The 65,000-nt window shown below is 38.3% G+C and overlaps 2 protein-coding genes across 4 annotated transcripts in view; one reads left to right on the forward strand and one right to left on the reverse strand.

Moving 5' to 3' along the window:
• The first annotated feature begins 8,264 nt into the window (after positions 1-8,264).
• Positions 8,265-42,187, forward strand: slc1a6 (solute carrier family 1 member 6). Of its 3 annotated transcripts, XM_061976116.2 has the most exons (12): positions 8,265-8,428; positions 8,497-8,550; positions 22,798-23,073; positions 23,150-23,287; positions 26,454-26,661; positions 26,738-26,780; positions 29,597-29,698; positions 29,767-29,948; positions 34,011-34,244; positions 37,642-37,836; positions 40,754-40,888; positions 41,080-42,187. In XM_061976116.2, the coding sequence occupies exons 3-12, from the start codon at positions 22,848-22,850 to the stop codon at positions 41,276-41,278; spliced, it is 1,662 nt and encodes a 553-aa protein (XP_061832100.2). In that variant the 5' UTR covers positions 8,265-8,428; positions 8,497-8,550; positions 22,798-22,847; the 3' UTR covers positions 41,279-42,187. The 3 variants fall into 3 exon arrangements, with proteins under 3 accessions (XP_061832100.2, XP_061832101.2, XP_061832099.2); XM_061976117.2 differs by lacking the exons at positions 8,265-8,428; positions 8,497-8,550 and adding an exon at positions 16,296-16,723 and having other exon boundaries at positions 22,787-23,073; XM_061976115.2 differs by lacking the exons at positions 8,265-8,428; positions 8,497-8,550 and adding an exon at positions 16,296-16,723.
• Positions 42,188-56,388: 14,201 nt separating this feature from the next.
• The window catches only part of ccl44 (chemokine (C-C motif) ligand 44), a 23,183-nt gene continuing 14,571 nt past the window's right edge, over positions 56,389-65,000 (reverse strand). Inside the window, exons 4-5 of the mRNA XM_061976114.2 lie at positions 60,002-60,080; positions 56,389-58,772 (exon numbers count right to left, since the gene is read on the reverse strand). Of these exons, the coding sequence (XP_061832098.1) occupies positions 60,042-60,080 (39 nt within the window). The 3' untranslated portion in view covers positions 56,389-58,772; positions 60,002-60,041. The remainder of the gene's footprint in view (positions 58,773-60,001; positions 60,081-65,000) is intronic.

Here is a 65,000-nt window from a genome sequence, read left to right on the forward strand (position 1 = left end):
AAAAAATTCAGTGTAAAAAAATAATGGTATAAAATTGCTGTTTTGAAAAAAAATCAGTGTAAAAAAATCACACAAAAAATTAAGTGTAAAAAAATAATAATAGTATAAAGTTTCAGTGTAAAAAAACAACTATAAAAATCAGTGTCAAAAATACAATGTATAAAAATTCAGTGTAAAAAAAAATGTCACTGTATAAAATGTCAATGTAAAAAAAATTTATCAAATTCGGTATAGAAAAATTACGTTTAAAGAAAATCACTGTAAAAAATGTTAATTGTATAAAAATTCACTGTATAAAATTCAGCGTAAAAAAGATTAATGGTATAAAATTTCAGTGTAAAAAATTAACTGTATAAAATTCAGTGTAAAAAAAAAATCACTAAAAAATTTTGTTTAAAAAAATCATGGTATAAAATTTCAGTGTAAAAAAATTCAGTGTAAAAAAATTAATGGTATACAATTCAGTGTAAAAAAATTCAGTGTAAAAAAATTAATGGTATAAAATTCAGTGTAAAAAAACACAAAAAAATTATGTGTAAAAAAATCATGGTATACAATTTCAGTGTAAAAATATTCAGCGTCAAAAATACAATGTATAAAAATTCAGTGTAAAAAATGTCAGTGTAAAAAAAATCACTATCAAATTCGGTGTAAAAAAATTTCACTGTAAAGAAAATTACTGTAAAAAAATGTATCGTATAAAAATTAATTGTATAAAAATTCACTGTATACAATTCAGTGTAAAAATGTGTTATAATATTTCAGTGTAAAAAAAAATTCACTGTATAAAATTCAGTGTAAAAAAATCACAAAATGTAAAAAAAAAATGTATGGTATAAAATTTTTGTGTAAAAAAAATTATGTGTCAAATACACAATGTATAACAATTCAGTGTAAAAAAAATCACTATCAAATTCAGTGTAAAAAAATTCATGGTATAAAATTTCAGTGTAAAACAATTCATTGTATAAAAAATCACAAAAATATTCTGTGTAAAAAAAAATCAGGGTATAAAATGTAAGTGTAAAAAAAATCAGTGTCAAAAATACAATGTATAAAAATTCAGTGTAAAAAATCTCACTGTATAAAACGTCAGTGTAAAAAAATCACTATCAAATTCGGTGTAAAAAAAATTCAGTTTAAAGAAAATCATTGTAAAAAAAAAATCAGTGTATACAACTTCAGTGTCAAAACTTCACTGAAAAAAAAATCACTGTTCAATGTAAACAAATTCAGTGTCCAAAATATAATGTATGAAAATTATGTGTAAAAAACAAAAACAAAACACTGTATAAAATGTCAGTGTAAAAAAAATATTCACTGTATAAAATAGTGTAAAAAAATTAAGTGCAGAAATAATTGTTGCTTTAAAACTCAGGACTCACTTAAATTGACATTTAAATTTCCTGAATGTTACAGAGTCTGTGATGGTGATCCTGACTTTTCTCTGTTTTGTGTCAATGCTAATTAATGTCGCTTGATTTGATATATACACCAACCTGTCTGGGGACTATAGGCGGAAATTAGCTTTTGTTCAAGCCAGACATATTTACTTACTACATATATGTTCATTAATATGTGCTGTCCCTATTTGAAAAAAAGAAAAAAAAAAAGAAGACAAAACCGAAGCAATCGAACCTGTCTCAGAACCAGCCAATGAGGTGTCAAGTTTGAAGTCACGTGACACGAGTCTCACAAAGCAGGAAAAAGTGATGGTGGTAAACTACCACACCATAAACACTCTTGACGTTTGAAGCACCGCATTTTTTTAACACTGAATTTTAAAACACACATTTTCCTCTAAATTTTGTATTTGATAAAATTGTCCGCAAAATTTAATGTAAAACAAATTCAGGTCACAATATTCAAATGCAAACAATTTATTGTCCAAAAAAAGTCCTGACCCCTCTACTTTGGACCGTGAACACTTTAAAATCCGTTTTCTATTTGTATAAAAGTCCCTCACAAATGTTTGGTATTAAAAAAAAACAGGTACTAATCATATATTGTGCTTTATTTATTTACACAAGTCTATTTTTAAGACTCTCCCCCCCCTCAAGTAATCATCTGACATTTTCAAATACAGACTTTATTCTCTGACCTTTTCTGCGCACACCTTTCATCTCCTCAACGTGGTTCACCCCGACGCTGACAAACTCACAATTATGTGAGATATTTTAACAAAAATACTACCATTGGAAGAAAGTCAAAATAAAAGGGATTTTGTGTAGGGAAATTTTAATCCCATTAAATTGTCGGACTCATGTCCACATAAGCGTTTGTCGACATAAAACAAAATTAGTTACGGTGTGTGTGTGTGTGTGTGTGTGTGTGTGTGTGTGTGTGTGTGTGTGTGTGTGTGTGTGTGTGTGTGTGTGTGTGTGTGTGTGTGTGTGTGTGTGTGTGTGTGTATATACATATATGTGTATGTGTATGTATATATATATATATACATATATGTGTATGTATATATATATATATATATATATATATATATATATATATATATACATACACGTATACATATATGTATACGTATATATATATATATGTATGTATATATACATATATGTATATGTGTGTATGTATATATATATATATATATATGTATATATAAATATATGTATATGTATGTATATACAGTATGTATATGTGTGTATATACAGTATGTGTGTATATAAATGTGTTTATATGTGTGTATATAAATGTGTATATATATTGTGTACATTAATATATAAATGTGTATATATGTGTGTCTGCATATACATGTGTGTATGTATATAAAATATTTGTATATACATTTCTGTGTACCTATGTATATGAAGTATGTGTATATATTTGTATATATGTGTGTGTGTATATATATACCGTGTATATATATATATATATATATATATATATATATATATATATATATATATATATACACATATACATATATGTATACATATTTGTATGTAAACATATATGTATACATATATGTATATATACATATATATATATATATACATATATATGTTTATATAAACGCATTTATGTACATATATAGATACCGGTACACATTTATATATACATGTATATATGTACATACTGTATAATACTGTACATACTGTGTAATTTTTAGCATCTGAACGCAGTGGGTCGATTTGGGGACCGACTTGTTCCTTTGGCAAATAATTGATGTGTGTGTGTGTGTGTGTGTGTGTGTGTGTGTGTGTGTGTGTGTGTGTGTGTGTGTGTGTGTGTGTGTGTGTGTGTGTGTGTGTGTGTGTGTGTGTGTGTGTGAAGGAAGCATGGTCCATTCCACTCGCCTGGACATTTCTACTACTGTTACACAAAGTTATGATACCATAAAGTCTGCTCAGGCTGACAAAGTGAGTTTGTTGTCACTAATAAGACAACATGAACACATGTGCTGTTGCTAGGTAACTAATGGACATTCTAAGTGGTTGCAGGGGCCATGCAATAATGACACACACATTATTGATGGCTACTATTCATGATTTTGTTACCAAGGCCTCAAAGATAACTTTAGCCCTAATTAAGATGCTCGTATTGTTTATGTCAGCAGAAATTAAAACCTGGAGTGTTGCCTTCTGCAGGCGTGTGAATAATGCGTCTAAACGTGGATCATACGTGATGTGTTCCTCCCACATTATGGCAGGATAATTGTGTTGCCATGGTAATGCAATCTGTTCATCACGCGTACACACGCTGGATGCAAATGTTTGGCCATCAAATATGTCTTTTTCAGGAAAGATTGCCTTCATATGCAGTCCAACTGTGCTACTTTTGCAGATGACGTCGTCACTAAGCAGCGGAAGAAAAGAAAACATCAGCTAAAAGACGCAAGCGCTTGTGAGCTGGTAAAAACACTGCTAACACAATTGTTAGAATTGAAAAAAATATATAAAAATCATCTTAATATTTTAACATTTTTAAATGATGAGTGTAAAAATAAGTAATCACTCTAAACCAAAATGGGACAAAGGTATTTGAATCAAGCTTTGAATGTGAGTCTGATAGTTTGATAGCTGTTGAAACAACTAAATGTGTTTTTAATTAGGTTTTATATTTATTCAATTTAATTTTTATTGTTCTATTTAAAAACAATTTTTATTTAATAAATGTTTTAAATCTTTTATTAATTAAAAAAAAAAAGTTTTTATTTTTATTCAGTGCTGAAGAGTTCCAAATCACAATAATATTGTTTTTAATAATAACATAAACATATTAAATACTGTTAACCCAGCTTCTCCACCCACCAAAAAAGTTAAATTAGAAATAGTTGGTGGATAGGTTCAAAATAATAATCATAAAAACAACAGTTAGGGTTCTCAAAAATGTTATATATTTCCCTGCTCCACAATTTTTTTCTATTTTTATGGGAAATATTAGGGCGAGTTGCTGAATCAAGGAAAAAAAAACATCAATTTGATTTGTATTGCACATGAGTGTGTCAACTCAGTAGCTGTTAAAAAAAAATCTAATGTTCGTTTTTTTTATTAGGTTTGATATGTTTATTTTTTGATGTATTTATTTTCTTCTATTTAATTTTAAAAATATATGTTTGATTGTATTTTTTGTTTTTGAATATTAATTTATTTTTTCCATGTTTTTATTTATTTATTTTGTTATTTTTTATAATTTAATAATTGTTAATTTATTTGTTAGTTGTACAACTTTCTGAAGAGTTTCTGATCAAAATTAAATTATTAATAACATTATTATTATTATTAGTAGTAATATAAATATATATATTATAATAATACTGTTAACCAAGCTCCTACACCCACCAAAAAAGTTTCATTTTAATTTTTGCCATAAATATTAGGAATGGTTGGTGGATCGTTTCAAAGAAATAATAATAATTAAAATAAAAACAGATGGGGTTCTCAAAACCTAAACATATTTACATCCTCCACAATTTTATTTTCTTGATTTTTATTAGAAATATTAGGAAGATTTGCTGAAGCAAGCAAACAAATCAAATAACATTTTATTAAATGTGAGTCTGTTAACTCGGTAGCTGTTAAAAAAACAAAATGTTTGGGTTTTTATTTCAATTGATTTTTTCGATTTAATTTTAAAAATAATAAATATACATATATATATATATATATATATATATATATATATATATATATATATATATATATATATATATGTATATATATATAATGTTTTAATTGTATTTTATCTATTTAATTCCCCATTATTTATCTTTTTGTATCATTTATAATTTAATAAAATTTGTAATTATTTATTAGGTGTACAACTTTCTGAACTTTGGGCCAAACAGCTAAATTTTTGTTTCATCTGACCACAGAACTTTCCTCCAGAAGTTCTTATCTTTGTCCATGTGATGTCAGATGAAACAAAAATGTATCTGTTTGGCCACAATACCCAGCAATATGTTTGGAGGAGAAAAGGTGAGGCCTGTAATCCCAGGAACACCATTCTTACCATCAAGCATGGTGGTGGTGGTATTATGCTCTGGGCCTGTTTTGCTGCCAATGGAACTGGTGCTTTATAGAGAATAAATGGGACAATGAAAAAGGAGGATTACCTCCAAATTGTTCAGGACAACCTAAAATCATCAGCCCGGAGGTTGGGTCTTGGGCGCAGTTGGGTGTTCCAACAGGACAATGACCCCAAACACACCTCAAAAGTGGTAAAGGAATGGCTAAATCAGGCTAGAATGAAGGTTTTAGAATGGCCTTCCCAAAGTCTTGACTTAAATGTGTGGACAATGCTGAAGAAACAAGTCCATGTCAGAAAACCAACACATTTAGCTGAACTGCACCAATTTAGTCAAGAGGAGTGGTCAAAAATTCAAGCAGAAGCTTGTGGATGGCTACCAAAAGCGCCTTATTGCAATGTAAGCAAATAATAACATTGCTGTATGTATACTTTTGACCCAGTACATTTGCTCACATTTTCAGTAGACCCATAATAAATTCATAAAAGAACCAAACTTCTTGAATGTTTTTTTTGTGACCAACAAGTATGTGCTCCAATCACTCTATCACAAAAAAATAAGAGTTGTAGAAATTATTGGAAACTCAAGACAGCCATGACAATTAAGTTTTTTACAAGTGTATGTCAACTTTTAACAACGATTGTGTGTGTTTATATATATATATATATATATATATATATATATATATATATATATATATCAATCAATCAATGTTTATTTATATAGCCCTAAAACACAAGTGTCTCAAAGGGCTGCACAAGCCACAACGACATCCTCGGTACAGAGCCCACATAAGGGCAAGGAAAAACTCACCCCAGTGGGACGTCGATGTGAATGACTATGAGAAACCTTGGAGAGGACCGCATATATGGGAACCCCCCCCCCCCCCCCCCCCCCTCTAGGGGATATATATATATATATATATATATAGATACATATATATGTATATATATATTTATATAGATACATATATATGTATATATATGTATGTATGTGTATATATATATAAATTTATATAGATACATATATATGTATATATGCATGTATGTATATATATGTGTATACATATATGTGTATATATATACACACACACACATTATATATATATATATATATATATATATATATATATATATATATATATATGTATGTATAAATGTATGTGTATATATGTATATATGTATGTGTATATAAATGTATGTGTATATATGTATGTATGTATGTATATATATGACATTTATATATATATATATATATATATATATATATATATATCCAAACCCCAGCAAACTAAATTTATATCAACAATTGTAATGAAACTTTTTAATTTTTACTATAAATATTAAGAACGATTGGTAGATAGTTTCAAAAATAACAATAATTTAAAAAAAAAAAAAAAAAAATTCTAAACAATTATCTTTACTTCCTCGACAAATTATTATTTTTTTTTTTTAAATTTTTATTGGAAATATTAGGATGAGTTGCTGGGAATTTACAAAAAATACAATCACATACTCCCACACCAAAATTGTTGAAAATGTTTATGATTTATAGAGTAAGACTGGTTTCTGGAAAGTGCCAACAAATGAAAAATTGTTACCCAACAGTCTGAATAAAGAAGTAATATGTAAATACACACCAAATGTCAATAATAGTAGTTGGTAAAGATAAACAAACGAAGTGAACTTGATGTATTTAATGATGGTTGTTTGGAATTAGTTGACACACATTGACTGATGCTATGAGATTAGTATGAGTAATAATGATAGCCAGTGTAAGTAGTCAAAAAGTATGTTTTAGTGTTGAAATGCTTGTGTAGTTAGTGAATATTGTGTAAGTAAGTAGTCAAAAAGTATGTTTTAGTGTTGAAGTGCTTGTGCAGTTAGTGAATATTGTGTAAGTAAGTAGTCAAAAAGTATGTTTTAGTGTTGAAGTGCTTGTGTAGTTAGTGAATATTGTGTAAGTAAGTAGTCAAAAAGTATGTTTTAGTGTTGAAATGCATGTGCAGTTAGTGAATATTGTGTAAGTAAGTAGTCAAAAAGTATGTTTTAGTGTTGAAATGCTTGTGTAGTTAATGAATATTGTGTAAGTAAGTAGTCAAAAAGGATGTTTTAATGTTGAAGTGCTTGTGTAGTTAGTGAATATTGTGTAAGTAAGTAGTCAAAAAGTATGTTTTAGTGTTGAAATGCATGTGCAGTTAGTGAATATTGTGTAAGTAAGTAGTCAAAAAGTATGTTTTAGTGTTGAAATGCTTGTGTAGTTAGTGAATATTGTGTAAGTAAGTAGTCAAAAAGTATGTTTTAGTGTTGAAATGCTTGTGTAGTTAGTGAATATTGTGTAAGTAAATAGTCAAAAAGTATGTTTTAGTGTTGAAGTGCTTGTGTAGTTAGTGAATATTGTGTAAGTAAGTAGTCAAAAAGTATGTTTTAGTGTTGAAATGCATGTGTAGTTAGTGAATATTGTGTAAGTAAGTAGTGAAAAAGTATGTTTTAGTGTTGAAGTGCTTGTGCAGTTAGTGAATATTGCAAATGTGCTGAGTGGGCAGCGGGCTGTCAAAGGGTTACACACGTTCCCTTGAGCAATGATTAGATGCACGTCGCCATAGCAATAGTGTGAGAGCACAGGAAGCTTCCTGCCCCGGCACAGTGGGAAAGTAGCAAGAAGAGGAGAAGGATGCTGCGTTTTATCTCATCACCAGTGAAAGGTGGTGGACTCCATGAACTGACCTTGTCTGTCTTCTAGTGTTGCTGGCACCATCAGGTGCTTCCTCCTCAAGCCCTCCTCCTCCTCGTTGTCCCACACACGAGCTGATACTCGCCGGAAGCTTGATGGAGCGACTTGGACGCGCGCTGCTGTGAAGAAGTGTGGAGCGTGTGGGCAACATCACTTACTTACTTCACAATCTGCTGGAGAAAAGAACGCGGACACGACAGTTCCTCAGCTCAGGTGTGTTGGACTTTTTCCACCTGGTCACATGACCTTCTGGAATGACACTTTTCATCTTTACTTTGTAGCTTCTTCAAGATAACACCACTCAAGACCTCATGACAGCTTGAACACAACCAAAGGTATCTTTACATCCATCTATATATACATCTATACATAAATATATATATATACATATATACATAAATATATATATATACATCTATACATAAATATATATATTTATACATCCATCTATACTTACATCTTTACATACATCTATATATCCATCTATACATCCATCTATATATACATCTATACATACATATATATCAGAGGTGTGGACTCGAGTCACATGACTTGGACTCGAGTCAGACTCGAGTCATGAATTTGATGACTTTAGACTCGACTTGACAAAATGTAAAAAGACTTGCAACTCGACTTAGACTTTAACATCAATGACTTGTGACTTCACTTGGACTTGAGCCTTTTGAATTGACATGACTTGACATGACTTGCTACTTTCCCCAAAACCCAAAGATGAAAAAGTTATTCGGGAGCGCTCCGTATTTTTCATTGTGTACTTGTCTATCAGCGTTGCGTGTGTCAGCTGGTGTGGTCTCAGTACAACAGCCAATCAAATTAGATCTACTTTGTTTTCATCACACAGCATTCGTCCAATCAAATTGCAGGACAACCAACGAAGAAGACATGTCCAAACCACATGCCAGTGAACAAAAAATGATACCTAAAATAATTTTGTTTGGGTATAAAAATTACGAGGTGGTCAACACAAAACGGTTTGCAGTATGCAACACATGCGGTTCGAAAATTACTGATGGAGAGGCAACAACTTCCAACTTCGTCCGGCATTTGAAGTTGCACAAAGAACGGTAAGTTTTGAATGTAAGATAACGTTTATTGGCTAAGTAACGTGACTTTTATTTGCTGTGTAGTTAAATCAGTGAGGCTGTAAACTCACTGCTAACGTTATAACGTTATTGCAAACACGACAACAAATCTGTTGCAGTTCACTACCTTATTCATACTTTTTGTTCAGTGATTTTTTTTAAGCAGGGTTACGTTAGTCAATATATCACACGTAACGTTAGACGGCGGTCAGCAGCACCGCGTATTTTAGCCACCTAAAAAAAGACAAAAATAGTAAAATAAAGGTCAGTTAAAATGTATACTATATTATGAATATGTGTACCGTTTTAGCTAGCTTTCTGACATACTGTTGGTTGTTTACCTCAGTGGTCCCCAACCACCGGGCCGCGGCCCGGTACTGGTCCGTGGATCGATTGGTATCGGGCCGCACAACAAATAATTTTTTTTTATTTTTCTTTTTTTAATTAAATCAACATAAAAAACACAAGATACACTTACAAGTAGTGCACCAACCCAAAACAACTCTCTCCCCCCTTTTGTTCTGGGCATTGAACATGAAGACTCTTCCTTCACTGTTCCGAGTGGCCATGAGAGTCTTGGCAGTGCCTGCCTCCAGTGCTCCAGTGGAGCGAGTTTTCAGCCATGGTGGCATCATACTACGCCCCCATCGTGCACAAATGACTGACAGACTCTTGGCTAATTTGGTCTTTTGCAAATGCAATGCAGCATAGGGCCCTGACATATAAAAAGTAAAACTTTTTTGTTATGTTCACGTATATGTCATGTTTTTTCAATGTTAACACTTTTGTACAAATAAGTACATTTGCACTTTATTTTTCAATGTGTTTGTTCTGTAAAGGAATGAGTTAATGTTTAAAATGACTGGTTAATAGTGCTATTATAAAGTGCAATGTCAGCACAATTTTCTTTCCTGCAATTTAAAATGCACTTGTTTTAATAAATAAATACAGCGTTTGAAAAGCATACACAATCTGTGTTAATATATTAGTCTGTGGTTAAAAGGACTTGAAAGGACTCGAAACTCAAAATGCAGGACTTAGGACTTGACTTGAGTCTTTCCAGTCTTGACTTTGGACTTGACTCGGGGCTTGCCTGTCTTGACTCGGGACTTGACTCGGACTTGAGGGCAAAGACTTGAGACTTACTTGTGACTTGCAAAACAATGACTTGGTCCCACCTCTGATATATATATATATACATACATCCATCTATACATCCATCTATATATACATCTATACATACATATATATACATACATCCATTTATACATCCATCTATATACACATCTATACTTACATCTTTACATACATCTATATATACATCTATACATACATTTATACATCCATCTATATATACATCTATACATACATCTTTACATACATCTATACATCTATATATACATCTATACATACATCTTTACATACATCTATATATACAGCTATACTTACATCTTTACATACATGCATACATACATCTATACTGTATATACATATATACACCCTTCTATATATACATCTATACATCCATTTATACATCCATCTATATATACATCTATACTAACATCTGTACATACATCTATACATCCATCTATATATACATCTATACTAACATCTGTACATACATCTATATATACATCTATACATATATCTTTACATACATCTATATATACATCTTTACATCCATCTATATATCCATTTATACATCCATTTACACATCCATCTATATATACATCTATACTTACATCTTTACATCCATCTATATATGCATTATCTTTACATACATCTATATATACATCCATTTAGACACCCATCTATATATACATCTTTACATACATCTATGCATCCATCTATATATACACCTATTCATACATCTATACATCCATTTAGACATCCATCTATACATACATCTTTACATACATCTATATATACATCTATACATCCATCTATATATACATCTATTCATACATCTATATATACATCTATACATACATCCATTTATACATCCATCTATATATACATCTATACATAAATATATATATACATACATCCATCTATATATACATCTCTACATACATCTTTACATCCATCTATACATCTATCTATACATCCATCTATATATACATCTATACATAAATATATATATACATACATACATTTATACATCCATCTATATATACATCTCTACATACATCTTTACATCCATCTATACATCTATCTATACATCTATCTATACATCTATCTATACATCCATTATACATCCATCTATATATACATCTATACTTACATCTTTACATACATCTATATATACATCTATACATACATCTTTACATCATCTATATATACAGCTATACTTACATCTTTACATACATCTATACATCCATCTATACATATATCTATATATACATCTTTACATACATCTTTACATACATCTATATATACATCTATACATCCATTTATACATCCATCTATATATACATCTATACATCCATTTATACATCCATCTATATATACATCTATACATATATCTTTACATACATCTATGTATACATCTTTACATACATCTATATATCCATTTATACATCCATTTACACATCCATCTATATATACATCTATACTTAGATCTTTACATCCATCTATATATGCATTATCTTTACATACATCTATATATACATCTATACATCCATTTGGACACCCATCTATATATACATCTATACATGCATCTTTACATACATCTATATATACATCTATACATCCATTTAGACACCCATCTATATATACATCTATACATGCATCTTTACATACATCTATATATACATCTATACATCCATTTAGACACCCATCTATATATACATCTATACATACATCTATACATCCATCTATATATAAGGGGACCTTTTTAAATGATAGTCAGATCCAGTCTGAAGATGCCTAAGTGATTTTTAAGCTTTGGCCCATAACACATGTTTACTGGTTAGTTTTGAGTGTGAGACATTTGCACAGCAGCCCCCTCATTGGGCTGTAGTTGGTACTGCACTCGCCGCTCTGCTCACACTTTTTCAACCTGTAGAAAAAACTTGGTCCCCATTCCAAATGATGACCTGTGTGTGTGTGTGTGTGTGTGTGTGTGTGTGTGTGTGTGTGTGTGTGTGTGTGTGTGTGTGTGTGTGTGTGTGTGTGTGTGTGTGTGTGTGTGTGTGTGTGTGTAAGAAGGTCAGACCATGTGAGAAGCTTTTTCATGTCCGTCTGCTCATGAGAGCGAACTGTGCAGTATTTATCATCATTGCCTCTCTCTCTCTCTCTCTCACACACACACACACACACACACACACACACTGCACTCGCCACAGCGTCACACAACATAGATGGAATTGTTTTGACATCGACACCAAACCATGAGCGGTGAGTTTGTGACTTTTTCTGCTGTGATGGAACACGACTCATTGGAATATTGTATGTTGTGGAATAAGCGGTAGAAAATGGATGGATGGATGGACATTAATAACGTGTACTTGGTTAAGTAATCTGATGCTACACTGCAAAAAGTCAGTGTTCAAAAACAAGAAAGAAAAAAAATACAAAAATGAGGGGTATTTTATTTGAACTAAGCAAAATTATCTGCCAATAGAACAAGAAAATTCGGCTTGTCAAGACTTTCCGAAACAAGTCAAATTAGCTAACCTCAATGAACCCAAAAATATGTTAAAATAAGTATATTCTCACTAATAACAAGTGCACTTTTCTTGGTAAAAAAAAAATGTGTTGAAAAATATTCTTAAATGAAGTAAATGCTAGTGCCATTATCTTGACATAATGATATTACATTTCTTGAAACCAGCAAACTTATACTAAAAACGAATTTATTGTTCTTAATGGAAAGGCAACCGCTTGTTACTCTCAGGGTCTCCTAGCCGCTCAGGCAAATCATATTGTCTAAAAATGCATTTTTCCATGGATAACATGACATCATCACGCCAAGTGAATTAGTGCACATATATACAGCCCGGCCTCTGACCAAAAAATGTTTAATTGTAATTTTGAGGAATTTATCTGAATGTGCATGAACTATTTCTGTTCAAAATTGTTTGAAATGTTAAATGTTTAAATATTAACTGTCAGTTTACTTTACTGTGCCAACTGTACTACTATATGAGTACCTATTTCCTATTGTTGTTTCTTGCTTGAAATAAGAAATGATTACTTTAAAAAAGCAGTTTTATACTTGTGAGTGTTGATGACACAGCTTTGCAACACTTGATATTCTAGTTTCAAGCATGTTTTACTCAATATAGGTCAGGGGTCGGCAACCTTTACCAGTCAAAGAGCCATTTTGACCAGTTTCACAAATTATAGAAAACAATGGGAGTCGTAAAATTTTTTAGTAATTTTAAATGAAATAACACTGCATACAAAGTTTTTTTTTTTGCTTTGTGCTACTAACCAGGGGTCTCAGACACGCTGCCCACACCTTTATGTGGAATTTTAAAACTGGTGCGGCACGTGGGTTTAATATCGATGGCGCTTGTCAGCGTCATGCGTGGCGTGATGGTATAGCATACAGCACCCACTATAGTCAGCGTGCCTGATCAGCCACACGTTGTCTGGGGCTTCCGCTTGCTCACGTAGGTGACAGCAAGGCATACTTGGTCAACAACCACACAGGTCACACTAACGGTGGCGGTATAAAAAAACAAAAAAACTTTAACACTCTTACTAATAATGCGCCACACTGTGAACCCACACCAAACAAGAATGACAAACACATTTCGGGAGAACATCTGCACCGTAACACAACATAAACACAACAGGACAAATACCCAGAATCCCATGCAGCCCTAACTCTTCCCCGCTACCAAACCCCGCCCACCTCAACCGACGCACAGAGAGGGCGGAGGGGGTGGGGGTGGGGTGGGGGGGGGGGTTGATGTGTGAGGGAGCAGGGTTGGGGTGGGGGCGGGGTTTGGTGGTAGCAGGGGTGTATAATGTAGCCCGGAAGAGTCAGGGCTGCGTGGGATTCTGGGTGTTTGTTCTGTTGTGTTTATGTTGTGTTAAGGTGCAGATGTTCTCCCGAAATGTGTTTGTCATTCTTGTTTGGTTTTGGTTCAAAGTGTGGCACATTATTAGTAAGAGTGTTAAAGTTGTTTTATATGACCACCGTCAGTGTAACCTGTGTGGCTGTTGACCAAGTATGCCTTGCTGTCACCTACGTGTGCATGCAGAAGATGTGTATTGTATAACAAGTGTTGGGCTGGCATGCTGTTAATACAGATTGTGGAGGGCGCCAAATGTTGTACCATCATGGCGTGCCTTTATTATAGCCGTAAGGGTGAAAATTGGTGAATATTAATCCCGGGAGTTTTCTGCGAGAGGCACTGAAATCCGGAAGTCTCACAGGAAAATTGGGGGGTTCAGCAAGTAACATGCTGAACCGCATCAGAGTGATCGGCTCCGGAGCCGCGGGTTGCCGACCCCTGATATAGGTCATCAAATCTCAGCTACAAGCTGTAATATCTTACTGAGATCATTTAGGACCAAAACACTTAAAACAAGTAAAACACTCTAACATAAAATCTGCCTAAAGAGAAGAATTATCTTATCAGACAGAAAATAAGCAAATATCACCCTTATTTGACATATTTCATCTTACTTAGATTTCAGTTTTTGCAGTGTAGAAAGTACGTTGTGATATTAATAACGTGTACTGGGTTAAGTAATGTAAGTATGTTGTGTCCTGGTGTGTTTTGACACGGTGGTCTAAAGAGATCTTCTCTTGAGGTGTGAAATGCTGCACTCCCTCAGCAGCAGCAGCAGCAGCACACAAGTATATCGTTTAAAAGTACAAATCATGTCGTGAACGGCAGTGTCAATTAGTTGAAAGTACCGTATTTTCCGGACTATAAGGCGCACTTAAAATTAGAGATGTCCGATATCCGATATTCTTAATTACCGATTCCGATATCAACCGATACCGATATATACAGTGGTGGAATTAACACATTATTATGCCTAATTTTGTTGTGATGCCCCGCTGGATGCATTAAACAATGTAACAAGGTTTTCCAAAATAAATCAACTCAAGTTATGGAAAAAAAATGCCAACATGGCACTGCCATATTTATTATTGAAGTCACAAAGTGCATTATTCTTTTTAACATGCCTCAAAACAGCAACTTGGAATTTGGGACATGCTCTCCCTGAGGTTGAGGTGGGCGGGGTTGGTGTGCTGCAAGGGGTTCTGGGTATTTGTCCTGTTGTGCTACGGTGCGGATGTTCTCCCGAAATGTGTTTGTCATTCTTGTTTGGTGTGGGTTCACAGTGTGGCGCATATTTGTAACAGTGTTAGAGTTGTTTATACGGCCACCCTCAGTGTGACCTGTATGGCTGTTGACCAAGTATGACTTGCATTGACTTGTGTGTGTGAAAACCCGTAGATATTACGTGACTGGGCCGGCACGCAAAGGCAGTGCCTTTAAGGTTTATTGGCGCTCTGTACTTCTCCCTACGTCCGTTTACACAGCAGCGTTTTAAAAAGTCATACATTTTACTTTTTGAAACCGATACCGATAATTTCCGATATTACATTTTAAAGCATTTATCGGCCGATAAGATCGGACTGCCGATATTATCGGCCGATAAATGCTTTAAAAACCTCATGGCCATAGCACACATAAGCATGTAAGTGCGCCTTATAGTCCGGAAAATGCGGTACTTTTTGAGCACACTCAGCAACACCATGAGAGTAATAATAACCGATAATTTCCGATATTACATTTTAAAGCATTTATCGGCATTTATCGGCCGATAATATCGGACTGCCGATATTATCGGCCGATAAATGCTTTAAAGACCTCATAGCCATAGCACACATAAGCATGTAAGTGCGCCTTATAGTCCGGAAAATGCGGTACTTTTTGAGCACATTCAGCAATACCATGAGAGTAATAATAACCGTGACCATTTTGGTCACAATTACCGCGATAGGAAATGTTCATTTGCGTTATATGACGAGGTTTCCACGAGATGTCGCGAATTTGTCACGTTACAGACACCTCTTGACCCCTGACCAATCACAATGGTGGCCGTCGGCCAAGAGGAGACGAATGCAGATTTTGTGTAGCATTTCAAGAGAATCCCAACATAACTGAAACAGCCTGGGAAATATGTCATTGTCACTGGAAATAAAGAGCACACATCATCAAAGCCATTAAAGAGCGCAATCATATCATCTGCATAGTTGGGACACCCTGCAACAATAAACACTCAGGTATTTGCTTATCTTACTTTAACCTTCTAATCGACAGTACAGGTGAACGACGGGAACACCTTGTGAAAAAGGAACGTTTTCTACGCGCGCTGAAAAGATGCACTCAGGGCTTGTCGAAACGTAGAAGTTGCATTATGCATTCTGGTCAGTAACAATGTTATTATTTGTATCTTTCTAGTAGAACTTTATGAATAACTAGATGAGGCAATTCCTGAAGGAATTGCGTGTGAATGCTCCAATGCTGAAGTTTAACTGAAATCCTGGAATTTTTTTTTTTTTTTTTAGAATTGTTGAAGTAGAGCACACAATTCCTGAACAGGCCGAATATTTTGAAAATGGAGCAGTCTGAATCAGGTGAAAATTGTGGGAGTTGTGGATAATGATAAATGATAAATGGGTTGTACTTGTATAGCGCTTTTCTACCTTCAAGGTACTCAAAGCGCTTTGACACTACTTCCACATTTACCCTTTCACACACACATTCACACACTGATGGAGGGAGCTGCCATGCAAGGCGCTAACCAGCACCCATCAGGAGCAAGGGTGAAGTGTCTTGCTCAGGACACAACAGACATGACAAGGTTGGTACTAGGTGGGGATTGAACCAGGGACCCTCGGGTCGCGCACGGCCATTCTTCCACTGCGCCACGCCGTCCCTTAAAACTTTAAAGAATGTCCCATTGATTTAAATGGGAATTTAAATCAATTTTAAAAAATTGGGAATTTCTGGAAAAGCGGGAATTTTTTTAAAAATTTAAAAAAAAATTTGAATGAGTTGAAATGGTTGGTATTGGAATTTTTCAAATGGGTCGAGAAATGTTGAGTAGTAACATGTTGAATTGAGAAATGGTATTAGGGAATTCCTGGAATTTCAGAGAAACCGAGAATTTTTCCAGTACAAAAAAAAGAACTTAGTTTTCTTGTCCTAATTAAGAGGAATGTTTTGACGGTTGAACGGTTGAAGTGGGTGGAAAAATGTGGGAGGAGTAGTCGCCAGGAAAAAAGGGTGTAAATAGGGCTTTGGAAAACCAAGTATTCTGGAAAATCGAGAATTTTTTTTAACTTAGAAAAAGAGTAGTTTCAATTTCCAGAATGGTGAAATGTGTTGAAGGGGGAATAGTTTGAATAAGTTGAAAAATGTGGAAATGGTGAAAGTTTGAAAAATGGCCAATTCATTTTGAATGGGAAGAGCACACATTTCCTGAACAGGCTGAATATTTTGAAGTTGGAACAGTTTGAATCAGGTGAAAATTATGGGAGTTGTGGAACTTTGAAGAATGTCCCATTGATTTAAATGGCAATTTAAATCAATTTAACAATTTTTTGGGAATTTCTGGAAAAGCGGGAATTTTTTGGAAAATGGTAAAAAACTTTAATGAGTTGAAATAGTTGGTATTGAAATTTTTCAAATGGGTTGAGAAATGTTGAGTAGTAACATGTTGAATTGAGAAATGGTATTAGGGAATTCCTGGAATTTCGGAGAAACCGAGAATTTTTCCAGTACAAAAAAAATAACTTTGTTTTTTTGTCCTAATTAAGAGGAATGTTTTGACGATTGAACGGTTGAAGTGGGTGGAAAAATGTGGGAGGAGTAGTCGCCAGGAAAATAAAGTGTGGAAATAGGGCTTTGGAAAACCAGGAATTCTGGAAAATCGAAAAGTTTCGATTTCCAGAATGGTGAAATGTGTTGAAGGGGGAATAGTTTGAATAGGTTGAAAAATGTGGAAATAGTGAAAGTTTGAAAAATGGCCAATTCATTTTGAATGGGAAAAATGTGCCGAAAAACCTGGAATTCTGGGAAATCTGGGAATTTTTGGGAATTTTTCAAGGGAAAGCCTGCGATTCCCGAATAGGCTGAACAGTTTGAAGTTGGAACGGTTTGAATCGGGTGAGAAATGTGGAAGGTAGAGCGTGCCAAAATCTGGAGAAGAATAATAATAATAAATTGAATAAATAGATGAATTTTGTTTTTTTTGAAAATGGTAAAAAACTTGAATGAGTTGGTATTGGAATTTTTCAAAAGGGTCGAGAAATGTTGAGTAGTAACATGTTGAATTAAGAAATAGTATTACGGAATTCCTGAAATTTCGGGAAAACCGGGAATTTTTCCTGTAAAGAAAACAACTTAACTTTTTGTCCTAATTAAGAGGAATGTTTTGACGGTTGAACGGTTGAAGTGGGTGGAAAAATGTGGGAGGAGTAGTCGCCAGGAAAAAAGGGTGGAAATAGGGCTTTGGAAAACCAGGAATTCTGGAAAATCCTGGAATGTTTCTGAACTTAGAAAAGGAGTAGTTTCAATTTCCAGAATGGTGAAATGTGTTGAAGGGGGAATAGTTTGAATAAGTTGAAAAATGTGGAAATGGCGAAAGTTTGAAAAATGGCCAATTAATTTTGAATGGGAACAATGTGCCGAAAAACCTGGAATTCTGGGAAATCTGGGAATTTTTGGGAATTTGTCAAGGGAAAGCCTGCGATTCCCGAATAGGCTGAACAGTTTGAAGTTGGAACGGTTTGAATCGGGTGAGAAATGTGGAAGGTAGAGCGTGCCAAAATCTGGAGAATAATAATAATAATACATTGAATAGATTAATTTTGGTGTAGATTACGGAATTCCTGGAATTTCGGGAAACCGAGAATTTTTCCAGTAAAAAAAAAAACTACTTCGTTTTTTGTCCTAATTAAGAGGAATGTTTTGACGGTTGAACGGTTGAAGTGGGTGGAAAAATGTGGGAGGAGTAGTCGCCAGAAAAATAGGGTGGAAATAGGGCTTTGGAAAACCAGGTATTCTGGAAAATCCGGGAATTTTTTTTTAACTTAGAAAAAGTTGTTTCAATTTCCAGAATGGTGAAATCTGTTGAAGGGGGAATGGTTTGAATAGGTTGAAAAATGTGGAAATGGTGAAAGTTAGAAAAATGGCCAATTCATTTTGAATGGGAACAATGTGCCGAAAAACCTGGAATTCTGGGAAATCTGGGAATTTTGGGAAATTTGTTAAGGGAAAGCCCGCAATTCCCGAATAGGTTGAACAGTTTGAAGTTGGAACGGTTTGAATCGGGTGAAAAATGTGGAAGGTAGAGCGCGCCAAAATCTGGAGAATAATAATAATAATAAGTTGAATAAATAGATGAATTTTGGTGTAGATGACGGAATTCCTGGAATTTCGGGAAAACCGAGAATTTTTCCAGTAAAAAAAACAACAACTTCGGTTTTGTCCTAATTAAGAGGAATGTTTTGACGGTTGAACGGTTGACGTGGGTGGAAAAATGTGGAAGGAGTAGTCGCCAGCAAAAAAGGGTGGAAATAGGGCTTTGGAAATCCAGGTATTCTGGAAAATCCGGGATTTTTTTTTTAACTTAGAAAAAGTTCTTTCAATTTCCAGAATGGTGGAATGTGTTGAAGGTGGAATGGTTTGAATAGGTTGAAAAATGTGGAAATGGTGAAAGTTTGAAAAACGGCCAATTCATTTTAAATGGGAAAAATGTGCCGGAAATCTGGGAATTTTTGGAATTTGTTAAGGGAAAGCCCACAATTCCCGAATAGGCTGAACAGTTTGAAGTTGGAACGGTTTGAATCAGGTGAAAAATGTGGAAGGTAGAGTGCGCCACAATCTGGAGAATAATAATAATAATAAATTGAATAAATAGATACATTTTGGTGTATAAAACCATGTGTGTGAATGTTTTGGAGCATTCACACAATGATGTGTATACCATCCATCCATCCATTTTCTACCGCTTATTCCCTTTGGGGTCGCGGGGGGCGCTGGAGCCTATCTCAGCTACAATCGGGCGGAAGGCGGGGTACACCCTGGACAAGTCGCCACCTCATCGCAGGATGTGTATACCAATACACAAAAATGATGTTGGATTAGGCACAAGTCGTACCTTTTCCGCACTCTTGAAGAAGGCTTGGAAGCGGATAAGGAGGTGCGGCTGTACTGTAATTTGGTTTGTTTGTAGACATTGTAACCTACTTAGATAAGAAGTGAGCGCCACATGCACGCTGGCTCGTGTCGCTCGACGCCACGCTCCACGGTAAGATTATATTAGATCATCTTTTTCTTGTTGATGAAAGTGTTATCTACTCGCTGGAGAGAGATAGTTGCCATCCAGCCAACGGAGGATACGAACAGTAGAGGTGATTTTCTATTGAATATTGGCTGAGGTTAATAATTATTGTGTTACGCAGACTTGCAGCGGTGGGTTGTGGGTAGGGGGATTAGATCAGTGTTTTTCAACCACTGTGCCGCGGTGAGATACAGTCTGGTGTGCCGTGGGAGATGATCTAATTTGACCTATTTAGGTTAAAAATATTTTTTGCAAACCAGTAGTTATAGTCTGCAAATGATGTGTTGTTGTTGAGTGTCTGTGTTGTCTAGAGCTCGGCAGAGTAACCGTGTAATACTCTTCCATATCAGTAGGTGGCAGCCGGTAGCTAATTGCTTTGTAGATGTCAAAAACAGTGGGAGGCAGTGTGCAGGTAAAAAGGTGTCTAATGCTTAATCCAAAAATAAACAAAAGGCGAGTGCCCCTAAGAAAAGGCATTGAAGCTTAGGAAAGGCTATGCAGAACGAAACTAAAACTGAACTGGCGACAAAGTAAACAAAAACAGAATGCTGGACGACAGCAAAGACTTACTGTGGAGCATCTAAACATGACATGACAATCAACAATGTCCCCACAAGGAAGGATAAAAACAACTGAAATATTCTTGATTGCTAAAACAAAGCAGGTACGGGAAATGTCGCTCAAAGGAAGACATGAAACTGCTACAGGAAAATACCAAAAAAAGAGAAAAAGCCACCAAAATAGGAGCGCAAGATAAGAACTAAAACACTACATACAGGAAAACAGCAAAAAAAAACTCCAAATAAGTCAGGGTGTGATGTGACAGGTGGTGACAGTACACCTACATTGAGACAAGAGCTATAGTGATGCATGCTTGGTTATGCTTTAAAGTCATATCCAACAATTGTGACAACGACTTTTTACTGTAAACTGAGTTTCGTTTTTTAATGATTTCTGCTGGTGGTGTGCCTCTGCATTTTTTCAACGCAAAAAATGTGCCTTGGCTCAAAAAAGGTTGAAAAACACTGGATTAGATGGGATACTCTCCGTACCGCTCCCAACATATTAGTAATAATTTTTGGATACTCTCCGTACCTCTCCCAAAAATATTACTAATAATTTTTGGATACTCTCTGTACCTCTTCCAAAATATTAGTAATAATTTTTGGATACTCTCCGTACCTCTTCCAAAATATTAGTAATAATTTTTGGATACTCTCCGTACCTCTCCCAAAATATTAGTAATCATTTTTGGATACTCTCCGTACCTCTCCCAAAATATTAGTAATAATTTTTGGATACTCTCTGTACCTCTCCCAAATTATTAGTAATATTTTTTTGGATACTCTCCGTACCTCTTCCAAAATATTAGTAATAATTTTTGGATACTCTCCGTACTTCTCCCAAATTATTAGAAACAATTTTTGGATACTCTCCGTTCCTTTCCCAAAATATTAGTAATAATTTTTAGATACTCTCCTTACCTCTTCCAAAATATTAGTAATAATTTTTGGATACTCTCCGTACTTCTCCCAAATTATTAGAAACAATTTTTGGATACTCTCCGTACCTTTCCCAAAATATTAGTAATAATTTTTGGATACTCTCCTTACCTCTTCCAAAATATTAGTAATAATTTTTGGATACTCTCCGTACCTCTCCCAAAATATTAGTAATCATTTTTGGATACTCTCTGTACCTTTCCCAAAATATTAGTAATATTTTTTGTATACTCTCCGTACCTTTCCCAAAATATTAGTAATACGTTTTGGATACTCTCCGTATCTCTCCCAAAATATTAGTAATCATTTTTGGATGCTCTCCGTACCTCTCCCAAAATATTAGCAATCATTTTTGGATACTCTCCGTACCTCTCCCAAAATATTAGTAATATTTTTTGGATACTCTCCGTACCTCTCCCAACATATTATTAATAATTTTTGGATACTCTCCCCAAAATATTAGTAATATTTTTTGGATACTCTCCGCACCTCTCCCAAAATATTAGTAAACATTTTTGGATACTCTCCGCACCTCTCCCAACATATTACAATCAGTTGTCAGTATGATACAATGCAAACTCCAACCACATTAACACAATTTTCAACCTCATTAGATTGTTTGGGTGTACCTAATGAAGTGTCCCTCCAGTCCCAGTTTCCCAGGAGACCTCCCTTCTGGACCAGGTTCTGGAGCTGATTATGAACGAGAAGCCCCCGTCCACCAGTGCCAGTCTCTTCCTGAACGAGGAGGCGGACAAACCCCCGGCGAGCGAGCGAGGACCCCTGCGGAGGAGAGTGTGCGCCGCCATGGAGAGGAGAGCCGGCGGCATGAAGGCGAGGCTGAACGTCATCAACAAGGAGAGCGTCAAAGGTTTCCTCAAAAGAAACCTCTTTGTTTTGGTGACGGTCGCTGCTGTGTTTCTGGGTCAGTCTCCCTCGTCCGTTTGGAGTTTTTCCAATGATTCATAACTTTTTTTTCCCATGCACGTCGCTTTATGCAGGCATTATTGTGGGCTTCGCTCTGCGCTCCCGCAACTTGACCCTGAGAGAGATCAAGTACTTTGCCTTTCCTGGGGAGATGCTGATGAGGATGCTTCAGATGATAGTGATGCCTCTCATCGTCTCCAGTCTGGTCACAGGTGCGCTTTGAACACGCTTTGATCACGCTTAGAACATACAAAGCCTGAGACGCCTCGGGGTCAGTCCACAGTCAGTGGGGAACATTAGAAAGTGTCTCCGAAGCTGACATTTTTGCTGATTATTGATTTTGTGTGTCTCTCAGTGTGGCGCTTACCTCTGGTGTACCTCAAGGATCTATTCTTGGACCAGTACTTTTTTTCGCCACACAGCAGAGTGCTGATTGTAACGTAACAACGGTCATTTTGCACTAGAGATGTCCGATAATGGCTTTTTTGCCGATATCCGATATTCCGATATTTTCCAACTCTTAATTATCGATTCCGATATCAACTGATACCGATATATACAATCGTGGAAATAACACATTATTATGCCTCCCCAACCCCGCCCGTCTCAACCGACGCACAGAGGGGGGCGGTTTGGTGGTAGCGGGGGTGTATATTGCAGCCCGGAAGAGTTAGGGCTGCATGGGATTCTGGGTATTTGTTTTGTTGTGTTTATGTTGTGTTACGGTGCGGATGTTCTCCCGAAATGTGTTTGTTATTTTTGTTTGGTGTGGATTCACAGTGTGGCGCATATTTCTAACAGTGTTAAAGTTATTTATACGGGCACCGTCAGTGTAACCCAGGGGTCGGCAACCGGCGGCTCTCATGCGGCTCTTTAGCGCCGCCCTAGTGGCTCTCTGGAGCTTTTTCAAAAATGTATGAAAAATAGAAAAACATGAGGGGAAAAAAAAACATTTTTTGTGTTAATATGGTTTCTGTAGAAGGACAAACATGACACAAACCTCCCTAATTGTTATAAAGCACACTGTTTATGTTAAACATGCTTCACTGATTCGAGTATTTGGTGAGCGCCGTTTTGTCCTACTAATTTTGGCGGTCCTTGAACTTTCTCCGACTTTCTAGGACGTGTTTTATGCCACTTCTTTTTCTGTCTCATTTTGTCCACCAAACTTTTAACGTTGTGCGTGAATGCACAAAGGTGAGTTTTGTTGATGTTATTGACTTGTGTGGAGTGCTAATCAGACATATTTGGTCACTGCATGACTGCAAGCTAATCGATGCTAACATGCTATTTAGGCTAGCTATATGTACATATTGCATCATTATGCCTCATTTGTAGCTATATTTGAGTTCATTTAGTTTCCTTTAAGTCCTCTTAATTCAATTTATATCTCATGACACGCTATCTGTATGTAATATGGCTTTTAATTTTTTGAGGCTCCTGACAGATTTGTTTTTGTATTTTTGGTCCAATATGGCTCTTTCAACATTTTGGGTTGCTGACCCCTGGTGTAGCCTGTATCGCTGTTGGCCAAGTATGCATTGCATTTACGTGTGTGTGCGTGCTGAAGTGGCACATATTTTGTGATTGGGCCAGCACGTTGTTGGAATGGATGAAAAGCAGACGTGGAGGCCGGTAAACGCAGTGCCTTTAAAGCACGCCCCCAAGACTGTGGCCGAGATATAATGACTGATGAACAACTTTGTTCGATAATGAAGGTTGCCTCAGCTCAAAGCCTGAGCCCCGACATTAATGAACTAGCATCCAAGAAAAGATGGCAGGTATCTGGCTTGGGCACATCAGATTAGATCAGTTTGTTGCAAACTGAGCAGTTTAAAGTCCTGAATGGTTGGTTCATTCATTGTTATTTTATTTTCTAATTTATTAGCCTGTGGAAAAAGTTAATGTTGATATTTACCTCAGAAGGCTGCAAATAGAAAAGAGGCATAACATTTTTATTTAAATTGTATTTGATATGCCATTGATATTTTTTAATTATTATTATTATTATTTGAAACTCGATTTTGCATGTCACTATAAAGTTATACAAGCCTTGCTTGTTCAATATTCAATGCAAAACTTGTTTGGGTCCCTCTTAAAAGGTTAATTTGTTCAACCTTGGCCCGCGGCTTTGTTCAGTTTTAAATTTTGGCCCACTCTGTATTTGAGTTTGACACCCCTGCATTAAACAATGTAACAAGGTTTTCCAAAATAAATCAACTCAAGTTATGGGAAAAAAATGCCAACATGGCACTGCCATATTTATTATTGAAGTCACAAAGTGCATTCTTTTTTTTAACATGCCTTAAAACAGCAGCTTGGAATTTGGGACAAGCTTTCCCTGAGAGAGCATGAGGAGGTTGAGGTGGGCGGGGTTGGCGGGGCGGGGTTGAGGTGGGGGGTAGAGGGTAGCGGGGGGTGTATATTGTAGCATCCCGGAAGAGTTAGTGCTGCAAGGGGTTCTGGGTATTTGTTCTGTTGTGTTTATGTTGTGTTACGGTGCAGATGTTCTCCCGAAATGTGTTTGTCATTCTTGTTTGGTGTGGGTTCACAGTGTGGCGCATATTTGTAACAGTGTTAAAGTTGTTTATACGGCCACCCTCAGTGTGACCTGTATGGCTGTTGACCAAGTATGCGTTGCATTCACTTGTGCGTGTGTATGTGCTTGAAATTAACGTTATCATTAAGTCAGTTAAAAGATCATACCACGTGTCAGCATTTCTTGACATCTTCGAGTTAAGATTATTGTTAAACCCGTCCAACGCTACATTATTATGTGACTGGGCCGGCACGCTTTTTATATGGAGGAAAAGCGGACGCCTGGACAGCATGCGGCTGTTAAGGGGTGAAGGTTTCAAGTGAGAGAGGATGATAAAGGCAGTGCTTTAAAGGCACGCCCCCAATATTGTTTGCCGGGTGGAAATCGGGAGAAATCCGGGAGAATGGTTGCCCTGGGAGATTTTCGGGAGGGGCACTGAAATCCGGGAGTCTCCCGGGAAAATCGGGAGGGTTGTCAAGTATGCTGATCTAAAGTACAACTTTATTCACCAATTTTTGCACACTCCTAACTCACTGGATTCCATTTCTAAATGCACAAGAGACATCAAAGCAATTTTATCGCATAATTTCCTACATTTAAATGAGTCCAAAACAGAATGTTTGGATCTAACATTATGAGTTATCTTGACCTTTACTGCGAACCAGCGGTAAAGAATCTGATTGATGTCAGGCGCTTTCCATTCACAGTTTGGTTGATAAAAGCTTAATTCGACGTTAATTGTTGTATAATGAAACACAAATAAAGTAACATTACTTCATTTCTTCATTACTGACCTTTTTCTCAATTATTCGGATGAGTAATGCCCTATTCCGTCCAAGGAATGTCCTCCTTGGACAGCAAAGCGTCGGGTAAGATGGGTTTGCGCGCTGTGGTCTACTACATGGTGACCACCCTGATCGCCGTCTTCATCGGTATCGTGGTGGTGATCATCATCCAGCCGGGCAAAGGCAGCATGGACAAACCGGTTGTCAATGGTGGAAACGCCGAACAGATCCATGCTTTGGATGCGTTGCTGGATCTCATCAGGTAATCAAATATGTCCGTACAATCGTCACCTCGTTTACAAACACCAGCGTTAAATACTTTTCTGTTTTTGTCACAGGAACATGTTCCCGCCCAATCTTGTTGAATCTTGTTTCAAACAGGTGAGACAATCACTGATTTATTTCCTAAATCGTACTTTTCATCAGAGTGCCCGATACCATTTTTTTCCTTCTGATACCGACACGACAAAGTTGTCTATCATCCGATTCCTCAAGTTATGCAATACCAGGAAGTTAGCCAGAGTACTAGCACGTTAGCCAGGCTACCAGGAAGTTAACCAGTCTACCAGCAGGCTAGCCAGGCTAACAGGAAGTTAACCAGTCTACCAGCACGTTAGCCAGGCTACCTAGAAGTTAGCAGTTCTACCAAGACGATAGCCAGGTTACCATCGCCGTTCTACCAGCACGTTAGCCAGGCTACCAGGAAGTTAACAAGTCTACCAGCACGTTAGCCAGGCTACCTGAAAGTTAGCAGTTCTACCAGGACGATAGCCAGGTTACCATCATGTTAGCCAGGCTAACAGGAAGTTAGCCAGGCAACCAGGAGGTTAGCCAGGCTGACTGGAATTTAGCTGTTCTACTAGCACGTTAGCTAGTCTACCAGCAAGTTAACCAGTCTACCAGCACGTTAGCCAGGCTATCTGGAAGTTAGCAGTTCTACCAAGACGATAGCCAGGTTACCATCGCCGTTCTACCAGCACGTTAGCTAGTCTACCAGGAAGTTAACCAGTCTACCAGCACGTTAGCCAGGCTACCTGGAAGTTGGCAGTTCTACCAGGACGATAGCCAGGTTACCATCGCCGTTCTACCAGCACGTTAGCCAGGCTACCAGGAAGTTAACCAGTCTACCTGCACATAAGCCAGGCTACCCTGGAAGTTAGCAGTTCTACCAGGACGATAGCCAGGTTACCATCATGTTTGCGAGGCTAACAGGACGATAGCCAGGTTACCACCTTGTTAGCCAGGCTAACAGGAAGTTAGCCAGGCAACCAGGAGGTTAGCCAGGCTGACTGGAATTTAGCCGTTCTACCAGCACGTTAGCCAGTCTACCAGGAAGTTAACCAGTCTACCAGCACGTTAGCCAGGCTACCTGGAAGTTGGCAGTTCTACCAGGACGATAGCCAGGTTACCATCGCCGTTCTACCAGCACGTTAGCCAGGCTACCAAGAAGTTAACCAGTCTACCTGCACGTTAGCCAGGCTACCCTGGAAGTTAGCAGTTCTACCAGGACGATAGCCAGGTTACCATCATGTTTGCGAGGCTAACAGGACGATAGCCAGGTTACCACCTTGTTAGCCAGGCTAACAGGAAGTTAGCCAGGCAACCAGGAGGTTAGCCAGGCTGACTGGAATTTAGCCGTTCTACCAGCACGTTAGCCAGTCTACCAGGAAGTTAACCAGTCTACCAGCACGTTAGCCAGGCTACCTGGAAGTTAGCAGTTCTACCAGGACGATAGCCAGGTTACCATCGCCGTTCTACCAGCACGTTAGCCAGGCTACCAAGAAGTTAACCAGTCTACCTGCATGTTAGGCAGGCTACCCTGGAAGTTAGCAGTTCTACCAGGACGATAGCCAGGTTAACATCATGTTTGCGAGGCTAACAGGAAGTTAGCCAGGCAACCAGGTAGCCAGCCTAACTGGAATTTAGCCGTTCTACCAGCACGTTAGCCAGGCTACCAGGACGTTAACCAGTCTACCAGCACGTAAGCCAGGCTACCTGGAAGTTAGCAGTTCTACCAGGACAATAGCCAGGTTACCATCATGTTAGCCAGGCTAACTGGAATTTAGCCATTCTACCAGGAAGTTAGCCAATCTACCAGCACGTTAGCCTGGCTACCAGGACGTTAACCAGTCTACCAGCACGTAAGCCAAGCTACCTGGAAGTTAGCAGTTCTACCAGGATGATAGCCAGGTTACCATCATGTTAGTCAGGCTAACTGGAATTTAGCCGTTCTACCAGGAAGTTACCCAATCTATCAGCATGTTAGCTTGACTACCTGGAAGTTAGTAGTTCTGCCAGCATGTTAGCCAAGCTACCAGGGTGTTAGCCAGGTTAGTTTTACCAGGAAGTTAGCCAAGCTACCAGAATGTTAGATGTTCTACCAGGTAGTTAGTCAATATACTATCATGTTAGCCAGTCTACCATAAAGTTAGCCAGTTTGCCAGAAGGTTAGCCAGGCTACCAGAGGCGCCAGACCCGAGGGACATCCGTCTCCTGGCTAACTTTCTGGTTTCCTGGCTAGTGTCCATGTTATTCAGTAAACTTGCTGCATTTCTCTCATGCAGTTTTAGCATTTGTAGCATTTATTTTAGATTTTGCAGCGTTTAGGAGATTGCAGAATTTTTAATATTGAGCAATTTTCTCCTTGCATGCGTTTTATGGTGTCTTTGCTTTTGTATTGTTTCTATGTTTGACCGTTTCTGTGGACCACTGTACACTTCACACTAGTCAGATGCTAAGTCAACCATGCTGGGAATATTTACCGCTTCTGGAAGTTAGCAGTTCTACCAGGACAATAGCCAGGTTACCATCATGTTAGCCAGGCTAAAAGGAATTTAGCCGTTCTACCAGGAAGTTAGCCAATCTATCAGCATGTTAGCTTGGCTACCTGGAAGTTAGTAGTTCTGCCAGCATGTTAGCCCAGCTACCAGGGAGTTAGCCAGGTTAGTTTTACCAGGAAGTTAGCCAAGTTACCAGAATGTTAGCTGTTCTACCAGGAAGTTAGTCAATATACTAGCATTTTAGCCAGTCTACCAGAAAGTTAGCCAGTTTGCCAGTAGGTTAGCCAGGCTATCAGAGGCGCCTGGTTTTGTATTGTTTCTATGTTTGACCGTTTCTGTGGACCACTACACTTCACACTAGTCAGATGCTAAGTCAACCATGCTGGGAATATTTACCGCTTCTATGTTCTGTTTTAGTACAAAACCTTGTACAAGAACGTGACCGTGAGAGTCACAAACGATGTGCTCAATACATCGGACGCTAATGAGAACGTCAGCAGGCTGCTTCGTACCAGCCAGGTGAGCTCTTGTGACCATTTTCACCTCACCTTTACATTACATCATGAACATGACTAACGTCACCACAGGAGAAGCACGAAATCGTGCCCATGCCAGGGTCCTCAAGCGGCGTCAACGCTCTGGGCCTGGTGGTCTTCTCCACCTGCTTCGGTCTGGTCGTCGGCCACATGAAGAAACAGGGCCAGCCCCTCAGGGACTTCTTTGACTGCCTCAACGAAGCCATCATGAAGCTGGTGGCCGTCATCATCTGGTTAGTGATGCCTCCACACGCACGTGGTTTGTTGCGTTTGGACCAGTTGTTCCTCCCAGGGAATTCAAGTCACAAGTCGCTCCCAAGTTCTGTACGACACTTAAAGCTGAGTTGAAAAACCACTAGAGACAGAATAGGTATTTTGTAATATATTTGCAAAGCTTTGCATATACATTGAGACCAGTCCAGCATAGAACATTCAATCGCGCCGCCAAGATGGTCTGCCCCCCCCCCCCCCCCCGACAAAACCCTCTCCCCTCTTAAGTCTCTCTTCCTCCCACCCTGGCAGTCATGTCTCTCCAGCCAAAACACATGCCCATTATCTCTCTCTCTAACATTCTTCACTCAAGGTTAAGCACACAGTTTTGCAGACAACCAAAAGACCACAATTGGAAGAAAAACACTAGCTGTTTTGTAATATGATTATGAAATAAAAAGAAGTAACACTTAAATTCGGATATATGTAAATATCTGCCTCCGACAGGTTACATCTCCCGTTACATCTGCCTCATTTGCCTGCGTGTGTTCGGTTTTTCCAAGATGGCGCCGCTGTAGTGGCTGCTGTTGGCAGGAGCTCTGTGCTCTTGTGTCATCCTCTTGTGTTCCTGGTGTTTCCCTCTTGTTTTCATGTGGGGTATTTCTGCCTTTTGGTTCGGGACCCTTCAGGACTGTGTGACAAGGGGTGGCACTTTCGTGACTTCTGCGGTGGTTTTTGTGAACTTCTGGATCTGCCTCCCGGGAGCCTTTTGGCCATGGAGACCAGCTGCTGGGTCTCTGCCACACCAGAGTCCGTTTAGAGAGACTGGAGGAGATGCGGATGAAGAAACAGGTCTGCGGAGCTGGCACTGAGCGCCGGGACGGACAAGCTTCACAGTGTCTTGGCTGAATGAGCAGGTATCGGACACCTCGGGTTGGGAGCCTTTTGGCCATGGAGATCAGCTGCTGGGTCTCTGCCACACCAGAGTCTGTTTGGAGAGACTGGAGGAGATGCGGATGAAGAGACAGGGCTGCGGAGCTAGCACTGAGCACCGGTGACGAACAAGCTTCACAGTGTCTTGGCTGAATGAGCAGGTATCGGACACCTCGGGTTGGGAGCCTTTTGGCCTTGGAGACCAGCTGCTGGGTCTCTGCCACACCAGAGTCCGTTTGGAGACACTGGAGGAGATGCGGATGAAGAGACAGGGCTGGCGGACCTAGCACTGAGCGCCAGGACGGACAAGCTTCATAGTGTCTTGGCTGAATGAGCAGGTATCGGACACCTCGGGTTGGGAGCCTTTTGGCCATGGAGACCAGCTGCTGGGTCTCTGCCACACCAGAGTCCGTTTGGAGAGACTGGAGGAGATGCAGATGAAGAGACAGGGCAGAGTCCGTTTGGAGAGACTGGAGGAGATGCAGATGAAGAGACAGGGCTGGCGGACCTAGCACTGAGCGCCAGGACGGACAAGCTTCATAGTGTCTTGGCTGAATGAGCAGGTATCGGACACCTCGTGTTGGGAGCCTTTTGGCCATGGAGACTAGCTGTTGGGTCTCTGCTACACCAGAGTCCGTTTGGAGAGACTGGAGGAGATGCGGATGAAGAGACAGGGCTGGCGGACCTAGCACTGAGCGCCAGGACGGACAAGCTTCATAGTGTGTTGGCTGAATGAGCAGGTATCGGACACCTCGGGTTCGGAGCCTTTTGGCCATGGAGATCAGCTTTTGGGTCTCTGCCACACCAGAGTCCGTTTGGAGACACTGGAGGAGATGCGGATGAAGAGACAGATCTGCGGAGCTGGCACTGAGCGCCGGGACGGACAAGCTTCACAGTGTCTTGGCTGAATGAGCAGGTATCGGACACCTCGGGTTGGGAGCCTTTTGGCCATGGAGATCAGCTGCTGGGTCTCTGCCACACCAGAGTCTGTTTGGAGAGACTGGAGGAGATGCGGATGAAGAGACAGGGCTGCGGAGCTAGCACTGAGCACCGGGACGAACAAGCTTCACAGTGTCTTGGCTGAATGAGCAGGTATCGGACACCTCGGGTTGGGAGCCTTTTGGCCTTGGAGACCAGCTGCTGGGTCTCTGCCACACCAGAGTCCGTTTGGAGACACTGGAGGAGATGCGGATGAAGAGACAGGGCTGGCGGACCTAGCACTGAGCGCCAGGACGGACAAGCTTCACAGTGTCTTGGCTGAATGAGCAGGTATCGGACACCTCGGGTTGGGAGCCTTTTGGCCATGGAGACCAGCTGCTGGGTCTCTGTCACACCAGAGTCCGTTTGGAGAGACTGGAGGATATGCGGTTGAAGAGACAGGGCTGCACTAAGCGCTGGGACGGACAAGCTTCAAAGTGTCTTGGCTGAATGAGAAGGTATCGGACACCTCGGGTTCTTTGGACGTATCCTCGCTCATCCATGCGGACTGGACACTGGCCCAGAGTTAGTGGGCGGCCGAGGGTGGAGTCGGCTCTCTTGGTTGCTTTGTTGGGTCTGTTCCTGTCTCTGGCCATGCTCCCTCCACCCCAGCAGAAGATGGTGTGGAACACCGCAGAGGCCACCACAGTGTATATGTTTTTTGTTGTTGTTGTTGTGGCTGTATGTAGAAATGGCTGGTTGCATCAGCTCTGCTCTTTTAGTGTCTTTAATGTCCTTTGTGTTCTTTGATATTTGACGTTTCCTTCTTACACACATGCTTATGTGTGCTATGGTTATGAGTTTTTTTCCCCCTTGGCCTCAGTCTGGACCCCCTCTCCAGGGGCGTAGGCTTAGACTGAATTTCTTTTCCCCTCCCCCCCGTCCCCAGCGTTTACCTGTTTCTCACCCTTTTTTGTAAGGGGAGCCGGAAGTTGGCAGACCCGTCAGAGATCCTGTTCTGTCTCCCTGTAATGTTTGTCTGCGCTTGAATGGGATTGCGCTGAAAATGTTAATTTCCCCTTGGGGATTATTAAAGTATTTCTGATTCTGAAAGGTGTAGAAAAGGACAATACCTACCCAGAGCAGTCATGTTTTACTTCATTGTGAGGACAGAAAAGCAAGCCCAAATAAGCAACCGCACGTTCAAAAAACAAGCCCGAAAAAAACCGCAACTCGCAATTCACAAACTTTGAAAGCGACTTGAGAGAAAAAAAAACGATGCTTTTAAGTACGCGGTCTTGGCAACACGGTGCTGCCAACAGCTAGGAACTCCGGTTATGACCCAACCCACAGCGACAGTGGATGAAAATAACTTGCAACCTGCCAGGGCTTCAAAGCTGAACTTGCCATATATATTATATCATTATATAAATAAATATATAGTGTGAAGCGACTGGGATGGGAATCAGCACCTCCAAGTCCGAGTCCATGGTTCTCGCCCGGAAAAGGGTGGAGTGGCATGTCCGGGTTGGGGAGGAGATCTTTCCCCAAGTGGAGGAGTTCAAGTACCTCGGAGTCTTGTTCACGAGTGGGGGAAGAGTGGATCGTGAGGTCGACAGGCGGATCGGTGCGGCGTCTTCAGTAATGCGGACGCTGTATCGATGCGTTGTGGTGAAGAAGGAGCTGAGCCGGAAGGCAAAGCTCTCGATTTACCGGTCGATGTACGTTCCCATCCTCACCTATGGTCTTGAGCTTTGGGTTATGACCGAAAGGACAAGATCACGGGTACAAGCGGCCGAAATGAGCTTCCTCCACCGGGTGGCGGGTCTCTCCCTTAGAGATAGGGTGAGAAGCTCTGTCATCCGGGGGGAGCTCAAAGTAAAGCCGCTGCTCCTCCACATGGAGAGGAGCCAGATGAGGTGGTTCGGGCATCTGGTCAGGATGCCACCCGAACGCCTCACTAGGGAGGTGTTTAGGGCACGTCCGACCAGTAGGAGGCCAAGGGGAAGACCCAGGACACGTTGGGAAGACTATGTCTCCCGGCTGGCCTGGGAACGCCTCGGGATCCCCCGGGAGGAGCTGGACCAAGTGGCTGATATGTTCTGTCTCCCTGTAATGTTTGTCTGATCTTGAATGGGATTGTGCTGAAAATTGTACTTTCCCCTCGGGGATTAATAAAGTATTTCTGATTCTGATAAACATTCCTGGAGGCACTGATGTGTTATCTGCTACAGGTACGCCCCAGTCGGCATCCTCTTCCTGATTGCCGGGAAGATCGTGGAGATGAAGAATGTAGCGGAAATGGGCAACCAGCTGGGCATGTACACCTTGTCGGTCATTGTTGGTCTTCTCATCCACGGCGTCATCGTCCTGCCGCTGCTCTACTTCCTGGTGACCAGGAAGAACCCCTACAGCTTCATCGGTGGACTACTGCAGGCTCTCATCACCGCCCTGGGCACCTCCTCCAGGTGATGCAGCGATATTGTGTCCTCCTCCATCTTTCATAACATGAGCAGGGTTCGTACATATGCTTAAAAACCTTGGAAATGCTTGGATTGCAATGTTGTGTTTTCAAGGTTTGACAAATGCGGGAATTTTGGGTGAAGTGCTTGGAAATGTTCATCATATTTCTCGGCACTCTGACTCAATAGGCTAATTATCCATCCATTTTCTACCGCTTGTCCCTTTTGGGGTCGCGGGGGGTGCTGGAGCCTATCTCAGCTGCATTCGGGCGGAAGGCGGGGTACACCCTGGACAAGTCGCCACCTCATCGCAGGGCCAACACAGATAGACAGACAACATTCACACACTAGGGCCAATTTAGTGTTGCCAATCAACCTATCCCCAGGTGCATGTTTTTGGAGGTGGGAGGAGCCTATCCCCAGGTGCATGTCTTTGGAGGTGGGAGGAGCCTATCCCCAGGTGCATGTCTTTGGAGGTGGGAGGAAGCCGGAGTACCCGGAGGGAACCCACACAGTCACGGGGAGAACATGCAAACTCCACACAGAAAGATCCCGAGCCCGGGATTGAACTCAGGACTACTCGGGACCTTTGTATTGTGAGGCACATGCATTAACCCCTGTTCCACCGTGCTGCCCTAATATATATATATATATACATATATATATATATATATATATATATATATATATAAATGTATGTATGTATGTATGTATATATATATTTATATATATATATATATATATATATATAAATGTATGTATGTATGTATATATATATTTATATATATATATATATATATGTATATATATATATATATGTATGTATATATATATATATATATATATATGTATGTATATATATATATATATATATATATATATATATGTATATATATATATATATATATGTATATATATATATACATATACATATATATATAGAAATATATATATATACATATACATATATATATAGAAATATATATATATATATATATATATATATATGTATGCATGCATGTATGTATGTATGTATGTATGTATGTATGTATGTATGTATGTATGTATGTATGTATGTATGTATGTATGTATATATATATAAATATATATATATATGTATGTATATATATACATATATATACATATATGTCTTAATAAGGTTATCCAAAAAATAGTGCTCGATACCGTAGTAGAGCGCAATATATGTATGTGTGGGGGAAAAAAATCACAAGACTATTTCATCTCTACAGGCCTGTTTCATGAGGGGGGGTACCCTCAATCGTCAGGAGATTTTGACGATTGAGGGTACCCCCCCTCATGAAACAGGCCTGTAGAGATGAAATAGTCTTGTGATTTTTTTTCCCCACACATACATATATATACATATATATACATATATATATATATATATATATATATATATATATATATATAAGTTTGTTGTGAAAAAATAGTTGGAATCTTACAAGAAAAAGGTCACAATTTCACAAGAAAAACTGAGAATTTTGCCAGCATTATAATAAAAGTTGTAATTTTACTCAACGCAAGTCAAAGTTTTACAAGAAAAACCGAACATTTGCGCAATATTATGATAAAGGTTGGAATTCTACTCAATAAGAGTCGCAATTTTACAAGTAAAGCTTAACATTTTGACAATTTCATGAAAAGAGTCGTCATTTTACTCGAGAAAAGTCACAATTTTATAACAAAAAACTTAAAAATGTCGGTAATATTGTAATAATAATCGGAATTTTACTTGGCAAAATTATGACAAGTCATAAATTTACTCCAAAAATGTATTTATTTTCTATTATTGTTATTATTTTTTTAAATACACTGTAGCACTTTCAGATTGTTTACTCAATGTAAATTGTTTTGTTTTTTTTACAAATATTTATATTATATATATGTTATATTATATATATTATTATTATTATTATTTATTAACAAAACTCTTCCACATTAACCTCCTAAAGCCTGCGTCGTCTGCAGTAAACGTTTGTGTCTGACCTCATAAAGCAACTCAAAAATGTCCACTGCAGAGGACGCTGGTTCTCAGGAGAATATGTGCGGTTCTGTATATTCTCCTTAAAGCCGTCGTCCTCTGCAGTGGACATTTTTTTGTCTGTTCTTGAAAAAAAAACATCGAAACACAAACGTCCACTACAGTTGACGCTGGTTCTCAGAAAGATAAGCTGGGTTCTGTATTTCCTTTTAAGCCAGCGTCCTCTGCAGTGGACATTTATGTTCGATAATTTTTTTTTAAAATAGCCCCGTTTTGCGAAACACAAACTGTCAGTTTCAAACACTGATGACATCTATTAAACAGGATAAGAAGCAAAGGATCAAACAGAGACAGAATTAAATTTGGCTCAATTTGAGGAGAAACGTCTGGTCTGTACTCTTGTACATGCTCTGGCGAAAAGATTGCATGCCTCCTCCTTTATTTGGACTTTCCCTGACCACATGTCAACAGCTGCTTCCAAAGGGACGGGGGTCGTAAACAGTTCACAGAAAAGGTCGTAAAACAGTTCAAAGAAGAGGTTCGTGAAAGAGTTCATAAAAGAGGTCGTCTGGAACTTGGGCAGATCCTGCCTTCTCTCCTACTCAGTGGCCTAGTGGTTAGAGTGTCCGTCCTGAGATCGGTAGGTTGGGAGTTCAAATCCCGGCCGAGTCATACCAAAGACTATAAAAATGGGACCCATTACCTCCCTGCTTGGCACTCAGCATCAAGGGTTGGAATTGGGGGTTAAATCACCAAAATGATTCCCGGGCGCAGCCACCGCTGCTGCCCACTGCTCCCCTCACCTCCCAGGGGGTGATCAAGGGTGATGGGTCAAATGCAGAGAATAATTTCGCCACACCTAGTGTGTGTGTGACAATCATTGGTACTTTAACTTTAACTTTTTAACTTTGGAGTTCTTGGGTTAAAACAATATCTTTCTGTTGATTACAATACATGAAAGAAACAGAAACCCCTTACACAGTGGAGTTTTACAAGGTAGGTTCAAAGACATGTTTTTTGCTTGTCGCCGGGAACTCATTTCAACACAAAGTTTTTGTGATAACTTAGATCAAATTATTCTAACACAAACGTTCACTGCAGAGGACGCTGGTTCTCAGGAGGATATGATCGGTTCTGACAGATATGTTCTGTACCAGATTATAGCTCAATAGCTCATTTCCATCTGCAGTCCCTGGCTACCTAAATTAAAGGGATACAAAAATCATGCAATAAAACGATCACAATAAAATCATACTATAGCACGTAATCAAATGAAGAAAAGTCATAAAATGCCCTTTCATGGACACATACTTAATATACAACACAACCACACCTCCTTTACATCATCACACAAAGACAAAACATGCTCTTGTTCACGTGTCATCATTTCGTCCCCAGCTCCGCCACTCTGCCCATCACCTTCCGCTGCCTGGAGCAGAACATCCGCGTGGACAAACGGGTGACGCGCTTCGTCCTGCCCGTGGGCGCAACCATCAACATGGACGGCACCGCCCTCTACGAAGCTGTGGCAGCCATCTTTATTGCCCAAGTCAATGACATGAACCTGAACTTTGGCCAAATTCTCACCATCAGGTAACAGTTTCCGTCATGAAACCGTATTATAATGTGACTTGTTCTACAGCAGGGGTCGGCAACCCAAAATGTTGAAAGAGTCATATCGGACCAAAGATACAAAAATGTATCTGTCTGGAGTCGAAAAAATTAATAGTCTTATATAAGTGTTATAATGAAGACAACACATAATGTAAGTGTCTATTAGCTATATTAGCCTACTATCAAAATGACTTTAAAAGTCTTATATAAGTGTTATAATGAAGACAACACATAATGTAAGTGTCTATTAGCTGTATTAGCCTACTATCAAAATGACTTTAAAAGTCTTATATAAGTGTTATAATGAAGACAACACATGACGTAAGTGTCTACAATAGCTGTAATAGCCTACTATCAAAATTACTTTAAAAGTTTTATATACATGTTATAATGAAGGCAACACATGACATAAGTGTCTATATTAGCTATATTAGCCTACTATCAAAATGACTTTAAAAGTCTTATATAAGTGTTATAATGAAGACAACACATGACGTAAGTGTCTACAATAGCTGTAATAGCCTACTATCAAAATTACTTTAAAAGTTTTATATACATGTTATACTGAAGGCAACACATGACATAAGTGTCTATATTAGCTATATTAGCCTACTATCAAAATGACTTTAAAAGTCTTATATAAGTGTTATAATGAAGACAACACATAATGTAAGTGTCTATTAGCTATATTAGCCTACTATCAAAATGACTTTAAAAGTCTTATATAAGTGTTATAATGAAGACAACACATAATGTAAGTGTCTATTAGCTGTATTAGCCTACTATCAAAATGACTTTAAAAGTCTTATATAAGTGTTATAATGAAGACAACACATGACGTAAGTGTCTACAATAGCTGTAATAGCCTACTATCAAAATTACTTTAAAAGTTTTATATACATGTTATAATGAAGGCAACACATGACATAAGTGTCTATATTAGCTATATTAGCCTACTATCAAAATGACTTTAAAAGTCTTATATAAGTGTTATAATGAAGACAACACATGACGTAAGTGTCTACAATAGCTGTAATAGCCTACTATCAAAATTACTTTAAAAGTTTTATATACATGTTATACTGAAGGCAACACATGACATAAGTGTCTATATTAGCTATATTAGCCTACTATCAAAATGACTTTAAAAGTCTTATATAAGCATACTTGCCAACCCTCCTGAATTTTCCGGGAGACTCCCGAAATTCAGCGCCTCTCCCGAAAACCTCCCGGGACAAATATTCTCCCGAAAATCTCCCGATTTTCAGCCGGAGCTGGAAGCCACGCCCCCTCCAGCTCCATGCGGACCTGAGTGAGGACAGCCTTTTTTCATGACGGGAGGACAACAGGGTGACAAGAACTAAATCATCCAGACTAGAGATAAATTCTATTATTATGTTTATCTTACCTAAAAATAAATATATTTATTAATTAAAAAAAAAAAAAAACTAAATACATTTTTACTATATTTTGCTAAAAACATCAAAATTAATTGTATTTTTATTTGTATTTTTTCGTGACTCCTTATTACATCCAGCCATAGAATTACACATTAAAATAAACATATTTGAAATAATTGATTTTAAATGATCATAATAATTCATTTAAAATGACCATATTTAATTATTAAAATAATTGCTTGTTCATCAACAACTTTAGCATTTTATTCATTACATTTTGAAACTCTCAGAAGCCAAGTTATGTTATATTCCTTAATATTTATTTATGCAAGTTTGAAGTATTAATTATCTAAACACAGTTTGTTTGCATATTTTCAGGATGTAGCTATCTATATATATATATATATATATATATATATATATATATATATATATATATATATATATGTATATATATGTATGTATATATATATATATATATGTATATACATACACATGATGTAAGTGTCTATATTAGCTATGTTAGCCTACTATCAAAATGACTTTAAAAGTCTTATATAAGTGTTATAATGAAGACAACACATGACGTAAGTGTCTACATTAGCTATAATAGCCTACTATCAAAATGACTTTAAAAGTCTTATATAAGTCTTATAATGATGGCAACACATGACGTGTCTATATTAGCTATATTAGCCTACTATCAAAATGACTTTAAAAGTCATATATGTGTTATGATGGAGGCAACACATGATGTAAATGTCTATATCAGCCTACTATCAAAATGACTTTAAAAGTCTTATATAAGTGTTATAATGAAGACAACACATGATGTAAGTGTCTATATTAGCTGTATTAGCCTACTATCAAAATGACTTTAAAAGTCTTATAATGAAGGCAACACATGACGTAAGTGTCTATATATGCATGTCTATACATACAATGTCTATATATGCATGTCTACATATGCATGCATGCATGCATATATATATATATATATATATATATATATACATACCGGTACATAAATATATGTATATATATATATGTATATATATATATATATCGGGTCGCGGGGGCAGCAGCCTAAGCCGGGAAGACCTTAATATATATATATATATATATATATATATATATATATATATATATATATATATATATATATATATATATATATATATCATTTTATAATATGTATTTTTATTTTTATTTTTCTCTACATCTCCATGCAACCAGAAGAAGCTTTTCTAACCTGTAACTTGTTTTGAAAAAGTTTCATTATAAATATTATCCCAAATATTACATTGGGAGAATCGGTTTAAATCAAGAATTGTCACCCCAGTAATCAGAATGGGATCAAATCGTTGGCTGCCCAAAGATTCCCACCCATATTAAAACTATTATTTTGCATGATAATTCCTAAATCTCACTGTGACGACACCAGGCTTTTTAAACTAACCTCTACTCTTCTCTCCTCCCTCCCGCCGCCCACCCAGTATCACGGCAACCGCTGCCAGCATCGGAGCAGCAGGCATCCCCCATGCTGGCCTGGTTACCATGGTGATTGTATTGACATCGGTGGGACTGCCCACGGAGGACATAACGCTCATCATCGCAGTGGATTGGTTACTGTGAGTTGCCGCTAAATGTCAGGGTGGCGGGGATTGGCTTTTCTGCCTAAATGTCACTGTTGCGATGCTTCATGGCGACCCGGAGGTGGCGCCATTAGAAAAAAAAGGTTGCTCATGCATAATGCAGAGTGACCGACTTAAATGTCTTTTAACGGTGCTGAATGTGTCCGTGTGGTCACCCCCCCACCCAGGGACCGCCTGCGGACCACCGTCAACGTGCTGGGCGACTCGCTCGGGGCGGGCGTCTTGGAGCACCTGTGTCGCGCAGAGCTGCAAAGTCAGGACGAGGAGGCGCGCAACTCCATCATCGAGGAGAACGAGAAGCCCTACCAGCTCATCTGCCAGGAGAACGACGTGGTGCAAAACCACAACAGTGAAACCACCATGTGACCGCTTATTCCACGCACATCCCATAATGCTTCACTGTAAGCCCGGTGGGGGTGTTTTCACCTGGGGGAATGATGCCGTCGCTTTCTCTCACACCTTTTGTGCAGATGGCCCCAAAAAATCAGAGAAAGGACAGGGAGAGCTGGCAAGTCAAAGTTCCACAGTAAGGAAATTACTTTCAAACTTTTAAGGGAGTATTAGGGCAGGACTGATAAAGTGCTATTAAACAAACCCCGTTTCCATATGAGTTGGGAAATTGTGTTAGATGCAAATATAAACGCAATACAATGATTTGCAAATCCTTTTCAACCCATATTCAATTGAATGCACTACAAAGACAACATATTTGATGTTCAAACTCATAAACTTTTTTTTTTGTTGCAAATAATAATTAACTTAGAATTTCATGGCTGCGACACGTGCCAAAGTAGTTGGGAAAGGGCATGTTCACCACTGTGTTACATGGCCTTTCCTTTTTAACAACACTTTGGGAACTGAGGAGACACATTTTTGAAGCTTCTCAGGTGGAATTCTTTCCCATTCTTGCTTGATGTACAGCTTAAGTTGTTCAACAGTCCGGGGGTCTCCGTTGTGCTATTTTAGGCTTCATAATGCGCCACACATTTTCAATGGGAGACAGGTCTGGACTACAGGCAGGCCAGTCTAGTACCCGCACTCTTTTACTATGAAGCCACGTTGATGTAACACGTGGCTTGCTGAAATAAGCAGGGGCGTCCATGGTAACTTTGCTTGGATGGCAACATATGTTGCTCCAAAGCCTGTATGTACCTTTCAGCATTAATGGCGCCTTCACAGATGTGTAAGTTACCCATGTCTTGGGCACTAATACACCCCCATACCATCACACATGCTGGCTTTTACACTTTGCGCCTATAACAATCCGGGTGGTTCTTTTCCTCTTTGGTCCGGAGGATACGACGTCCACAGTTTCCAAAAACAATTTGAAATGTGGACTCGTCAGACCACAGAACACTTTTCCACTTTGTATCAGTCCATCTTAGATGAGCTCAGGCCCAGCGAAGCCGACGGCGTTTCTGGGTGTTGTTGATAAACTGTGTTCGCCTTGCATAGTAGAGTTTTATCTTGCACTTACAGATGTAGCGACCAACTGTAGTTACTGACAGTGGGTTTCTGAAGTGTTCCTGAGCCCATGTGGTGATATCCTTTACACACTGATGTCGCTTGTTGATGCAGTACAGCCTGAGGGATCGCAGGTCACGGGCTTAGCTGCTTACGTGCAGTGATTTCTCCAGATTCTCTGAACCCTTTGATGATATTACGGACCGTAGATGGTGAAATCCCTAAATTCCTTGCAATAGCTGGTTGAGAAAGGTTTTTCTTAAACTGTTCAACAATTTGCTCAGGCATTTGTTGACAAAGTGGTGACCCTCGCCCCATCCTTGTTTGTGAATGACTGAGCATTTCATGGAATCTACTTTTATACCCAATCATGGCACCCACCTGTTCCCAATTAGCCTGTTCACCTGTGGGATGTTCCAAATAAGTGTTTGATGAGCATTCCTCAACTTTATCAGTATTTATTGCCACCTTTCCCAACTTCTTTGTCACGTGTTGCTGGCATCAAATTCTAAAGTTAATGATTATTTGCAAATACAAAAATGTTTATCAGTTTGAACATCAAATATGTTGTCTTTGTAGCATATTCAACTGAATATGGCTTGAAAAGGATTAGCAAATCATTGTATTTCGTTTATATTTACATCTAACACAATTTCCCAACTCATATGGAAACGGGGTTTGTAGTTTCCTTGTGAAGTTATTTAGACTTAGGCTTCCTTTTTATTGTCATTCAAATTTGAACTTTACAGTACAGATAAGAACGCAATTTTGTTGCATTCGCTGGTTGTAGTGCAGGATAAAAGAGCAATAAGGTGCAGATATAAATAAATAGATTACTGTACAGATAAATATATTGCACTTTTGCATATGCATCCACGTTTATGGATGTATGTTATAGTTAAAGTTTAAGTTAAAGTACCAATGATTGTCACACACACACAAGGTGTGGTGACATTTGTCCTCTGCATTTTCCCTTGTTCACCCCCTGGGAGGTGAGGGGAGCAGTGAGCAGCAGCGGTGGCCACGCTCGGGAATCATTTTGGTGATTTAATCCCCCAAAAATGTTACTACTACAACATTTCTCGACCGTTTTGAAAAATTCCAACACCAACCATTCAGAACATTCCAGTTTTGTTTTTTTTACCACTTTCAAAAAAAATCCCTCTTTTCTCGGAATTCCCAATTTTTTTTATGAAATTCCCATTGAAATCAATGGAACATTTTTTCCAAGTTCCACAATTCCCCCATTTTTCATCTACGGTAATTCAAACCGTTGAACAATTCTAAAAAAAAAAAATTCCCAGATTTCCCAGAATTCCAAGTTTTCCGGGCCATTCTCCCCTTTCAAAATGAATTGGCCATTTTTCACACTTCCACCATTTCCACATTTTTCAACCTATTCAAAAACCATTCCAACATCTGTCCAAACATTCCTCGTAATCGGGAATTTTTCCATTTCAAAAAACAACTTGGTTTTTTGTCCTGGAAAAATTTGCGGTTTTCCCGAAATTCCAGGAATTCCATAATACCATTTCTTTACCGATCTCAGGGCGGACACTCTAACCACTAGGCCACTGAGTAGGTGGCCTAATATATTGTCTTTATTATATTCCAGCAAGTTAATCCATTTTGGGGGGCAATTGAGGGGATTATTATGATGCGTTCAAGGGTTTTACGGCCTGTGGGAACAAGCTGTTACAGAACCTGGAGGTTCTGCTACGGAGGCTGCGGAACCTCTTTCTAGAGTCCAGCAGTGAAAACAGTCCTCGGTGGGGGGTGGGAGGAGTCTCTGCAGATTTTCTGAGCCCTGGTCAGGCAGCGGCTTTTTTTGCGATCTCTATTGCTTCCTCTTGTAAAATTATTGTTTTTACATGAAAAATTGTTTAACGTTATTTTAACTTTAATCTGGAGTTGTAAAATTTGAACTCACGACTCCCCCCAAAAATATGTTGCTATTATAAAATTGCAACTTATTGTGAATATATTCTTATGTTTAGATATTTGTTTTTTTTTGTTGCCATTTTTTAATTGTAATTTTTTTCCCCCTTTAATCCTATTAACTGTAACATAGTAACTTTTGTTTAGAAAATATTTGTAAAAATTATTAAATTTTCACGTAAGATTCTGATATTTGTATTCATCATATTACAATTTTACTCTCATAAAATTCAGATTCCCCCCGGTTATATTGCAACCTAAATATTATGCAATTATGGCTGTTTGTAAAATTAGGATTTTAGTTTTTTACTTTCATAAAATAGCAGCTTTTCAGTGACGTTATTCACATGAGGTTATTTATTCCTCTACTAAAATTATTATTATTGTTTTTCTTAAAAAAACATTTTTTTTTCCTCTGGTTAATTGTTATTCTCATAAAACTGTGAATTTTTTTCTCGTAAAATAATACAACTTTATTCTTATACATTTTGGCTGTCTTAAATCACCCCCCTTAAAAAACAAAAAAACCTTATCATAAAATTACTACTTTTTGTGAAAATATTCTGATGTTTGGATATTTTTGGTTATTAAAATAATTTTGTATTTATTTATTGTGAAATTAGTTTCTTTTAATGCTACTTAACTAACTTAATTATTGTAAAATGGGGGACTGGGTTCAGATTTATTTACTCTTCCAATTACAAAATTACCCTCATAAAATTATAATTTTTCTCCCCCCAGTAATACTGTAACTTTAATCTTTAATTATTGATTTAATTCTTGTAAATATATATTGTTTTTCTAGTAGAATTCTTGTATAATTACCCAATTATGATTTTAAAATATATATATTATTCAATTATTGCAATATGACAACTTTTATCTCCCAATAACACAATATTTTCATGATAATATTTCAGGTCAATGTGTTTTTCCTTTGAGTGTGGCCCTAATACTCCTTTTTAAATTAAAAAGTAATGCAAGCCGCACTTATTAATACACATATATACATTTTCCAATTGCTTTGCCATCAAAGAGTTTGAGACAGTCATCTACTGTAGAATTATCTTTTTTTCCCTTCCTCGAAGCCTTTTATTCATTATCTTGTTTTGGTTTGTGTTCCTTATGATCCATAAAGTGCTACCACTGACTATGACATTCAAAACAAATCCATGACTGGAGGAAAATAAGCTGCGTTGTTGTTATTGTAAAGAATATTTAACTATTTCCGCTGCATGATTTTGACATCTGCAGATAATAGTCATTAATCATCATAGCTACCTCTAAAAAAGCAAATGTGCATATTGTAATGATTTTAAACATTTTAAAATGTGTTAGTCTGCTTGCACACTGTTCAATGTGAACACCCTTGACTGTTAAACATTAGACTCTACTACCTATACTTTTCATTTTATAGTCACATTAAAATGTGTTTTTTGCTGATTGTAAATACAATATTTGTGTGTTTATGCTTTAGCTATTAATAAACAAATAAAGAAGGACACTAATAGAATATTGATGATATTTTGGTCTTTATATCCAGTATGCATTTGCTAAATATCTTATATTTTAACAATAAAAAATGTGACAGAGTGATATTTGTAATTGTAAAAAGGTACTTTTTGGGAACTCTATGCTTTTTGTGCTAAATGCTAAAAAAAAAAAAAAAAAAAGGCTTTAGTTTGTAATGCTCTAATGTCATTTCAGTAAAAGTGTTGTTTCCAGGTGGACCTGCTGTTTGTTTTAATTAATGGAGTAATCTGATGTATACATAAATGACTCAGGAATGAATACATGATGCTCATAATTGTGTTTGTGGCTACCCCTGGTGGAGGATATTCTGCAATGGGTCAAATGTTACATTAATAAATAGACATGGTTTGCAAAGTCTACAGCACTGATTTTCAACCACCGTGCCGCGGTGTGCCGTGATATATTGCCTGGTGTGCCGTGGGAAATTATGCAACTTCACCTAATTGGTCCAAAAAATATTTTTTGCAAATCAATAGTCATAATAATGTGCCGTTTTCTAGTGTAGACCTTGGCAGGGTAACCATGTAATACTCCATATCAGTAGGTGGCAGCAGGGCCGGCCCGTGGCATAGGCCGTATAGGCAAATGCTAAGGGCGCCGTCCATCAGGGGGCGCCATGCCAGTGCCACAAATGTTGGAGAAAAAAAAAAGTTGGTACTATTATTTCTAAATACAAAAAATAATCCCTCGTTAATTAAAATGCAAAGTAAAGCCTATATAATAGAAATATTATATGTTACAACATTACGCCCCCCCCCCCCCCTTCCCGTATCATGACTCTTTGTGGACGTCACCACATCAAAAAATCAACACAAGATGTCAAAACGGCCAAAACTGTCAGGTGCCCAGGGAAGAAAAAAGAGAAAAGAAGAGGAGGAGAAACGAGAAAAAGACAGAGGTAGCAGGTAGGTAACGTTAGCCTACATGAAATTATTTGTCTGTTACAGAATGTGATAGTAGCTGGCTTTTTAGCATTAGGCTAATGTTACATGATTCGGCAATTGCTAATCAATAAATAGCTAGTTCTGTTTTAACGTCGGGTTAATATTGTGGAGGGGGGTAAATTGTTATGGAAAATAATAATGTAACGTTAGGTAATTACAGTACTCCCACCTTACATTCCTCAGGGACATTTGTATTAGATCTTTTAAGCAGGTGTTTTTTGTTTACATTGTTATTGCCTTCTGGTTAGCTAATGTTTGCCCTGCAGGTAATAGTCACTTTTCCACCCCTTTATATATTAGGTATAGTTGTAAGCCTAGTTGTTAAAGTGCACATCATTAATGTTAATTAAGCAATATGTATGTAAAAAATATTGTATTTCATATATTCATTTTTTATTTTTTGCATTCATTTATTTATTCATATTTTTTTTTAATCTTGTTAACTATTCTGATTGTTAATTTGCTTTCTTTAAGTAAAAAAAAGGTCAAAGACAAAGCTATTCGGTTTCTTGTGAGTATATACACTTCACTGCCGATGTGGGGGGGCGCCACCTAAAATCTTGCCTAGGGCGCCAGATTGGTTAGGGCCGGGCCTGGGTGGCAGCAGGTAGTTCATTGCTTTGTACAAGTCGGAACGCGTCGAGGATGGTTTGTCGTGATCCCAATAGGTAGAGCACAGCGGGAGACAGCGTGCAGGTAAAAAGGTATGTAACGCTTAAAACAAAAATCAACAAAAGGCAAGTCCCGCTAGGAAAAGGCACTAAAGCATAGGGATGGATTTGTAAAACAAAAGTAAAACTGAACTGGCTACAAAGCAGAGGTGGGACCAAGTCATTGTTTTGCAAGTCACAAGTAAGTCTCAAGTCTTTGCCCTCAAATCCGAGTCAAGTCCCGAGTCAAGACAGGCAAGCCCCGAGTCAAGTCCAAAGTTAAGACTGGAAAGTCTCAAGTCAAGTCCTAAGTCCTGCATTTTGAGTTTCGAGTCCTTTCAAGTCCTTTTAACCACAGACTAATATATTAACACAGATTGTGTATGCTTTTCAAACGCTGTATTTATTTATTAAAACAAGTGCATTTTAAATTGCAGGAAAGAAAATTGTGCTGACATTGCACTTTATAATAGCACTATTAACCAGTCATTTTAAACATTAACTCATTCCTTTACAGAACAAACACATTGAAAAATAAAGTGCAAATGTACTTATTTGTACAAAAGTGTTAACATTGAAAAAACATGACATATACGTGAACATAACAAAAAAATTGTACTTTTTATATGTCAGGGCCCTATGCTGCATTGCATTTGCAAAAGACCAAATTAGCCAAGAGTCTGTCAGTCATTTGTGCACGATGGGGGCGTAGTATGATGCCACCATGGCTGAAAACTCGCTCCACTGGAGCACTGGAGGCAGGCACTGCCCAGACTCTCATGGCCACTCGGAACAGTGAAGGAAGAGTCTTCATGTTCAATGCCCAGAACAAAAGGGGGGAGAGAGTTGTTTTGGGTTGGTGCACTACTTGTAAGTGTATCTTGTGTTTTTTATGTTGATTTAATTAAAAAAAGAAGAAAGAAAATAAAATTCTTGTGCGGCCCGATACCAATCGATCCACGGACCAGTACCGGGCCGCGGCCCGGTGGTTGGGGACCACTGAGGTAAACAACCAACAGTATGTCAGAAAGCTAGCTAAAACGGTACACATATTCATAATATAGTATACATTTTAACTGACCTTTATTTTACTATTTTTGTCTTTTTTTAGGTGGCTAAAATACGCGGTGCTGCTGACCGCCGTCTAACGTTACGTGTGATATATTGACTAACGTAACCCTGCTTAAAAAAAATCACTGAACAAAAAGTATGAATAAGGTAGTGAACTGCAACAGATTCCCGTGTTTGCAATAACGTTATAACGTTAGCAGTGAGTTTACAGCCTCACTGATTTAACTACACAGCAAATAAAAGTCACGTTACTTAGCCAATAAACGTTATCTTACATTCAAAACTTACCCTTCTTTGTGCAACTTCAAATGCCGGACGAAGTTGGAAGTTGTTGCCTCTCCATCAGTAATTTTCGAACCGCATGTGTTGCATACTGCAAACCGTTTTGTGTTGACCACCTCGTAATTTTTATACCCAAACAAAATGATTTTAGGTATCATTTTTTGTTCACTGGCGTGTGGTTTGGACATGTCTTCTTCCTTGGTTGTCCTGCAATTTGATTGGATGAATGCTGTGTGATGAAAACAAAGTAGATCTAATTTGAATGGCTGTTGTACTGAGACCACACCAGCTGACACACGCAACGCTGATAGACAAGTACACAATGAAAAATACGGAGCGCTCCCGAATAACTTTTTCATCTTTGGGTTTTGGGGAAAGTAGCAAGTCATGTCAAGTCATGTCAATTCAAAAGGCTCAAGTCCAAGTGAAGTCACAAGTCATTGATGTTAAAGTCTAAGTCGAGTTGCAAGTCTTTTTACATTTTGTCAAGTCGAGTCTAACGTCATCAAATTCATGACTCGAGTCTGACTCGAGTCCAAGTCATGTGACTCGAGTCCACACCTCTGCTACAAAGTCAACAAAAACGGAATGCTGGACGACAGCAAAAACTTCCAGCGTGTGGAGCAAAGACGGCGTCCACAAAGCACATCCCGTACATGCCATGACAATCAACAATGTCCCCTCAAAGAAGGATAGCGTACGCACAACTTAAATAGTCTTGATTGCGAAAACAAAGCAGGGGCGGGCAATAGGAAGGCGTGAAGCTGCTACAGGAGAACACCAACAAAACAGGAAGGGTCACCAAAATAACAGCGCTAGACAGGAACTAAAGCAATACACACAGGAAACAACAACAAACTCAAAATAAGGCACGACAACCTGGTGGAGTTTAATTTTTTAACCTTTTCTGCTGGTGGTGTGCCTTTGTATTTTTTTTATGAAAAAAATGTGCCTTGGCTAAAAAAAAGGTTGAAAAACACTGGTCTACAGTATGTCCACTTTAATAATATTTTCCTTAATATTTTTTATTATAATTTAACTCAATCTGCTACATTACACATACTCTATTGCAGAGTTTTTCAAATTGTTTGCGTTGAAAAAATCCGGAGGCACACCACCAGCAGAAATCATTAAAAAACTAAACTCAGTTGACAGTAAAAAGTCGTTGTCGCAATTGTTGGATATGACTTTAAAGCATAACTAACCATGCATCACTATAGCTCTTGTCTCAAAGTAGGTGTACTGTCACCACCTGTCACATCACGCCCTGACTTATTTGGAGTTTTTTGCTGTTTTCCTGTGTGAAGTGTCTTGCGCTCCTATTTTGGTGACTTTTTCTCTTTTTTTGGTATTTTCCTATAGCAGTTTCATGTCTTCCTTTGAGCGATATTCCCCGCATCTACTTTGTTTTAGCAATCAAGACCATTTCAGTTGTTTTTATCCTTCTTTGTGTGGACATTGTTGATTGTCATGTCATGTTCCGATGTACATTGTGGACGCCGTCTTTGCTCCACAGTAAGTCTTTGCTGTCGTCCAGCATTCTGTTTTTGTTTAGTTTTAGTTTCGTTCGGCATAGCCTTCCCTAAGCTTCAATGCCTTTTCTTAGGGGCACTCACCTTTTGTTTATTTTTGGTTTAAGCACTAGATACCTTTTTACCTGCACACTGCCTCCAGCTGTCGTCTAAGTATTGTGATCACGACAAACCATCGTTGTTGTCTCCGACATCTACAAAGCAATTACCTACCTGCTGCCACCTACTGATATGGAAGAGTATTACACGGTTACTCTGCCGAGCTCAAGACAGTTCAGACACTCAACAACAACACGTTATTTGCGGATTATAATTACTGGTTTGCAAAAAAAATATTTTTAACCCAATTAGGTGAAATTACATAATCTCCCACGGCACACCAGACTGTATCTCACGGCCGCGGCACAGTGGTTGAAAAACACTGCTCTATTGAACGTTTCTCAAAAAAATGGAAACAATCATGTTTCGGAGATTATTTTTTTAATTAAGACCACTTTTGGCAGTAATGACAATATCAAACAGAAAAAGTTTCTAAAGCGCAAAAATTATGACTAAAGTGGTGACGCTGTATTTTAATTTTATTGAACATTTATTTGAGAAATATACATATTATTATTCAACTTTCCAAAACTATTCACTAAAGTCGGGTAATATCCCTATTTAATTTAATGTTTTCTTTTTTATTATTATTTAATTATTTTGGTTTCTTAAATTAAGTATTTATGGTAATGTGGGCACTTGCGTTCGTGTTATAGATAAAATACTTAAAGCTAACTTTGCTATGTCGATTGTAGAAACAGTAACCATATATAAACTACTCTTACACGCTTTTCATTGAATGACATGACAACCAATCAGAACAGGCTTGTATATTGATTGACATAATAATCACCCAATGATCGTAAAGAAGCAGGACTTACAACCAGGAAACGAGCCACAGCACGGACCAATCAACGAAGCTATACGAAGGCGGGACAGAAAACCAGGGAGCAAGCCAAGAAGAACCCGAATGGAGGTGATAAAAACTCACAACTTGACACTTTTTAAATAAGTTGTTATTGTTATGTCACTTTATTCATCTTTGACATGTTGTATTCATACGGCCGAGGGCTCAAGCTACTAACTAAAATAGGCTAATAGCATTCTTCTGAAGTTCCCCTATTAGGGATTTGCTAACAATGCTAATGAAGCTAACATTTAGCATTAGTAAGTCACCTGTTAATAAGGAAGAGAACAGTTAAATCAACATTGAAAAGAAATGTAGATAAAATGTACCTTGAAATGATCTCTGGGGGAACCTGATTTTTGCAAATATCGGTGGAACAGCCAGGACAACTCTCATGGTATAGTATGATAAAATTGTTATAAAGGGTTTTATGTACACAATAAAACACCATAGACATCTTCTAAGGGGACGCAGCATGGAGCGCTACTGCCTACTGGCGCTGACGAGCCGCGGGGTCGCCATCTTGGAGTGGTGATCCGCTCCACTCAGTGCAATTCATTTGGCAGGAGCAATGAACTGTTAGCGCATTTAATTCTTCTTACCTCACTAAATACCACGGATTTTCACGTGCTTTTTTGTCATACGTGTAGCTATGATAAAGGACACATGTTTTGGCGTGTTTTATTATTCATAGTTTGCTTAACAGTAATAGAATATTCTTATATGCTATAAGTGACCAGACGTCATACTTGCCAACCCTCCCGGATTTTCCGGGTGACTCCCGGAATTCAGCGCCTCTCCCGAAAATCTCCCGAAATTCAGGCGGAGCTGGAGGCCACGCCCCCTCCAGCTCCATGCGGACCTGAGTGACGTGTTGACAGCCTGTTCTCACGTCTGCTTTCCCACAATATAAACAGCATGCCTGCCCAATCACGTTATAACTGTAGAATGATCGAGGGAGAGTTCTTGGTTTCTTATGTGGTTTTATTGTTAGGCAGTTTCATTAACGTCCTCCAAGCGCGGTAACAACACACAACAACAGCAGTCAAGTTTTCGTCTACCGTAAAGCAGTTCGTCTGCCGTAAACAGCAATGTTGTGACACTTTTAAACAGGACAATACTGCCATCTACTGTACATGCATATGTGACCCACCCATAATGTGTCACATTTTTGTGTTGATTTATTTATTTTATTTTGTGGTTTGAATTCGTTTTTGGAGCTGTCATTACACATTTATCAGTATTCACATTGGTCAGTAGGGGGTAGTAGGGCGTTTCTTCCCAATTGAATGCTATCACCTGCAGACCGGAAGTGTCTTGTCATTCTGATGAGAGCGACCAGTCTGTGAACAATTGAAACGTCCTGTGTGCTTTTTCCTCCTGTATAACAGGTTAGTTTTGGTGAATCAACTCACTGAATAATATCCATGTGATCTTTATAAGTTTAAGTACACATTCTGATGGTGGAGCCTAACTCTAAAGTGTTTGTGAGTTGTAGTTTGTATTTGTGAATGAATCCAGTGTACAGCTGCAGTAATCAATACAAAATGGCGACGTGAGTACGCAATGTTTATATAGGAACTTCTGATCCTAATTCAGACTCCCAAATTAGAGCTCCCGTTTTCTTATTGATTTTATAATGTATATTTGTATAATGTGTGTGTTCTGAAATAGTGACAGAGAATAGAACAAGGATGGACAATTCAACCCTTAACTCAACAATGAGTAGAGGAGTGTTATGTGTGTGTATATGTGTAAATAAATGAACACTGAAATTCAAGTATTTATTTTATTTATTTATTTATATATATATATATATATATATATATATATATATATATATATATATATATATATATATATAAAAATATATATATATATAGCTATATATAAAAATATATATATATATAGCTAGAATTCACTGGAAGTCAAGTATTTCTTATAGATATATATGTGTATATATATATATATATATATCTTAACCACGCCCCCCGCCCCCACCCCCCACCTCCCGAAATCGGAGGTCTCAAGGTTGGCAAGTATGCCAGATGTCCGAGATCAAAACTGGGAATATAATCCCAGAGAAGGGGGGAAAAAACGGTCAGGTATTTTTAAATTGAGGAAACAATATGATTAGGTTATATAAACATGCGTATATCCTACATAAACAATGTATGAATACTTTAGATATCTATATATCTTATAGACTGTATCTCTGTTGCTGCAGCAGCAGAGAGTTTATTCTGTCTTGACACTTTGTATTGATATTTTGTATTACATTCTTCCCTTAAATGATCATGTTTACAGTGATTGTTTCATATGTATTTTTTTATGTATGTCGCTTTGGATAAAACGTCTGCCAAATACTTAAACATAAACATCTATAAACACCTGAAAGTCTTTATATCAGCTAAAACCACCAACCTGTTTCACTGGATTCAGAATAAAACCAAATTCTGTCTTAATTCTGTGTTGGCTTTTACAGTCTTTATCTTCATAATTTATTTCAACTTTGTTATTCAAGTATGACATTTTTAAATGTAATTAATTTCATTGACAAGCAATTCTATTATGGTCATACTCTTGTTTGCTAGCGGCTACGATTTCAGTACTATTGAAGATCTTTGCTCCTTCTCAAGTCTGTGGTAATATTCTTTTCACAAAATGCAACCAATAGTACGTTAATGTTAAATCTTACTTGTGAAAAGTAATCCCCCGATTCCTATTTTCAACAGCCCGCTCATTTGAGCAGGAAAACGCTGAACACCAGCCCGGCATCTTTGTTTTCTACCTGTCAACTGTCAGTTTAGGCTGCTCGCCGGCTCCTCATCACCACTTCAAGATGGCGGCCCAATTTCTCGCGTCACAGCAGCCAATGCTGCGTCTACTTATAAGATGTCTATGTTTAACACCCCCTTTCCATCACCAGACTCGATACACCGCCCCGCTTCCAGTGTGACGTCATCTACAGAACTGGAGCCCATTTTCCTGCATGAACCGTGTGGATAAAGGCATGTAAAACTATTACCTTCATTAATTAACTGCATTATTTTGTCCCCTGGGTCCATAATTACTTCAAAACAGATATGGTTAACAAAATTAACAAAAAATAAATACTGGAATCTGACGAAGAAGCCGAAGGACGCCATAATTAGCCCCCAATTGCGGACGTCAACCGTACTGTTTTTAGCCTGGAAAGGGGGGGGGGGGGGGGGTTGAAAACATCAGCAGAAGAGGACGCAAAATAGAATACAGTTTAAGGGGGAAGAGTATATTTATAGCGAGAATTCACTGAAATGCAAGTATTTCTTATATATATATATATGTATATATATATATATATATATTTATATATATATTAGAGATGCGCGGTTTGCGGACACAACCGCGGAGTCCGCGGATTATCCGCGGGTCGGGTGGTTGAAATAAAAAAAAATTAGATTTTATCCGCGGGTCGGGTCGGGCGGTTGAAATTAAAAAAAAATTGATTTTAAATAGATTCAGGCAGGTGGCAGTTAAACCAATTTGGAAATATATATACATAGTTAAATGTTGTTACCCACATACGAAAAACGAGCAGGCACCTGCAGCATTTGCCACAACAGAAGAAGAAAAAAAAAGAGATGGCAACGCCGGCAGCAAACGTGGTACGCGACAAACTAAAAAAGGGAATACTAAAGACCAGGGGAAAAAAAGGCCAGAAAAGTTCAGCGTGGACTCGTTTTTATGAGGTTGTAAATCAGGATGATAGTAATGCTGGCTACGTGATTTGCAAGAGCTGCGACGCTGTTTATGTCTACGACAGTCACAAAACCGGGACATCTAACATGGTGCATCACATTTGTGCAAAACCCCGAACCTCCGCAAACACCCTGAGCATGAGCAGTTTCGTCCGCCGTGATCCCAGAAGAGTGCCACAGGATGTTGAAACAAGATAGAACGCAGCTGCCTGCAGCAGTTTGAGTGGCGCGAGCGCGCTTGGAGGTGCGCTCAGCGCGGCTCCCAGATGATTGCGCACTAGTGTGCGTCTGGACCGTGACAGCGTGGCACGCATTGAATGTCTCTGCTGAATTGGATCAGTCTCCTTTCTTTAACAGGCAAAAGCTTTACAACCTCACTAATGCCTTGCATCGTCTATATTAGATATATAACAATGGGCGGGTGCGGTTTTCATTAAATGTTAGTTCGGGTGGATGCGGATGGTTGACGACTTTTGTGATGCGGTTGCGGATGAAATAATTGCCTATCCGCGCATCTCTAATATATATATATATATATATATATATATATATATATATATATATATATATATATATATATATATATATATATATATGTATATATAAAATAAATACTTGACTTTCAGTGAATTCTAGCTATATGTATATATTTATTTCATTATATATATATATATATATATATATATATATATATATATATATATATATATATATATATATATATATATATATATATAAAATACTTGAATTTCAGTGTTCATTTATTTACACATATACACACACATAAAAGTCTGATCTACAAAATGTGCAGGCAGCATACCCCTTCCCCTTCGAGCTGTCCTGGATGAACTGAAATTATTTTTTCCAATCATTTTGGAACTTGCAAGCGTACTTCTTCTTCTTACTCGTCGTCGCCATGTCTCTTCTTTGTTCTTCTGCTTCGTCTCTGTTATGTTTTTGGACATTACTACTTGCCGTAGTTTTGAAGCAATGCATGATGGGAATCCGGATGTTGTGTGTCAGTGTATTAACGTGCCGGCTAGAATAAACACACGCTGAGAAATAGCTCCGTGCCTGCCTACTTTATGGGTTATAGATAAACCTATGGATAACGGATACATATATAATAGTCTCCCTTTCAGGTGAGAGAGGACGCTAAAGGCAGTGCCTTTAAGGCACGCCCCCAATATAGTTGTCCGGGTGGAAATCGGGAGAAATTCGGGAGAATGGTTTCGGGAGGCGCACTGAAATTCTGGAGTCTCCCAGGTAAATAGGGAGGGTTGGCAAGTATGGGATAAAGACCGATGCAAACTCGTACAGTGACAGTATTTAAAATCAATACTTTGTACAAATCGTAGAGCCTAAAATGACCTACTGATAAGCCCGAAAGAAGACAAAAACAAGCATTATTTCATGTTATTTTATAAAATAGTTTACTTGACATATAGTGTGTTCTTTTACAATACTCAGAATGTTTAACAGCCTTGTCACAGCCTTGGAAATGAATGGATGAGTCAAGATGAGTACTTTGGCATAGATTAATGGCCGACTATGTGATAGGTGGTGACCATGTTGAAATAGCTGCTTCCAAAGACTCCACGCTATTAACAGTCAATATAGAACATTGCTTTTTTTAATACTCTGTCAGGGGTGTCCAAATTGCGGCCCGAGGACAATTTGCAGCCCGCAGCTAATTTTCTAAAGGCCCACAGCACATTTAAAAAATACTATTAAAAAAAACAACATAAAAAGTGAAACAAAATGTAACGAGAAAATATTTACACATTACTTTAAAACTGGCGTTGTTCAAAAATGAATAAAAACGTATAGTTGACGGATAGATCTGAAGTTGATCTAGAGCAGTGATTCTCAAACTGTGTCAGGGTACGGATGCTCCGTGAAGTGGTACGCCAAAGAATGACTTACCGTATTTTTCGGACTATAAGTCGCAGTTTTTTTTCATAGTTTGGCCCGGGGTGCGACTTATACTCAGGAGCGACTTATGTGTGAAATTATTAACACATTACCGTAAAATATCCAATAATATTATCTAGCTCATTCACGTAAGAGACTAGACGTATAAGATTTCATGGGATTTAGCGATTAGGAGTGACAGATTGTTTGGTAAACGTATAGCACGTTCTATATGTTATAGATATTTGAATGACTCTTACCATAATATGTTACGTTAACATACCAGGCACGTTTTTAGTTGGTTATTTATGCCTCATATAACGTACACTTATTCAGCCTGTTGTTCACTATTCTTTTAAATTGCCTTTCAATTGTCTATTCTTGGTGTTGGGTTTTATCAAATAAATGTCCCCAAAAAATGTGACTTATACTCCAGTGCGACTTACATATGTTTTTTTCCTTCTTTATTATGCATTTTCGGCCGGTACGACTTATACTCCGGAGCGATTTATACTCCGAAAAATACGGTAATTAAATATTCCAACACAGTGTTACTTTTCAAACTGTGTGTAATGTTACGGTGGCCAAAAATAATAAATATTTATAGTTGTTAAATAAAACCCCCTCCTTGTTTTTAATGAATATTTAAGCCTACTAGGCTACTGTATTTTAATGCTGGTCAATATGGTGTTTTCTGAGGTGGTACTTGGTCCAAACAATTTGAGAACCACTGATCTAGAGGTTTACGTAAAAATAACATATATTGATATATGACTTATTTTTAATACTTTTATGAGTGGAGGACTTTTGGATCCAGATACCTTTTATTTGTCAGATTGTTCTTAAAGTTTCATTGCTCAAAAAATAATAATCAAGCAAAAGCAATGTTGTTATGAATTATTTACTTATGTACGGCTCCAATTACTTCACATCAAATATTCAATTTAGAAAATTGTTTTGGGGGAAGATATTGCACATTTTGTGTTTGGCCTTTAAAAAAATGGGTTTTCTTTGACAAAAAGAGCATAAAACATACAAAAAAAATTTACATTTTATATGAACGAATACATCTTAAGTTGATTTATAAATATTTTAGTGTTGAAAGTTAAAAATATATATATACATATGACTTGTTTTTAATGCTTTAATGACTGATTCCCTCACCACAGTTGAGAGGAGCCTAAATTGTTATAATAAATATTGTATTGGTTTTGAAAATGGAAAATATCAATTAGTTAATAAATTTTTCAATGTGTGGCCCTCAGTGGAAAAAAGTTTGGACACCCCTGCTCTATGTGGTGTAACAGTCACAAACAGGAGGTCAAAATCTGAGCTCTGAAACCTGGATTGTACGATTGTACGAAACAAGGTGCAAGTTAATTGAATTCATACAAAAAAAGGTCCCCTAAATTCCGCGCCACCTCCACAAAACCTGAACTACTCGGAGCGTGTGAATGAAGTTTACAATGTAGCACAAAAAAGCACGTACGAAGACAATATTTAAATCACCGCTCATTGATACTTTTTAAAAAACATCACATTTCCACAGATTAGCCACATACATGGATGAAGAGAGAGTGGGCAGACACTTCCGGCAAATAACAGTTAAGAGCCATTTTACATCCACAACTTATCTTACATGTAAAAAAAAAAAAAAAAAAAAAAAATCCTCCTCACTTATTTTGCGAATCTTTCAATCCCTCGCTCCTGTTTTGAAATATGTAAAGCCATTTAAATAGATATTGCTGCCCAGGTCTGGTCCACTGGAGACGGATAGTTGGTTATATAGAGACATGAGACATCCGGAGAAGTCCACTAACTCTGCTTTTAAGAGAGTTTACTTGGCCTGTAGAGTAGAAACAATACATATCTTTAGAATATTACATGAGTAAACAGTATGTGTATATATATATATATATATATATATGCTCATAAGTTTACATACCCTGGGAGAATTTATGATTTCTTGGCCATTCTTCAGAGAATATGAATGATAACACAAAACCTTTCTTCCACTCATGCTTAATGGTCGTGTGAAGCTATTTATTGGCCAACAACTGTGTTTACTCTTTTTAAATCAAAATGACAAAAGAAAGTACCCAAATGACCCTGATCAAAAGTTGACATACCCCAGTGACTTTGATCTGATAACATGCACAAAAGTTGACACAAACAGGTTTGAATAGCTAATCAAGGTTCCAATCCTCACATGTGACATGTTTGTTTGTAATTAATGTGTGTGTATAAAAGATCAGTGAGTTTCTGGGCTTCTGACAGACCATTGCATCTTTCATCCAGTGCTGCACAGATGTTTCTGGATTCTGAGTCATGGGGAAGGCAAAATATTTGTCAAAGGATCTGCAAGAACAGGTAATTGAACTGCATAAAACAGGAAAGGGGTATAAAAAGATATCCAAGGAATTGAGAATGCCAATCAGCAATGTTCAAACGCTGATTAAGAAGTAGAAAATGAGGGATTCAGGTAGACCAGCAAAGATTTCAGCCACAGCTGCCAGGAAATTTTTTCGAGATGTAAAGGAAAATCCACAAATAACTTCAGTTGAAATACAGGACTCTCTGAAAAATTGTGGCGTGGCTGTTTCAAGATGCCCAATAGGGAGGCACTTGAAGAAAAATGGGCTGCATGGTCGAGTGGCCAAATAGTTAAATTTTGGTCTCATCACTCCAAATTACTTTGTTCCAGAAGTTTTGAGGCTTGTCTCTGTGTTGTTTGGCGTAATGTAAGCGGGATACTTTGTGACATTTGCGCAGAAATGGCTTTCTTCTGGCGACTCGACCATGCAGCCCATTTTTCTTCAAGTGCCTCCTTATTGTGCATTTGGATTTAAAAAGAGTAAACACAGACAGTTGTTTGCCAATAAATAGCTTCACACAACCATTAAGCATGAGTGGAAGAAAGGTTTTTGTGTTATCGTTCATATTCTCTGAAGAATGGCCAAGAAATCATCAATTCTCCCAGAGTATGTAAACTCATGAGCACGACTGTATGTATATATATATATATATATATATATATATATATATATAGACAAGCTGAACAACAAAGGAACGCACCTATGACTATTTCTTGTCCTCCATATTTGACAGTTTGCAATCACTCCATATTAAGAATGGCCCAGTTGTCTTTTCTCTCCTGAAGGTGAAAGACAGGGAACAGTTAAAGATTGCCTATTATACAAGATGACATGTATTTTAATGTAAAAAATGAATGAAATAGGATTTTGTTAAGACTTTAAATAATAGGGGTGTCTCGATCCGCTATCAGCAAAAAAGCTGATAATATCGGCTCGCATCTAAAGCAGAGCTGGGCAAATATTTTGACTCGGGGGGCCACATTGAGAGAAAAAAATGTGTCTGCGGGGCCAAGGTGTATGTGTGTATGAATTATATGTACACATTTAGCTGTATGTGTATTTGGGTCCCTTTTTTTTCAGGAACACTAATACCAAAAGTCACAATGTCCGATAAACTTCCAAAAACGTTATGACAGACCACCTCAAAAAATTGGAATTAAATTTTACAGTGTTTTACTGAACGGGACTTCCCACCCAAAATGTACATTAAAATAAAGAAAGTGGGATTTACAATATTAACTATGAACAATAAAACACTGAATATTAACAACATACTTCTCAGACCAGCTCCTTGATAGACATCTTTTACAATTAAACAAAACACAACAAAAATGTAAAAAAAAAAACCCCAGCAAAATATGAATGCAACGTGTAATAAACACCAACAATATGATAAATTATCACTTTTTTTGCAGAAATTTGTTGAAATATTTTGATCATATATTATGAATCTTATAGAGATTCCAGAGCCATTGGAATAATGAGCATGACGTGAGCGGTCACGTGATCCATCACAACATCAAACCTATTACTCATGGCAGACTTGTGAGAGACAACAAAGTCTACTTTGGGACAAATAGTAATACTTGTGTAGCGCTTTTCTACCTTCAAGCTCCAGCTCCAGCTTTACTGAAACCTCACGCAGCAATATTGCTAAGTGCTGAACTAAAAATACAAACTACGAACATAATGAAACAATCACTTACTGTACAATGTCTGATCTCACTGGGATGCAGACTGATGGGATGTTTATATCTTTCCATTTAGATGATGAATTAACATACCTGCCAACTACTCCGGTTTTCCCGTAATTAGTACGGTTTTCATCAACCTATTCCGGGTTACGGTTGCAGTGATAAAAAATACGGTTTTTCATTAATTAAAAATTTTTTTTTTTTTTAAAGTTTTATTCACGAAATCGTGTAACAACAATCACAATCGACACTGCTTCCCGTAACTTTCTATCGAGCCATTCCGAATGCCATGCGCGAGGCTATTTATAGCACCGCTGCCAAGCACGAGGCACCTGTTGCCCATTGTTTCCAAACGAGCGAACGATCATGGAATCAGCCGGAGAAAAATCGCAAACGAGTCTTAAACCGAAAAGAAAACTGCAGTCATTCCGTGAAGAATATTCAAAAGCCTATCCGGGAATAATTATCCGTTCCAAAAAGGGTGAAAACTACGCGAATTGCACCTTGTGCAGACAAGATTTTTCGATCGGACCCGGAGGAATTAGCGATGTAAAAGACCACGTTGAGACAAAAAAACACAAGTCTAATGCCGTTGCTAAATTTGGATTTTAGCCACAAAAAGGTAATGACACCAATGTTATCTATTGGAATTCTTTAGTACTGTTATACTGTTAAAAGTGTTTATACTATTTATGCCTTCAAGTCCAAGTTGAAGAAATCTTGTTAAATGTTGACAGCATAACTACCAAAATACAGAAGTATGTCCTTAATATTTTTGAAGTGCTATTTCTGTTGAAAAATTAAAATGATTACATTAGAGATGTGATGTGCCACTTTTCAAGTGTCTGATGGCTTAAATTAATTTTCATTAATTTTTCATATTTTGAATTCTTTTGAAAGGCTTACAAAAAAACTACATTTGAATTGTAATTCCATGCTATTGACAGGACTATTAATTTTAATGAAGTTAGCTTACCATGTTTACAGTATGATAATTGTGATAGAAATGTGAATTTTAGGCACAAAATATTTTTTACAATTGAACAAGGCGGTAGATTATACAAGCTTGGACAGAAAGTTAATAATGACACCAATTTTTTTTTTTATGGAATTGTTTAGTACTGTTTTACCATTTGTTTACTGTAAAAAGTGTTTATACTGTTTATACTTTCAATTAACAAATTGAAGTCTTGTGAAAGTTTGACAGGATAACTGGCATTAACTGTCAAAATAATTTCAAACTATTGAAGTTAGCTTACAGAATAAACATGTCAATCAACCCATATGATTTTTGCTGTAATATTTTTGTTTTGAAAAGTCACTGTGACTGATAGAAAAGTGATGGTTTTAGCAACATTTTAACCTGTCTGAATGCAATCAATCATTTTGCGTTGGGGGGCCTGAACCCCCCACCAGGACTTTGTCCTGGACCTACCGGGGCCTGCGGCCCCTGGACCCTGGCTACTAGGTTTTTCTGATTTCAAAAGTTGGCAGGTATGAATTAACCATAATCCACACAAGGGTTAAAAAAAACAAAAGTTTGCCACAACAAGCGTAATTTGGCCACAACCTTCTACTATCCTGGTGAGTAGTCGACTCCATTGTTAGCTGACTTTTTATTATTTATTTAGAATGCATAGAAAAAGAAAAACGTGTTCTTGTCTTACATAGGGATTGCAAATGATAAAATGCACATCTTGTTCTAATTGTTGCGTATTTCCATTATGAATCAGAGCGCACTCGAATTTTCCACCGTGGCATCATCAGATCCCTAATCTACGAACCTCGCCAAAGTCTTTTGAAGCGGAATATTCAAAATGGCCATTTGAAATTGTGGCGTTTTGTGGACGTTTTAAACCAGTTTTTTTCAACCACCGTAGTGTGCCGTGGAAAAAATTAATTGGTCTAAAAAAATATTTTTTGCCAACCAATATATATAGCTTATGTAGCCGAGGATCGGACCGCCAAGTGTCCTGCCTTCGGCTGCCGCCCAGCTCACACTGCACCCGACCTCTATGGCCCTTCCCATGAGTGGTGAGCCCATTGGAGTGGGGACCCACGTTGCCTCTTCGGGCTGTGCCCAGCCGGGCCCCATGGGGACAGGCCCGGCCACCAGGCGCTCGCCATCGTGCCCCAACTCCGGGCCTGGCTCCAGAGGGGGGCCCCGGTGACCCGCGTCCGGGCGAGGGAAATCTGAATCCTTGTTGTTTCATTCCCATAGAAGTCTTCGAGCTGCTCTTTGTCTGATCCCTCACCTAGGACCTGTTTGTCTTGGGAGACCCTACCAGGGGGCGTGAAAGCCCCCGGACAACATAGCTCCTAGGATCATTGGGACACGCAAACTCCTCTACCACGCCAAGGCTGCCCTTTGTCACCGATTCTGTTCATAACTTTTATGGACAGAATTTCTAGGCGCAGTCAAGGCGTTGAGGGGATCCGGTTTGGTGGCTGCAGGATTAGGTCTCTGCTTTTTGCAGATGATGTGGTCCTGATGGCTTCATCTGGCCAGGATCTTCAGCTCTCACTGGATCGGTTTGCAGCCGAGTGTGAAGCGACTGGGATGAGAATCAGCACCTCCAAGTCCGAGTCCATGGTTCTCGCCCGGAAAAGGGTGGAGTGCCATCTCCGGGTTGGGGAGGAGACCCTGCCCCAAGTGGAGGAGTTCAAGTACCTAGGAGTCTTGTTCACGAGTGAGGGAAGAGTGGATCGTGAGATTGACAGGCGGATCGGTGCGGCATCTTCAGTAATGCAGACGCTGTATCGATCCGTTGTGGTGAAGAAGGAGCTGAGCCGGAAGGCAAAGCTCTCAATTTACCGGTCGATCTACGTTCCCATCCTTACCTATGGTCATGAGCTTTGGGTTATGACCGAAAGGACAAGATCACGGGTACAGGCGGCCGAAATGAGTTTCCTCCGCCGGGTGGCGGGGCTCTCCCTTAGAGATAGGGTGAGAAGCTCTGCCATCCGGGGGGAGCTCAAAGTAAAGCCGCTGCTCCTCCACATCGAGAGGAGCCAGATGAGGTGGTTCGGGCATCTGGTCAGGATGCCACCCGAACGCCTCCCTCGGGAGGTGTTTAGGGCACGTCCAACCGGTAGGAGGCCACGGGGAAGACCCAGGACACGTTGGGAAGACTATGTCTCCCGGCTGGCCTGGGAACGCCTCGGGATCCCCCGGGAGGGGCTGGACGAAGTGGCTGGGGAGAGGAAAGTCTGGGCTTCCCTGCTTAGGCTGCTGCCCCCGCGACCCGACCTCGGATAAGCGGAAGAAGATGGATGGATGGATGGATGGAATATATATATCCGCACATAATGTGCTGTGTCTCTGTGCTACAGTATATAAAGATCGGCAGAGTAACAATACATATCAGTAGGAGGCAGCAGGTATCTTATTGCTTTGTACTTTGAGACAAGAGATGGGACAAGCAGTAGAAAATGGATGGATGGATGGAATTAGTGATGCATGGACCGTTATGGTTATGGTTTAAATTGGTATCGAACAATTGCGTCAGGTATATGATGAAAATGACTTTATATTGTAAATATAGTCTACTGAGGTTTTTTTTACATTTTCTGCTGGTGGTGTGAGTTGGGATTGTTTCAATGAAAACAATGTGCCTTGACTCAAAAAAGATTGAAAAACACTGGTTTAGACGATATTTTCACATATTTCGCGGATTAAAAATATAATTGGATATGGTTTAACGGATAAAATGAGACCCAATTCAGCATAGCAATTATAGCATTGATATTGGATGTCTTTTTCCATTATGCTGGTACTTTTATTTATTTAGTACTTTTCATACTGGGGCGGTATAGCTCGGTTGGTAAAGTGGCTGGGCCAGCAACTTGAGGGTTCCAGGTTCGATCCCCGCTTCCGCCATCCTAGTCACTGCCGTCGTGTCCTTTGGCAAGACACTTTACCCACCTGCTCCCAGTGCCACCCACACTGGTTTAAATGTAACTTAGATATTGGGTTTCACTATGTAAAGCGCTTTGAGTCACTAG

The sequence above is a fragment of the Nerophis lumbriciformis genome, linkage group LG14 (genome assembly GCF_033978685.3).
Source record: "Nerophis lumbriciformis linkage group LG14, RoL_Nlum_v2.1, whole genome shotgun sequence".
Lineage (NCBI taxonomy): Eukaryota > Metazoa > Chordata > Actinopteri > Syngnathiformes > Syngnathidae > Nerophis > Nerophis lumbriciformis.

Coding starts and splice junctions, on each gene's coding strand:
- slc1a6 (XM_061976115.2), top strand. Junction 29,949..34,010: donor CTGGTGGCCGTCATCATCTG/GTTAGTGATGCC, acceptor TATCTGCTACAG/GTACGCCCCAGTCGGCATCC. Junction 40,889..41,079: donor ATCGCAGTGGATTGGTTACT/GTGAGTTGCCGC, acceptor CCCCCCACCCAG/GGACCGCCTGCGGACCACCG.